At 39.7% G+C, this 60,948-nt stretch overlaps 1 protein-coding gene, 1 long non-coding RNA gene and 1 other non-coding gene across 6 annotated transcripts; 2 read left to right on the plus strand and 1 right to left on the minus strand.

The window, feature by feature from the left end:
* Positions 1 to 47,973: 47,973 nt before the first annotated feature.
* On the minus strand, positions 47,974 to 48,057 carry TRNAL-CAA (transfer RNA leucine (anticodon CAA)). Its single transcript has one exon. It is a non-coding gene; the product is annotated as a tRNA-Leu (tRNA).
* Positions 48,058 to 48,146: 89 nt separating this feature from the next.
* Positions 48,147 to 57,002, plus strand: LOC104235432 (U11/U12 small nuclear ribonucleoprotein 59 kDa protein). Of its 4 annotated transcripts, XM_009789190.2 has the most exons (10): positions 48,147 to 48,264; positions 48,354 to 48,508; positions 50,769 to 51,114; positions 51,237 to 51,320; positions 53,824 to 53,889; positions 54,268 to 54,340; positions 55,024 to 55,406; positions 55,591 to 55,631; positions 56,228 to 56,317; positions 56,479 to 57,002. In XM_009789190.2, the coding sequence occupies exons 1-9, from the start codon at positions 48,259 to 48,261 to the stop codon at positions 56,304 to 56,306; spliced, it is 1,233 nt and encodes a 410-aa protein (XP_009787492.1). In that variant the 5' UTR covers positions 48,147 to 48,258; the 3' UTR covers positions 56,307 to 56,317; positions 56,479 to 57,002. The 4 variants fall into 4 exon arrangements, with proteins under 4 accessions (XP_009787492.1, XP_009787491.1, XP_009787493.1 ...); XM_009789189.2 differs by having other exon boundaries at positions 56,228 to 57,002; XM_009789191.2 differs by lacking the exon at positions 48,147 to 48,264 and adding an exon at positions 49,874 to 49,917 and having other exon boundaries at positions 48,463 to 48,508; positions 56,228 to 57,002.
* A 721-nt stretch (positions 57,003 to 57,723) lies between these two features.
* LOC104235431 (uncharacterized) lies at positions 57,724 to 59,738 on the plus strand. Its single transcript, XR_713181.2, has 3 exons — positions 57,724 to 57,834; positions 57,932 to 57,962; positions 59,578 to 59,738. It is a non-coding gene; the product is annotated as an uncharacterized lncRNA (long non-coding RNA).
* The last annotated feature ends 1,210 nt before the right edge of the window (positions 59,739 to 60,948 follow it).

Genomic DNA, 60,948 nt, shown 5'->3' on the forward strand with positions numbered 1-60,948 from the left:
AGACTCTTTAGGCGCGATTTAATTAATTTTACCTTCTTAAACTCGGATGCGCATTTCATGCGAACCAAATCTAAATCCTAAAACATTGAATAAAAATGTGTTCCGGATTGCGGGTGCATTTCATGTGACGTAATCCAAAGACATGTTTTAAACGATGTTCACAATTTTTTAATAATAATAATAATAATAATAATAATAAAGTGGTAAAGAGTTAAAATTGGCACATCGGTTCATAATTGTATTAAAATCAGATAAATAAGCCAAATATGACAATTGAGCGACCGTGCTAGAACCACGGAACTCGGGAATGCCTAACACCTTCTCCCGGGTTAACAGAATTCCTTATCCGGATTTCTGGTTCGCGGACTGTAATATGGAGTCATTCTTTTCCTCGATTCGGGATTAAACTGGTGACTTGGGACACCCTAAATCTCCCAAGTGGCGACTCTGAAATAAATAAACAAATCCCGTTTCGACTGTCCTTTAATTTAAAAAAACTCCTTGTACCCTCGCGGGGGCGGAAAAAGGAGGTGTGACAACCCCAGAATAACTTAGGCGGTTTAGCCATTTTGCGCATGCTTCTCACCTTCTCCACAATGGTGCGGTTCATCCTTTCGACTATGCAATTATGTTGTGGGGTTTCAGGAACTGTCTTTTCATGTCCGATCTCATGGGTCGAACAATACTCTTCAAATTCCCTTGAAGTTTACTCAACTCCATTGTCACTTCGGAGACACTTTAGCTTTTGTCCTGTCTCTTTTTCCTCCAGATCATGAAACTTTTGGAAAACTTGAAACATCTGATCTTTGATTTTCAAAATATAAACTCATAATTTTCGTGAAGCATCATCAATAAAAGTAACAAAATATTTGTTAACACCCATCGATTCAATTTTTGCAAACATCATAATATACCAATCAAGTATATTTCAATGACTGTAATGAGACTCTATGATGCTTACCAAATAAACAGTAGTCACAAGGTTTTACCGTTGTACCTTTGGCATAAGAAATGGGTGATTTCCTAGCAAGAATCTGCAATCCATGTTCGGTCATATGACCCATTCTTTTGTGCCACAAATCAGCAGAAATATCATCTTGTGTCACGTTCAATTCACCTTGGCATATTTCTGCATTTTTCCTGTACAATGTTTTACGAGCAACTCCTATTGCAATCACCAATGATCCCTTGGTGAGTCTCCACTTTTGATTTACAAAATAGTTCTCGTATCCATATTGGTCTAAAGCAATTCCCGAGATCAAGTTCATCCGCAAATCAGGTACATGTCACCCATCCTTTAGAACCAATGTGCACCCGACATTTGTCTTGATACAAATGTCACTGATCCTCGCAATCTTTGAGTAACTCGTGTTACCCATTCTCACAATTCCAAAATCACCTGCTATATATCTGCAAAAAATTTCTCTTATCGGTGTGGCATGGTAAGATAGTGTTGTATCAACCACCCATTCCGACTCTGGACCTGACTAGTGCATGCATTCATCTTCCTCATTTATAAAGAGGATAACACTATTATTGTGTTGCACCATGAAGTTGTGTTGTCGTTATTCTTCTGGCTATTGCTTTCACCTTTGCCCTTCTTTGGATTTGGGCAATCTCTTTTGAAGTGACCCGGTTGATCACAATTGTAGAAATTTCCGGCTCTTGATTTGGATCGGTTCTTAGACTTCCCACAAGCTCCGGATCTACCATAATTGCTCGAACTCCTTTGATAACTCTTGTCTCTACCTTCTGTGATGAGAGTCTGTCCTTGATTTTCAGACTTCTTTCTCATCTTCTCATTGAGTAGAAGAAACAATGTGACGTCTTTCAACTCAATGATAGTCTTACCGTGCAGGATGGTTGTTGTCAAATTATTGTACCAAGATGGTAACGAGTTCAATAGCAAGATGGCTTTATCTTCTTTCTCGATTTTCACTCCGAGGTTGACGACCTGTGTGATTAGTTCGTTAAATACATTTAAATATGACAAAAAATCTTTACCTTCACTCACGTGTAGGGCGTATAACTGCTTCTTCAAGTACAATTTATTTGTCAGTATTTTGGATATGTATAGACTTTCCAACCTTGTCTAAATGTCACATGTAGTGTCTTCATCAATGATGTTATTTACTACATCATCTGATAAGTTCAACCTGATTGCACTAGCAACCCTTTTGTGAGCATGTAATTTTTGCCCTGCAAAAAATACTCCTACAAAATTTACAAAAATAATTTTTTTATTGTTTTAGAATTTCTAGGAATTTCTTATTAATTCTTGTTTGCATTTAGTTGCATATTTAATATTCTAAAATCATAGAAAATACCATAAAAATTTTAATCCTCATTTCATGGCATTTTAGGTTTAATTGCATTTTTAGGAATTAATTACTAATTAATTGATAGAACTAGTACATGAAAATCACAACAAAATACATTAGGTGATGTTACATACATTATTATGTTGTTTAAATTAGTTAAGTGTTAGAAAATAAATAAGTTAGGATTTAATTATACAAAATAAAGATGATACTTTCTTCGAATTCGTCATACCGTCCATGGGTGATGGACCGTTTGAGTTTGTGGGTGGTGGTGAACTTCACACTGTTGATAGATGCATCGTCGCCTCCTCCGATGATCGTTTGAATGGTCCGGGCTGGGGAAGGTGGTTTGGACGGTCCCTGGTGTTGTTCCTGCCCTCGAACGAAGTTGGCCCTCCCACGTTCGATCATCAGCTCTTTCAAGTGTCCTTGGTGAAGCATGTTCACGACCTCCTGTCTTAGGCCGATACAATCCTCTGTTTCATGACCCCGCTCCTGGTGGAATTTGCAGAGGGCATTTGACTTTCTGGTGCTCGGGTCTCCATTTCACTTTTGGGTCGAGCTTCTCATATGCGTAGACTATTTCTGAGGTGGGAAACACAAAATTTGTGAGCAGATAATAAAGTGGGCATACCTTTCTCATTTCGGTGGATTCCCATTGGCGACCTAGTTGGACTTTCGTCGTTGCGTGGAGGTTGCATGAGGGTGCCTCTGACGTAAGGCCGATGTCTATCTCGATTAGGTCGGGATCTTGCTAGATCTCTCCTGCTGTCGTTTCACTGGTCTTACCTAGACTCTATTTGGACCGAGGTAAAACATTGGGTAGGTCCATTGAGATCGTCCTCGCCGGCTCTTACCTCGGCACAATAGACATTTTGTATCTCGTTCCAAGTGGTTGGAGGATATTTCATGAGTCAGCTTAGCAACTTTTTGGTCGCCCTCGACCCACTTCTGCTCAGCCCATTTTGGAAAGCATCTACCGCCATCCCCTCAGATATATTTGGAAGGGTCATTCTTACACGGTTGAACCGGGCAAGGAAGTCCCTGAGTCTTTCGCTAGGCGACTGCTTAATGGCGAATATGTCGTTCACCCTTCCCTCTGCTTTCTTGGCCCCGGCATGGGTGGTGACGAACTTGTCTGCCATTTCTTCGAATATTTCTATGGAACGCGTAGGTAGTTGTGGGTACTAAGTCAATGCTCCCCTGGTTAGGGTTTCTCCAAACTTTTTAAACAATATTGATGACACTTATTCTTTTGCGAGGTCATTGCCTTTTATTGCAGTGACATAGTGGGTCACATGATCCTCTAGGACTGTCATGCTGTCATATATTTTTAAGTGTGATGACATTTTGAAGGTCTTTGGTATGGCGTGCGGTTCATCCTCGTCTCTATATGGTTGCTCAACGAACCGACTGGAGTCTCTTTTTGGCAGAAGTTTTGAGGCGCCTGGTGTCACACCTCCTTTTTCCGTACCCGCGAGGGGACAAGGGAGTTTTTTCCAATTAAAGGACAATCGAAAGGGGATTTATTTGTTTATTTCAGAGTCGCCACTTGGGAGGTTTAGGGTGTCCCAAGTCACCAATTTTAATCCCGAATCGAGGAAAATAATGACTCTATATTACAGTCTGCGTACCAGAAATCCGGATAAGGAATTCTGTTAACCCGGGAGAAGGTGTTAGGCATTCCCGAGTTCCGTGGTTCTAGCACGGTCGCTCAACTGTTATATTCGGCTTGATTATCTGATTTTATACAAGTGTGAACTTATGTGCAAAATTTAACTTTTAACCGCTTTTATCATTTACTGTTTTTATCAAGAATTGCAACGTTGTGAAAATGTATCTCGAACCGCGTTACAATCAATGTACCCGTGGTCGTCGACACACTTTGACTCCGTTGAGATTTGGATTTGGGTCACATCAATGTGCACCCGAGTTTAAGGAAATTAAATTATTAAAGGCGCGCCTAAAGCGACTAGCGTATTTATTTTGGGTAAGACCGTGGAATTTTACTAAACGGTCCATCCCGAAGTCCAAATAATTTTTAAAGCAAATATTTACTGAGGGCCCCGCAATTTGTATTTTATTTGGCGAGGCTCATCTCATTCTTATTATTTTATTATTTTTTTTAAAATGAATTTGCAACGTCATGGACACGCACCTCGAACCACGCCACAATCAATGTACCCGTGATTAAAAACACATTTCGACTCCGTTGAGAATTGGATTTGGGTCACATAAATGTGCACCCGGGTTTAAGAAGGTAAGATTTATTAAGGCGCGTCCTAAAGAGTCTAACGTATTGTTATTTTAGGAGGGTTGTGAAATTTGCTAAACAACCCGTCCTGGAAACTAAATGCTTTGATAATATACGTTTAACGAGGGCCCCGCATCTTGTGCGTTTCTGTTTGTCGAAGCTCATCTCGTCTTTATTTTAACAGGATATCCTATAGCAACTACGTTTCTTGTCGCATTTGTCTCTACTAGTTGAGGTTAAAAATGACCCTATTCAATTACATGCTTGCAGGTTATTATAACGGAATCCCGAGTGCCTTTGCAGAATAAGAAAACATGACCATGCCCATGGGCAGCTAATCGAGCACCGTGGGCCCAAACCCAACCCACACGGTATTGGCTGGACCTGGGCCAATGCCTTTCTGATGAAAGGCTGCTGGGTTCATTTGATTCGGGCTCGACCTTCATGAGGTTGAGAAGTGCAGCCTTGCGCCGTTTATTTTAAAGCAATGGTTTGTCAATTATAAGGAGACAATTTATCAAAAGGACATGAAATTAACTAACATGGATAGTTCTATGTTTTAAGGACATGCTAACCATAAAAACCTAAGATACAACCTACTGCATTTGAGACCCTTTTATCTATCAACCTACATATACAAACTAGCATTCAATCACCACATATTGCCATCTATTGGGCACACAGGCTACCTTCAGTATCTAAACAAGGATGCAAACTATTACATATTACATGAATATTTAATGTAACCATCTATGTATAAAGACATTCTTCAGGACTTTCATTTATATTCATGCTCAAATTTCCCAATTACATTTGACAGTGCATTGGTTGTGTACCTGGTATAGAAGACAAAGAAGAAAGGAATGATCAGCTGGGCAGTATGCAGTAAACACAGCAACAGCAGATACACAGCAACAACACAGCAACAAAATCAACCAACAAAGATGAAGCTCCCGAGTAGTCGAGCAACAAACAACAATCCCCGGAATACAAGGACTAGCAGATAGTCGAATACCAAGCCAACAATCCCAGGAAAGAGTAGGGAAATAACAGCAGTAACTGAGGGTTCGAACGCAGTAAAACTACCAGTTCAACAACCATAAACAACTCAGCCAATGCAAGCAACAGAACTTGGCCAAGACAGCTTTGACCAATATGCACTCTTATACAACTTTCAGGCAGTGTTTGGTTACAATCTATTTGGAAACTAACTTATGTTTTTCAGCTTTCTTTGAACTCAGTAAACCTTTCTTTAGACTAAAAGTTTCAGCTTTAAGACTAAAATTCCAGCCTTTTCTCTCTTTTTTCTGAAGACTCAAAGTTCAGCTTTAAGTTCTCAAATGGCCTCTTTATAGGCCAAATGCACTAGTGCAGCTGAGCTGCCTGCCCTGCCAATTGGCAGAATGCCCATACCCTTTAAGCCCATGCCTAAGCATCTTTGGTGCCAGCCCCTTTGTTCCCCACGCCTGGTCTTTTGTTTAATCAAGAGTTATGGGCTCATTTTATTTAATCATTTTAAGCCCCATACTCTTATGTCTTGCTCCCCATTAGTATTAGTTTAATCTTAATTAGTACCCTACTTGCCAGCTTCATTTAAACTAACCTTTTCTGCCTTTTTCAAACCCCAGAATACCCCTGCTTGACCTTGATTATTACTGCCCTGCCTATTGCAGCATCAGGACATTTTTGAACTGATGAAAGTTCAAATTCAAGACTGCCTGGACTGAACCTTTTCAGTCAGTTTCACAATGCAAACGGACCATTTCAAACAATGCTGGGGCATTCAGTCAATGGCAAGGTTCAATTAGTCATGCAACATTATTAGCTCATTCGATTCATTAGTTACAGAAAACTGATTGACGACATTTATCGAGTCGACTATACTAATCATAACAGGTAATGATCAGTCGTTCAAATAAACAACACCTACAGGGACCTAAAGGGCTTCGGACAACTTGGTCAGTCACTAGGAACCTATATAAGTTTATTCATGCGACGACTATACTAATCGGACATGCTTATCATAGGATACATTTAAATCATACACAGAAACCAATCGACCAAATAAAAGGTCTTTACAGAGATGAAGAAATCCGAATGAAAAATAACAAAAAATAACAAACAAACACAACGAAACATGCTGACCACTTAATCAAAACTAACACAAAAGAAAGGAAAACTTACCGAAAATGTTTAAATCAAACAGACCCAAATCTGATTCAACTTCGAACTTTTGAGGCCGAACAAACTTTAATCAGGGTGTTCTCACATGAGAACACCTTGATTAAGGTCTATTAGACCTCAAACCCATGTCCAAACCGGCCGGATTCCCCAGGTGCATGTGTTCTAAAGTCTGGATTTCCAGATCTGATTTTTAGGGAGTTGTGGGTAGATTCGGACCAAACCAAGTTTGGTTTGGTCACGAGGAAGGTCAGGGGAGTGTCTGGTATGAAGATGGGATGGTTTGGCATAGATCCGGGTTCGACTCAAATCTTCAAATGAAGATTCGAGACGAACGAAAGTGATTCGAGGCTCGTGGTTAGTGGATTCGTGTTCAGGACAGTGAGGTGGTCCTAGGGTGTTCAGGAGGCGGTCATCGGCGTTCATGCCGCCGGCTTTAATGGCGAGGGATACTGGGGCGGCTGCTAGGGTTCGGGGGGTTTCAGATTTGGGTTTGGGGACGATGAAGGGTGGGGTTGGTATAGGGGGTGCGGGGTACGATAGGAGGCTTATATACGGGGAGGCTGATTGGATCTGAGCCGTTAGATCAGATGATCTCAACGGCTTAGATCTGATCCTGAGAAATGAGACGGGGTCGTTTGGTAGTTAAACGAGGTCGTTTGGTTTAAGTGGGGGGTTGGGTCAGACTGGTTATTGGGTCGGGTTTGAAAACGGGTCGTCGAAAGGGGTCCTGAGCCGTTGGATTGGCTGGGACGGACGGCTCAGATTGATTTGCCTGAAACGACGTCGTTTCAGGAGGTGCCTGGGCAGGCCTGGTTTGGACCGGGTCAGATCGTTGGTTTGGGCCTATTTTTGGTTTATTTCCTTGGCCCAAACCGTTTTCTTCATTCTTTTCTCCCTTTCTTTTTTCCTTTTTTTTTTTTTCTAATCTTAAAACTAAAAACAAAATGAAATTCAAACAAACATAATTATCAAAATATTTAAATAGGTTAAATCACACCCTAGAATATTTTTGTGAATTTTCTTTTACTGAATGAATTATGGTCTAATTACCAGGACATACACATTTTGTATTTTGTTTAATAATGTAAAAATGGACAAAATGGACAGAACCACACATGACTAGCAGCACACGTTACGGAAAATTGAAAATTGTACAGCGAGGTCCTTTGTTACTATTTCTTTTGGAGTGACTGTCCGTGAAGCAAAAATCACGTGCTTACAGCTGCCCCTCTTTGCACGAAGACACGAAGGGTTTTCGCGCAAAGATAAAGCGAGCGATTTTTGCCCGTCCGAATACTCCGTGTGAAGCATTTTTTGAAAGAGATTTGACCGAACCTTTGCTTCAGAGGTTTCCTACATATCCTGGGCTGAACAGGAATCAGGTCAATGTAGTTCGGGAAATTTTGGTAGCTGGGACTACCGTGTGACTGTATTGCTTGTTGTTGTTGTGCGCTGTTGTATGCTGCTGTAGGATGCTACTGCTCAACCGATCTCCCTGTTACATTGCTCTAAAAGGAAAACAAGAAGCTAAGCTAGACTGAGGATCATGAGATCTTATCCATCTTCCACTTGTTCTTGTTGCCTTGCTTTCTTGTCGGCTAACGCTTTCCTCTGACGCCTTTATTTTGTGAACTTGGAGATGATGTTGGTCCTTCACCTTTTCTGAATGTCAGTTCTCATCACTTTGCTTGATTTGCTGGGAACATGGCTCTCTTCCTTAAATCTTTCAATGGTTTCTTCAGCGGTATGGCTTTTCATCAGAATTGTTATGTTGGGCATGCCATAGCGCTCCCAAACTGCTTCTTTTGAGACGCATTCCCTTTTCCTTTTGAATCGCGCGCTTGCTTTGGCAGACTTCTGCTTCTTGGCGCTGGGGATTTTATTGTTTTTCCTGCTTGGGGATCTCTGTTGTAACCTTCCGTCTTCAGGTGGGGTGACTAACTCCACAATCTAGAGCTGAATGTATTCCCGCATTATACTGGTGGACGACCTAGACTTGAATGTATTCCCACATTATACTGGTAGGCGACCTAGAACTTAAAAGTATTCCCGCATTATACTGGTGGGCGACCTAGAACTTAAATGTATTCCCGCATTATACTGGTGGGCGACCTAGAACTTAAATGTATTCCCGCATTATACTGGTGGGCGACCTAGAACTTAAAAGTATTCCCGCATTATACTGGTGGGCGACCTAGAACTTAAAAGTATTCCCGCATTATACTGGTGGGCGACCTAGAACTTAAATGTATTCCCGCATTATACTGGTGGGCGACCTAGAACTTAAATGTATTCCCGCATTATACTGGTGGGCGACCTAGAACTTAAAAGTATTCCCGCATTATACTGGTGGGCGACCTAGAACTTAAATGTATTCCCGCATTATACTGGTGGGCGACCTAGAACTTAAATGTATTCCCGCATTATACTGGTGGGCGACCTAGAACTTAAAAGTATTCCCGCATTATACTGGTGGGCAACCTAGAACTTAAATGTATTCCCGCATTATACTGGTGGGCGACCTAGAACTTAAATGTATTCCCGCATTATACTGGTGGGCGACCTAGAACTTAAAAGTATTCCCGCATTATACTGGTGGGCGACCTAGAACTTAAATGTATTCCCGCATTATACTGGTGGGCGACCTAGAACTTAAAAGTATTCCCGCATTATACTGGTGGGCGACCTAGAACTTAAAAGTATTCCCGCATTATACTGGTGGGCGACCTAGAACTTAAATGTATTCCCGCATTATACTGGTGGGCGACCTAGAACTTAAATGTATTCCCGCATTATACTGGTGGGCGACCTAGAACTTAAATGTATTGAAATTGCTTTCCCGTTCTTCCGAGAAAATTTTCGACAATTGGCAGAAAATTTTCTGCCCCGGTTTTTGGTGACTTCCATGGCGGTGCATCTTGCTGCCATCATCAATCCTTTGTTTTCCTGCAGCAGACAAAAGGATTTAATCAGTTTTAATCGTGGTGGTAGAGGGTGCCTTTCTGGCGAGCCGTTTTTCTCTCTTCCCCCTTTCTTGCTCTTTGTCCCCATAATTTGGTTGGCGGGCAAAGTTGCCTGTTGGGGGTCTCTAGCCTGCTGGGGATTGGTTTTCAATTTATCCCCTTTTCTGCTTTCTCTTTAAACACATGATGTGGGAGTCTGCTTCTAACTCCCGGAACCACTCCCTTTTGGAGCTTACTTCTTCCAAAATTTCCGGGCACAATCACTGCATTGCCTGGGACCGGCCTTTAAGACTGTTTGTATTATCCTGCATTGGGATGAATTCCCCTTCGGTTTCTGGTAGTAAGCTTTGAAAAATCTTTTCAAGACACATTTTAGGAAAAGAAATAAAAGATACGGAAAGGAGAAAATCTTTCTGAACCAATATTTTTGTGGGAGGAGACAATCAAAAGAACTTATCTGGAGGACATGACTGGTCCCCGTGATCATGACGTGCACCATAGATTCCCGACCCAGTCTATTTGTATCAATCGATTTGCCGGATGGTCTGACTTGCTGGGGATGATAAATGACTGTCCATGCTGTTGCAAATGTGGTAGCTTTTGTTGATTCGTCTTGTCGCCTCATAGTGCCCTTCGAGGGGTTTTCACTAATGAGACTCTCTCTTTTCTCTCATCTCCCGGCGCCTTATGGTGCCTGTGAAGGTTTTCACCAATAAGACTCTCTCATTTCATATCCCTCATCTTACATCGCCTCTCGGTGCCTGTGAAGGTTTTCACCGATAAGACTCTCTCATTTTATTTCTTTCGAGGATCCGGGGTGTTGTAGATACGACCCTCTCTTCTGGAGATTCTTTTGACTATCAACCCATTCCCAGTCTTAACGATCCTCTTCTTTGCTGGGGATCAGTGCATTATTCTCGGCCTTATTTGCCGGATTTGGCATCTCTCGAACATTGATCGGGAGGTCTTTTGGATGTTGATGTTGGTTTTGGTGTGGGTTTGAAGAAAGGCTACAAAAATGAAAACAAATTTGAAGGGTGATGTGCTACAACTTTTGGAATCAAACCTTTGTTGGAACTTAAAACATAACCTCTGCCCCAATATTCTTGCTTGGGAATTTATCTTTTATGCTTATGTTGAGCTATGTGCGTTACGCACATTGTGCCTATTATGCACACTATGTACATTATGCATCCTATATTTGCTATGATGCATACTATGACCGAGCCGTGAGGCGCCTACGTATCCTCTTTGAGGAATCAGGTCAAACGTAGTTCCCACGGTTTTGTATTTGTGATTTTATCTTCTTCCTTTTTCTTTTCCTTTTTTTCATTTTTTTCATGTCTTTTTCTTTTCTTTTCTTTTCTCTTTTTCATATCTTTCCCATTAGTGATTCCAAAAGAGGGGTATTGAAAGAATTGCTTAAGGCTCAAAGGGGAAAGCGAGGGTTAAAAGTGTTTGGATAGAAGAAAGAATTGCCTCCGTCATATCATTATTCAACAAATGCCAAATACAAACAAATAAACCCAAAATTGCCATAATTTAAAGAAATTACGCATAATATCTCTTGACTGCATCTGAATTAATAGCCATGTCGACACATCTACCTTCGACATCTGTCAAACACAAAGCACCATTGGCCAAGACTCTGGTCACGATGTAAGGCCCTTGCCAATTTGGGGCGAATTTGCCTTTTGCCTCGACCTGATGTGGGAGGATCTTCTTCAATACCTGCTGCCCTACATCAAACTTCCTGGGGCGCACCTTTTTATTATACGCTCTTGCCATTCTCTTCTGGTACAGCTGACCATGGCACACTGCTGCCAATCTTTTCTCATCTATCAGGCTCAACTGTTCCAAGCGAGCTTTGATCCATTCATCATCATCAATTCCGGCTTCAGCGACAATTCGGAGGGACGGAATTTCGACCTCCGCTGGTATCACGGCCTCAGTTCCATACACCAACAAATAAGGAGTTGTGCCTATGGAAGTCCGGACGGTAGTGCGGTAACCCAACAAAGCAAAGGGTAATTTCTCGTGCCATTGTCTGGACCCTTCCACCATTTTTCGCAGTATCTTCTTGATATTCTTATTGGCTGCTTCGACTGCTCCATTTGCCTTAGGACGATATGGGGTGGAATTGCGGTGTGTAATCTTGAATTGTTGGCATACCTCTCTCATCAAGCTGCTATTAAGATTCGCACCGTTATCCGTGATGATCACTTTCGGGATCCCAAATCTGCAGATGATATGGGAGTGAACAAAGTCCACCACTGCCTTCTTGGTTACTGATTTGAAGGTTTTAGCCTCAACCCATTTGGTGAAGTAATCAATGGTCACTAGAATGAACCTATGACCGTTGGACGCTGCTGGCTCGATGGGCCCAATGACATCCATGCCCCATGCTACAAACGGCCAGGGTGCTGACATCGTATGTAACTCTGTTGGCGGAGAATGAATCAAATCTCCATGTATCTGGCACTGATGGCATTTCCTTACGAAAGTGATACAGTCGTGTTCCATGGTTAGCCAATAACACCCTGTTCGAAGGATCTTTCTTGCCAATACATATCCGCTCATGTGCGGCCCACAAACTCCGGCATGTACTTCCGCCATAACCGTCGTTGCCTGCCCGGCATCTATGCATCTCAACAATCCCAAATCCGGGGTTCTTTTGTACAATACTCCTCCACTGAGGAAGAAACCATTCGACAAACGCCGAAGGGCTCTTTTTTGGTCTCCAGAGGCATGTTCTGGATATATCCCCATCCTGAGGTATTCCTTGATATCATGAAACCAGGGTTCGCCATCTGCTTCTTCTTCTATGGCATTGCAGTAGGCGTGCTGATCACGGACCTGGATGTGTAGAGGATCAACATACATTTTGTCAGGGTGGTGCAGCATTGATGCCAAGGTGGCCAAGGCATCCGCAACCTCATTGTGAACTCTCGGGATGTGTTTGAACTTTACCGATCGAAATTGCTTGCTCAGATCATGCAAGCATTGTCGGTATGGTATGAGCTTTAGATCTCGTGTTTCCCATTCACCCTGAATTTGATGTACCAAGAGGTCCGAGTCTCCCAAGACCAAGACGTCTTGGACATCCATGTCAGCAGCCAGGCGCAGACCCAGAATGCAAGCCTCATACTCGGCCATATTGTTGGTGCAATAGAAGCGTAGTTGAGCCGTAACAGGATAATGCCGTCCTGTTTCAGAAATGAGTACTGCTCCTATTCCAACCCCTTTTGCGTTTGCAGCTCCATCGAAGAAAAGCTTCCAACCCGGTTCCTCGGGTAATTCCAACTCATTCGTATGCATCACCTCTTCGTCAGGAAAATACGTTCTTAAGGGCTCGTATTTTTCATCAACGGGATTCTCTGCCAAATGGTCTGCCAGTGCCTGGGCTTTCATGGCTGTCCTCGTCACATAGACGATATCAAACTCGGTGAGCAGAATTTGCCATTTTGCCAACCTTCCCGTGGGCATAGGTTTCTGAAATATATATTTCAATGGGTCCAAACGGGATATGAGATACGTAGTATATGAAGACAGGTAGTGCTTCAATTTCTGAGCTACCCAAGTTAGGGCGCAAGCATGTTTTCTCGAGTTGAGTGTACTTGACCTCATGCACTGTAAATTTCTTACTGAGATAGTAGATGGCCTGCTCCTTCCTTCCTGTGTCATCATGTTGCCCCAGTACACAACCAAATGAATTTTCCAAGACCGTCAGGTAAAGGATTAGGGGTTTCCCGGGCTTAGGCGGGACCAATACGGGTGGATTAGACAGATACCCTTTGATTTGGTCGAAGGCCTCCTGACACTCTGCTGTCCAACCTACCGCAGCATCCTTTCTCAGCAACCGAAATATGGGCTCACAAGTTGCTGTGAGTTGAGCGATGAACCTGCTGATGTAATTGAGTCTACCCAGCAAACTCATTACCTCTGTTTTGTTCCTTGGCGGTGGCAAATCTCGGATGGATTCAATTTTGGATGGGTCTAACTCAATCCCCCGTCGACTGACGATGAATCCTAGCAACTTTCCTGATGGAACCCCGAATGCGCATTTGGCCGGGTTAAGCTTGATATCATACCTCCGGAGTCTTTGGAAAAATCTCCTTAGGTCTGCTACATGGTCCTCCTGACGCCAAGATTTGATGATCACATCATCGACGTACACCTCTATTTCTTTGTGTATCATGTCATGAAACACAGCAGTCATTGCTCGCATGTACGTTGCCCCGGCGTTCTTTAACCCGAACGGCATTACCCGATAGCAGTAGGTTCCCCATGGCGTAATAAACGCTGTCTTCTCAGCATCCTCCTCATCCATTAGGATCTGATGATAACCTGCATAGCAATCCACAAAGGATCCGATCTCGCGCCCAGCGCAATTGTCGATCAGGATATGAATGTTGGGCAGCGGGAAATTGTCCTTGGGACTTGCTTTGTTGAGGTTGCGGTAATCAACGCATACCCTGATTTTTCCATCCTTCTTTGGGACTGGTACCACATTGGCCAACCACTCGGGATACCGAGTGACCCGAATGACCTTCGATTGTAATTGCTTAATCACTTCTTCTTTGATCTTTACACTCATTTCTGTTTTAAATTTCCTTAGTTTTTGCTTGACCGGAGGGTATGCCGGGTCAGTGGGCAATTTGTGAACCACTAAATTGGTGCTTAATCCAGGCATATCATCATAGGACCAGGCAAAAACATCTTTGAATTCCCTGAGAGTTTTGATCAATTCTGTTCTGACATTCGGCTCAATGTGGATGCTAATTTTGGTCTCTTGGACGTTATCAGCGTCTCCTAGATTCACAGCCTCGGTGTCATTTAAGTTAGGCTTGGGTTTCTCTTCAAATTGGCACAGTTCTCTGTTTATTTCTTCGAAGGCTTCACCTTCGTCACATTCAGATTCATCGTCACAAACGACCTTTTGCATCATTGAGTCGGTTTCAGATTGATTTATTAGACTAGGTCGAAGATCCGCTGTGCATGCCATGTCATTAGAACCAGTAAAAAGAGAACTGTTCAGAAAGAAAAAGAACAAGACAAAAATTAAAATGAGACAAAAGAAAAGAACTTTATTAAATTTGCGGGATAAAAAGGGTTCACACTTTTACAAAACGAAAGTAAAATTTGGATTACACCCTTGAATAATCCGATCAAACAAACAAACAAACAAAACATTAATCAAAGCCTACTACCAAGACTCCCCTCGGACAGGAAGAGGAGTAACCGTCCAATTGTTGGTCTTGGCCTCAGGCCCCACGAATTGTATCTCTGCTCTGCTGGAACCCTCTCCAGCTTCCACCATACTGACATCCGCGAATAGTCTCTCAAAACTCTGACTCAGGTTTTCATTTATACCGATCAAAGGTCCTCGAATCTTTGGGATCACTGACCCCTTGGCACTTGCTTTAACAAAAGACCTTGAGAGGCGTGGCACTGGTTTAGGCAGAAACCAGACCCTCTTCTTCATTCTTCGCGCCTCCTTCCTGTCTGCTGCGGTTGGTTTGAACCCCAACCCGAAGGTTTCCAGATTCTTAGGAAGGGAAACAGGTTGGACTATCCCTTGAAGTTCAACTCCCAGGCCTTTTCCCGGCACAAATCCATTACCCAGCATTTCTGATACCATCATGACTGTTGCGGCAGCTACCCTAGGGTGCGGGATGATTTCTCCTTCAGAAATTTTGTTGGCCGACCCTGTATCGAGAATCTGGTAGACCCAGGGACCCTTGTCATCAGTGGTCTCTATGAAAGGCACAATGGTTCCGCCCATGGTGCATGTTGTATCCTCGCCGTGCAACACGACCTCTTGTCTTTCCCACTCGAACTTCACTGTCTGATGTAGGGTGGAAGGCACCGCTTTAGCTGCATGAATCCAGGGTCGTCCTAACAGCAAGTTGTAAGATACCGTGGCGTCCAATACCTGGAATTCCATGGTAAACAGGACCGGACCAATGGTCAGTTCAAGTACAACATCCCCCACAGTGGCTGTTCCGTTTCCGTCAAACCCCCGGACACAGATGCTATTCTCCCGGATTCTTCCACGGTCAATCTTTAACTGGTCCAGGGTGGATAATGGACAAATATTGGCGCTTGAGCCGTTATCCACCAATACTCGAGTTACCACCGAGTCTTCACATTTGACAGCTAGGTATAGAGCTTTGTTATGCTCCGTACCTTCCACCGGCAGGTCATCATCTGAGAATGTTACCCTGTTCACCTCGAAAATCTTGCTGGCGATGGTTTCCAGGTGGTTTACAGAAATCTCACTGGGTACATGGGCCTCGTTCAATATCTTTAACAGGGCCCGACGATGTTCCTCGGAATGGAGGAGTAATGACAATAGTGAGATCTGGGCAGGTGTTTTTCTCAGCTGCTCAACCACAGAATAGTCTTGTACTTTCATCTTCCTCAGGAAGTCTTCAGCCTCTTCTTCTGACACTGGCTTCTTGGTTGCCACTGGGTTGGTTTTTCTTAACTCCACCGGAGCAAAACATCGACCTGATCGAGTCAGCCCTTGCGCTTCACAACTGACTTCTTCCACCTGTTTTCCTTGGTACGTCACCACTGCCTTTTCATATTTCCAGGGCACAGCCCTGCTGTCAATCATCGGCGGTTGGACCACCGGCTTTATGGTCACCCGTTCTCTATATACCCCTTTCAATATGACTGCCGGTGTGGGCAGGATCCCTGGTATTACCAACTTGCTTGGCTCGGGTTTGCTTGCTATGATGGACGGGCTCTTCCCCAATATCACTACCGGCTTGACGCCTTCTCCCTGCGACCGTACACTCGTTGCTCCACTGGTTAAGACTTCTTTCGGGGCGGCTTGGATCATCATCACTGTTTGTGAGGGTTTTCTTAATTCTCCTCCCTCACACACCAACTCAATCATGTGAGCTTCGTGGTGCGCTGGCAGTGGGTTTTGGTTGATGTTAGGGGCCTCCGGTGTCTGGACCTCGATCTTATTGGTGTCAATAAGATCCTGTATGGCATGCCTTAACTTCCAACACTTCTCGGTATCGTGCCCGAGCATCCCTGAACAGTATTCACAACTGATTGAACGATCCAAATTCTGAGGCGGGGGATTTGGTTCCCGAGTATGGACAGGACTAACCAAACCCAATTGCCGCAGCTTGTGGAACACAGCGGTGTAGGTTTCTCCCAGTTCGGTGAAGGTTCTTTGCTTCCGCAACCTGTCATTCCTAGCATCTGGATTTCCCCGGAAACCTGCCCCTGAAGGGTTTCTATATGCCCTTGGTGGAGGGTAGGTGTTTTGTGGTGGTGCATATATGTTCTGGGGAGCCGGTGCGCGCCATTGTGGGCGAACCGGAGGCTGAGTGTATACCTGGGCTTGGTGTACGGAACAATGTGGTTCTCGAGGTGGATAGAAATTTTGTGGTGGGTTGTATGGGTAGTTTGACCTGTGAGGCCTGGGTTGGTTGTAGTGCGGCCTGCCAGCCCTGGACCAACTGCCTGCCTCGATCGTGGCAACCTCTTCTTTCTTTCTTCTTAGCGCACCTCCCGTGCCGCTTTGAATAGCCTGGGTTGTGGCCTTAAGTGCCGAATAGTTTAAGATCTTGTCCGACCTCAAACCTTCTTCTATCATGACCCCTATTTTGACCACCTCGTTGAAAGATTTTCCAACCGTTGTCACCAAGTGACCAAAGTAGGTTGGATCCAATGTCTGCAAAAAGTAGTCTACCATCTCTCCCTCTCTCATGGGAGGATCGACCCTAGCTGCTTGTTCTCTCCAGCGGAACCCGAACTCGCGAAAACTTTCCCCGGGTTTCTTCCCAGTTCTCAATAACGTGAGACGGTCAGGGACTATCTCTAGATTGTACTGGAAATGACCTGCAAAAGCCTGCGCCAGATCATCCCACGTGTACCACCTGCTGAAATCCTGCCTGGTATACCATTCCAGTGCAGATCCGCTCAGACTTTGGCCGAAATAAGCTATCAAAAGCTCATCCTTGCCTCCTGCCCCTCTCATTTTGCTACAGAATCCCCGCAAATGTGCCATGGGATCACCGTGCCCTTCATATAAATCAAACTTGGGCATCTTGAACCCAGCCGGGAGTTGGACATCTGGGAAAGGGCACAGATCTTTGTATGCCACGCTGACTTGATTGCCCAGCCCGTGTAAGTTCCTGAAGGATTGCTCCAGGCTTTTGAACTTTCTCAACACTTCATCCTGTTCAGGGGCCTTAACTGGCTTTTCAACCTCTGCCGGTACTTCCAAATGGGGATTGTAAGCCTGTGGTTTGGGTGCATGGAATGTAGACTCAGGGGGATAGTATTGGGTATCGTGAGCCTGAAACAATGGCTCACTAGCCGTTCGCTGCAAAGGGGCTGATGTAGGTCCCACAAAAATGGGAATGTTGGGTGTTGGGAGAGGTTGATGGGGTGGTGGAGCTTGGGAATCATGAGGGCTTCTTTCTTGATGATAGAGGGGATTTGGGCGGCTTGTGGAAGGGCCAGAGTGAGGGTACTCCGGCATGTGTCCCAGTGTCTCAGGGCTCTTTTGCGTTTTGGCCAGGGCTAGCTGCATTGCATGCATCTCTAGTCCCATCCTTTCAATCTTTTCCATTGCCTCTTTTAGCAACTGGCTCATCGGCCTTTCTTCCTCATTACTATTCTCAGAAGTAGTCATGCTTGTTGCTACCGGTCCTTTGGATCTGGTTTGGTATGAATGTGTTGCCAGAATTCTTTAACAACTAACTGTCTGGTATCAGACAACAACAAACTTTGTTAGTGTTAGAGCTTAACAGATTTGATCGTAACACATAGAGGATGCAATGCACCTAGGCAGTTAACCATTTCTACATGCTTTGCTTCAAACCACATGCGTCATCCCGGCTTGTTCATTCGTCTCTTTTAAAGTATTTTGCGAAACTCTGCGTTTTATTTTATTTACATTTTCTTTTCTTTATTTATTAAAAGCGGTCGAATCTTATGGGGATTGCCTACGTATCACGTCCCCGCGTGAATCAGACCAGGCGTAGTTCTGCCTCAAAGTAAAGACACATAGAAATTCTTCCGGAGTCACTTAATTTCATTATCAAAATTTGCTATTACACATTGCTTCAAACAAAATAGCAACAGTACAGACTCCACGGTTTTAAACTTGGTTTGAAGAAAAGAAAACAACATATGGGGAAACAACAAAGCTCAACTAAAACAAGACTCGACCAGAGGTTAATTTTCCAACTTAGGGACCCGCGAGGCATCGTTCGGCCTTTTCGCGGTTCTAGGTGCGAGATCCCTTTCGAGCTGCTCCAACTCGTGCATGGTCTGTTTGACATAACCCATCACTGCTGGGAGAACGGTAACGCAGGTCATGTTTTCACACCGCCGACACCTTCTGATGATGGCATGGGCAATGGTCCTGATCTTGTCTCTGGTTTGTTTCCTCTCTATGAGTAGGTGTCTTATCTGATCATTGCACGTCTTGAATACCTGTGAGTCCTGTATATGCTGATCCCTTAGCTGCCGCACTTCTTCCTTCATTTGGGCCAACAAGTCGTAACAGTATCTACTCTCCGATTGGAAATCCCCGGCCTGCTTAACTGCTTTAAACTCAAGTGTAGCCATCTCCCTCTTTATTTTGGCCACAGTCTTCTCGTGGTCACGTTTCAATTGGTTCAAACATCGGCGATGCTTATCTACTCTTGTTCCCCACCGTGCCTTGAACTCTGTCATGACCTTTTCGGATTCTTCTAACCTGTCTCGCCATTCCGTGATCTCTCTTTTCAAACCCTTTATCAACCGCTGGTCTGATCGACTTCTGGGATGCTCATCAAGAGACAATCTCAATTTTTGGACTTGGGCCTTAAGCTCTTCATTCTCTTGGATCAATCTATACTTTTCGCTTCGATCCGCCGCGATTTGTACGCTGTTATCGAATTTCAGACTGTCCATTTGTAGCTTCAAATCGCCAATCTCTGCCCGATAACCCTTCTCTTTTGCTAACCAGTTCCATTGCCCTTGGGATGATTCTACGAAATCTTTGAGATGCGGCCTCTTAGCCGGTCTTTCGTAGGACAGGCTACCTCTAAACCAAGCGTGATATTCTGGGGCGACTTCCCCTTTTGCCGTATCAATCACACAAGTGTTTGCTGTCAGATGTTGGCATTCACTCCAGATTTGGCGAACTTCTTCTTCAGGGAAATGACCGTTCGGACTGATTTCAATCACTTGGGTACTCAAATCTTCATCTTTCGGTACCACTTGGTACCTCCCAAGTTGCCTCAAAACCCGATACGGTGCATAGGGTTGGATACTTTTCAGTCCCATCAACAGAAAGTGAGGCCGGGTTGCCGGCATGTATATGATTTCCTCGATAGGTGACCATCCGAGCGTCCATTGGATTTGGCTGGCAGTGAGAGTTCGGAGAAATGAGGTCCATGATGTGACTCCCTCAGGTAAATTGAGCCCTTTGATTCTCGTGTAGAATTCTCCAATACAAGTTTTCTCTGGCGAACCATAACCCAAAAGTGAGGAGCGATGGCATAAATGATCGGTCATCCACATTTGCAACAGTAGGTTACATCCTTCGAAAAAGTCGCCCCTGGCTCGACAAGCAGTGAGAGCCCGGAAAATGTCAGCCATAATCATAGGCGCCAGAGTACTTTTATCTTGGGTAAGCAAAGTATTGACGACCCCGGTTATCTTTAGATCAATGTTTCCATCTTTCCTAGGGAACACTATAAGACCCAGAAAGGCTGTCATAAAAGCCACTAGCCTGTGTTCGTCCCACTTTTGTCGGTTGCCTCTACTGCATAGTTTGAAATCCGGCTTATTGAACCCGCCCACGTGGCCGTATCTAGCATATATGAGGTGGAGACTGCAGAATCCTTTGGCAAGATCTGGATGGTGGAATGTCCGAGGTATTTTTAGGAAATCCAGAAACCTGTGTACCGTGACAGCTCTAGGTGCAATCAAGTATTTGAACCTAAAAGGGGCTTCATCAATCCCGATGTACCCTGCTATTTCTTCCAACGTCGGGGTGAGCTCGAAGTCCGAAAAATGGAACACGTTGTGTGCGGAATCCCAACAAGTGACCAATGATCTGATGATATCACCCCGAGGCTGAACGTTTAGTAGGTCCGGGAGACCTTTCAGATATTTCCTTACTTTGTCTTGCCCTTCTTTGCCTAAGTCGTTCCACCATAACCGCAATTCAAACGGGATCTTGGTCATTACTGAAAAAGGTTCGTTTTGTACCGTGCTCATCCTGCACATTTATTAGGGTGATTATGCCAAGTGAATAAAAAATAAAACTTTATTTAGACGTACACTTTTTATAAAACTTTATGAAAAACCTTGCACATTTATTACTTTTTTTTTTGAAAATTAAGGGTCTAAAAACTTTCATGACTTTTGGCAAAACAAGTAATTTTGCCACAAATAAAGACATATATTTATATTTATATATATATATGTAGAGATACATATATATCAAAAATAAGACTCTTTTCCATCTTCATTTTTGTGACAGGACAAACTATATATATATATATATATATATATATATATATTTTATTTTTTTTAATAAAAAGTATATAAAAGCAGAACGACGACCCCTTTTTTTTCTCTTCTTTTCTATTTTTCCTTTGCAATTAATAAAACAAAACTAATAAGACACTTTTTTTCATTTTCTCAAAATTTCGGCAGAGTTTTGACGGTATTTTGGCATTGGCCTTTTTTCAAAAATAAACAATTAACTCTTTAACCGCTATTCCTTCCTTTTTTTTTTCAATTTCACATTATTCAAACACTGGTCAGCATGCGGGCTCGAGACAAATAAATGCACGGAAAACAAATGGGATGCATTAGGATGGTCCTTTCATATCAGGTTGCTAGTCCTAGACGGACCCAACCCCTGTGTTGAGTCCCCTAAGTCATATGCAACATGATGCAAATAAGCGTTCCTACTAGGGATCCGGCATGAAGTCACGTTATTCTATGTTCAAAACCTGGGTCAGTGTTCTAGACAGTGTACCCGAGCGGACAACTCGAGCCGAGGAGGGGCAACTTACCGGGAACCAAAAGGCCGTCCGGCTTCGTAACTTATCCGTCCTCTTTCTTATTTCGGGTATTGACACTAACAGAATAGGGAGTCTCGACCAGCGAGCCTTTCCCCGGAGGAAAGAAGAGATGGGTTTCGGCACAGTTTATATACAGTTCAGATAATATCAAAGCGGTAAAAGCAACATTTAGCACATTAGGCTCAAACATGTGAACATCAGATATAACCAAATATAACAATTTATCTAAGCTCGAATTTCTAACCCTGAACCAGTGGTTATGGGTCAAGATCCCCAGCGGAGTCGCCAGAGCTGTCACACCTCCTTTTTCCGTACCCGCGAGGGGACAAGGGAGTTTTTTCCAATTAAAGGACAATCGAAAGGGGATTTATTTGTTTATTTCAGAGTCGCCACTTGGGAGGTTTAGGGTGTCCCAAGTCACCAATTTTAATCCCGAATCGAGGAAAATAATGACTCTATATTACAGTCTGCGTACCAGAAATCCGGATAAGGAATTCTGTTAACCCGGGAGAAGGTGTTAGGCATTCCCGAGTTCCGTGGTTCTAGCACGGTCGCTCAACTGTTATATTCGGCTTGATTATCTGATTTTATACAAGTGTGAACTTATGTGCAAAATTTAACTTTTAACCGCTTTTATCATTTACTGTTTTTATCAAGAATTGCAACGTTGTGAAAATGTATCTCGAACCGCGTTACAATCAATGTACCCGTGGTCGTCGACACACTTTGACTCCGTTGAGATTTGGATTTGGGTCACATCAATGTGCACCCGAGTTTAAGGAAATTAAATTATTAAAGGCGCGCCTAAAGCGACTAGCGTATTTATTTTGGGTAAGACCGTGGAATTTTACTAAACGGTCCATCCCGAAGTCCAAATAATTTTTAAAGCAAATATTTACTGAGGGCCCCGCAATTTGTATTTTATTTGGCGAGGCTCATCTCATTCTTATTATTTTATTATTTTTTTTAAAATGAATTTGCAACGTCATGGACACGCACCTCGAACCACGCCACAATCAATGTACCCGTGATTAAAAACACATTTCGACTCCGTTGAGAATTGGATTTGGGTCACATAAATGTGCACCCGGGTTTAAGAAGGTAAGATTTATTAAGGCGCGTCCTAAAGAGTCTAACGTATTGTTATTTTAGGAGGGTTGTGAAATTTGCTAAACAACCCGTCCTGGAAACTAAATGCTTTGATAATATACGTTTAACGAGGGCCCCGCATCTTGTGCGTTTCTGTTTGTCGAAGCTCATCTCGTCTTTATTTTAACAGGATATCCTATAGCAACTACGTTTCTTGTCGCATTTGTCTCTACTAGTTGAGGTTAAAAATGACCCTATTCAATTACATGCTTGCAGGTTATTATAACGGAATCCCGAGTGCCTTTGCAGAATAAGAAAACATGACCATGCCCATGGGCAGCTAATCGAGCACCGTGGGCCCAAACCCAGCCCACACGGTATTGGCTGGACCTGGGCCAATGCCTTTCTGATGAAAGGCTGCTGGGTTCGTTTGATTCGGGCTCGACCTTCGTGAGGTTGAGAAGTGCAGCCTTGCGCCGTTTATTTTAAAGCAATGGTTTGTCAATTATAAGAAGACAATTTATCAAAAGGACATGAAATTAACTAACATGGATAGTTCTATGTTTTAAGGACATGCTAACCATAAAAACCTAAGATACAACCTACTGCATTTGAGACCCTTTTATCTATCAACCTACATATACAAACTAGCATTCAATCACCACATATTGCCATCTATTGGGCACACAGGCTACCTTCAGTATCTAAACAAGGATGCAAACTATTACATATTACATGAATATTTAATGTAACCATCTATGTATAAAGACATTCTTCAGGACTTTCATTTATATTCATGCTCAAATTTCCCAATTACATTTGACAGTGCATTGGTTGTGTACCTGGTATAGAAGACAAAGAAGAAAGGAATGATCAGCTGGGCAGTATGCAGTAAACACAGCAACAGCAGATACACAACAGCAACACAGCAACAAATCAACTAAACCGAGTGTTTTCCACAGCCACAAATAATCAACAATGTCTCCCCGAATACAAGGACTAGCATATGTAAGCACGTGATTTTTGCCCTATATGAGAATTACTCCCAAAAAATTCAAAAAATAAAATAATTTTTCTTGGTGTGCAATTTTTGTGATATTTTGTGTAACTATTTGTATGTTTGTCTATACATGTTTATTTGTTAAATTAATAAAAAAATACAAAAATAGGCATCTTTTGCATTTTTAGCATTTAATGTCCAAATGAACAATTTTATGCTTAATTATTACTTAATTGTGCGTTAATTGTTATTGGAAGTTAATTTGCGCTTTTATAACTTAATTTAGTTCTTAATAATAATTTAAGTACTTTTATAATTTAGTTTTAGAAAAATAAAAGAAGAAAAGAGAACAAAAATACAAAGAAAAATCGGATTGGGCCACTTCTTCAATTTCAAACCACAGGCCCAAATAATTGCCCAACTTTCCCCATGACCCGGTCCGTTTCAAACCGGGTCGACCCGGTCCGCTCCATTAACCCAACACCCCATCTTCATTTTTGTCCAACACAAAACAAAACCAAAAAAATAAAAAATAAAAGGTGAATTATCATTATTAATAGTTTTATTTTTTGTTTTTTTTATATATAAAAAAAAATCCGAAAATATTTTTTTTTATTTTTTTTATTTTTATTTTTTATTTTTTTAAAAAAACATATATAATAATTTCGGGAATGTTTTTTTTTAAAAAAAAAAAGTAAAAGAATGTAGAAAATTTTTTTAAAAAAAAAGTTTTGTGAAAATTTTAAAAAAATTTAAAAGTAAAAGAAGGTTGGAATTAAAAAATAAATATAAAGGTATCTGAAAATTTAAAAAAATTTAAAGTAATTGAAAGTAGCATTTTTAAAAGAAAAAGAAAAGATAGTGGTTTGTTTTTTAAAGAAAAGTTAAATAAAGTGAGATTCTCTTTTAAAAAAAAATAAAAAGTGGGATTTTAAATAAGATAAAGTAATTAAAGTTGGAATTTTAAAAATAAAAGTAAATAAAGGTGGGATTTCTTTTTCTAAAAAAATAAAAGCAATTTGTAAGTGGGATTTCTTTTAATTAAAAAAATAATAAAATAATAAAAAAATAAATCTGAAAATTTCGAAAATTTTGCTATAAATAGAAGAGAAAATTTAGGAAGAAGGGTGGAAAAAAAGAGAGGAAAAACTAGATAGAGAGAAGAAAAAAAGAGGGGGCGGAGTGAGAAGTATACACCCGATATACATTCTGGATACACTGAATATACAGGGACAGAATTCATTTTGGAGAGTTTTGAAGTTGAAAAGAATAGTTACTGTTTCATTGCCTCGCTTAAGATCTGAAATAGTCAGAACCTTCCTGCCTTTTACTTCTTCTCTATACTTGGAGTCGTTTATAGTCTCCTGGGTTTACTACTATTCCTACTGTTACTGGTCTATTCCTGTGTTGCTGGACTGTCGTTGTTGTGCTACATTGTTACTACTGTTGCTGCTTCTCAGCTTCATCTTCTCTTGTTTTCCAATACCAGGTACATGTCTTTTAAATTTTAAGTTGGAAAGAGATTCAACATGACTCATCAATGAAGTTTGAATTGAAATTCTGTTTTCTATTTGTCCAAGTTCATCAATTTAAATTTCATTTTTGTTTTATGTTAGTTAATTAGTAGTGAATTCAATTTGATAGCTATGAGCTAATTGTCTTACTTTAAAAGTTCGTATAAAGATTTGTAATAATATTAGCTCATTATCTCATTAGTTTAATCATATTAAATTGTCAAAGTAGGGAATATGGCATGAATGTTGGTCATTATTTAATTTTGTTGTTAGTTAAGCAAGAAGTGATGTAGAAGTGCCAAGAAAATTACAGTAGTGATATTTATTGTTAAATAAGGTTAAGATGGTGTTGTTGGTATATTTTTATAAGATAATAGATGTGTGTATAAACGTTGGCGAAAGGTGATATGATGTAGCTTGTTACAATGTTAAAATGTTATGAATGTTTACGATATACAGTTAAGTTGCATGTAAGGTAATTTTATTGAATTAACTTGTATAATAATTCCTTTCTTATAAACTCGATACCTATATACCTTCATAAGACAAATTGATCAAATAATTAGGCTTATTAGATTAAAAGCGATTATATGAGAATGAAACGAGATGTATAAGTACCAATTGCAACACTTGATATCAATGGTAATTAGAAATAGAATTTGCATTAAGTAAATCATGAAAAAAAAATTTGGAAAATATTTCCTTCCTTTATGAATCATTCATTTTCAGTTTTATATGCAATTTATTCTTTGATATATATATATATATATATATATATTCTTTGATATATATATATATATATATGTCATATTTGTTTTTTTTTAAATAATATTAATCATATTTGTATTCTGTCCTTTGAAATTGAATAGTTGAAATGAATATAACTTATATTCGGAAAATATAATCAACGGTCAACATTTAATAAATTGTAAATTCTTTTCAAAGAATTTAAGGGCACCTTAAATGGGAATTTATCATGATTTTCACATAAAAATGTATAGATATAATAAACAATTTGTGGAAAATCCCTAATATCATTACGAATATTTTGCACAATTAGGGATACGTTCGCGTACCCTGATTATATTTTTAAAAGCAAAAATTCGGATTATGCGTACGCGCAATTTCGAACGAATATTTAATAAAAGGATTTTTCCAAAAGGCGTTAAATCAATTTCATAAAAACCCGAGATGTACGGTTCATTATTCAAGAAAAACAAATATTCTTGATCCAACACAATTTCGAAAAATGATTGCTTAATAAATATATTATAAAAAGTTATTGTGTACACGTACGCGTGACACAAGTCCGCAATTTTTTTTAACACGAATATACGTACGCGTAATTCGATTCAAAGAAGGGTCATCAATAAGCGGTAGTAAAAACATGTAACATCAATGTATTTAATAAAATCAAGGTAATTAAGCCAATAATAAAAACAGTTAAGCGACCGTGCTAGAACCACGGAATCCGGAAATGCCTAACACCTTCTTCCGGATTAACAGAATTCCTTACTCAGGATTTCTGGTTCGCAGAATAATAAACAGAGTCATATTCTCCTCGATTCAGGGATTATAATTGGTGACTTGGGACGCCTTAAAATTCCCAGGTGGCGACTCTAAAACAAATAAACAAATCCCGTTTCGACTGTCCTTCAATTGGAGAAAACTCCCCACGCGCCCTGCGGGCGCGGCGAAAAGGAGGTGCGACAGCTCTGGCGACTCTGCTGGGGAACGAACCCAGAACCATTGGTTCAGGGTTTAAAGAATTCGAGCTTAAAATATCTGTTTTTATTGGCTTTACTTACTATATAATTTTCAACTGTTTATATGCTAATATGCTAAATGTTTTTTTTACCGCTTTAATATTATTTGAATTGTGAATATATACAACTGCTACGAAACCCCCTTCTTTCTGAGTCTTCTGAATTTATGGTGTACACGTGCGCGTGACCCACCTTTCTGTTAAAGTCATACCAAATAAGACGGAGTTGGGACAAGTAACTAGGCCGGGCAGACTTTCGTGCTCCCGGTACGTTACCCCACTTCAGCTCAAACTGTCCGTTTGGGTAAGCCAGGTTTAGAACAATCAACCTAAGGTTTTACACTTAGAATAACTCAGCCATGTACCGGATCCCTAGTAGGAACGAATATTTGCATCATATGCATTTGGCCTTGGAGACTCAACACAGGGGTTGGGTCTGTCTAGGACAGGTGAACCCAAAATTAAAAGACCATCATGATGCATCCTACTTGTTATTTGTGCATTTATTCGCCTCAAACATGCTTGTTGACCAGCTTAAATAAAAGCTTGGTAAGAAGAAAGGAATAAAATGGGTTGCTTTAAAAATTTCGAAAAAATATAGTTTTGAAATAAAGATATTTAATAAATAAAAGAAAAAATTTCGAAAATGATTTTTAGTATAAATTTTTCCAAAATAAATTTTGATTTTATTAAAATTAAATTTCAGATACAAAATGAGCACTACACAAAGCCCCTCATCCACAAGTACGGAGGAATTTCTATGTCAGCTTCAAATGTGGTGGTATGATTTAGGCGAAGACGGTCAAAGATGGGTCGTCAAACATTTGGGAAATCTCACGGACATTATGAAAGTTGAGCCTAGGGATGATCTGATTAAGGCATTAGTAACTTTCTGGGATCCTGTTCACAATGTTTTTCGTTTCTCTGACTTCGAGCTTACTCCTACATTAGAGGAGATAGCTGGCTATGTTGGTTTTGACGGAAGTTTAAGAAATCAAAGCTTGATATTCACAAAGGCTCCTTCAGTACATCGATTCTTCGGTCTTTTGAACATCAGCAGTCAAATCAGGAAAAGCAATGTCATCAATGGATGTTGTTCCTTCAACTTTTTGTATTCAAGGTTCGGAAAGTCAGATGGGTTTGAAATTCATGAAAAAGGCCTTACTAATAAACAAAACAAAGACACTTGGCAGATTCACCGTCGATTTGCTTTCATGGTGGCTTTTCTAGGAGTCATGGTTTTCCCAAATAAAGAGCGAACAATTGATATTCGCACCGCAAAAGTTGTGCAAATCCTTACCACCAAAGAAAATCACACCCTTGTCCCCATCATTCTATCAGATATTTATCGGGCTCTGACTTTATGTAAATCAGGAGCAACGGTCTTCGAAGGATGCAAAATTTTGTTGCAAATGTGGGTGATGGAGCATCTCCAACAACAGCCCAAGATCATACAATATGGGTCAAAAAATGATAATTGCATCGAGAGCTATGAGGAAAGAACAAAAAATTATCAAGCTCCAGAAGGGATAGAAGCATGGGTATCTCATCTAAAGGCTTTAACGGCAAATCAAATTGAATGGACTCTGGGATGGCTCCCGATGAGGGAAGTAATACATATGTCAACCTCAAATAGTTATCTACTACTATTGGGATTAAGAAGCATTCAGCCATATGCACCACTAAGAGTCTTAAGGCAACTAGGGAGATATCAAATAGTTCCTGATGATGAAGATTTGAGTATGCAAGTAATCGAATTACACCCAGAAGCCACTATTCCCGAAGCTCTACTTCAGCAGATGTGGAATGGATGTCGATACTTGAAAAGTGATACTCAAGTCCCAGACACTACAAAGGGTGAGATGAATCCTGGATATGCAAGGTGGTTCGAAAAACGGTCTCGCGTGGATGATGTACCAGAACCTGAGCTAAAAAGGCCAACAAAAAGACCCCATGTTCAAAACTTCAATGATAAAATCCAAGAGCGGTTGATCTGGGGAGAAAAAGAAAAAGGGTACAAAGCAACTATCCATGCCCTAAAAGAAAATCTAAGAAGCCTCAGTTTGGAGAAAGATTTGCAAGAACAAGAAGCCGAAGGCGAGAAAAAGAGTCTATCTTGTGAGAATGAAAATCTTCATGCTCGATTCCAAAAAATGAAAAGGATTTCTGAAACGCCAAAGAGGAGCTGGAAGGATCAAAAAACCATCGCCAATCTCTTTGAAAGAATGCAAGATTATGATTTCATTCTTGCGGAAAATGAAAGGGCATTGAGCAAAGCAAAAGAAAAGATCCAACAATTAAACGAAGAAGCCAGATCTAACAAGGAACGCCAAGATAGGCAGTCCGAAAAAGACAAGGCACAATTCAATAAGGAAAAAGACTATTGGATGCGATCAGAAGACCAGCTTCGTGCACAACTAGAAGAGGCAAGAAGATGCAACAAAGAACACCAACAAGCAGACCTCGACAAGGAAAGAGCGCAAGCAAGATTAGAGCAGGCCAGACTCCGAGCTTTGTTAGAATCAGCTCTAGATCGTGAGAACCGTGTCAGAGATATAGCCACCACTCGTCAGCAGCAATTGCAAGACCAAGACCAACGTCTCCAAGGTTTCAGGGCACAAATCCACGACCTGGCAGTCTTCACATCTCAAAGTTATGTAAACTGCCAAGGAATGGATTATGAAAGGTTTACAGAGCATGCGCCCACTTTTGCTCGTCATCTAGCAATGGAGTTGGAAAGGATGTATCGTACGCTGGGAGGCCATCCAGGTCAAGCCCCACATTGAGCAGATAATCCAATATTAGAGAACAAAAGTGGAAAGTGGGGCATGTTGTGAGATGTTATGAATTGTATCTTTTATTTTGATTTAAGCGTGTGTGTTTCAAGCTATTTTCTTAAAGTTTTCAAATGTAATTCCATCTTTGTGTAATAAATAAACGTGATTGACTTTATTCTGAACTACGCAAGGTCTGATTTATGTTCGGCATGATACGTAGGCAATCTCTAAGATTCGACCACCACGATAAAGATATATGTAGTAAATAAAAGCGAATGACAATTTTTCAATTTCAAGAAAGCTGGGACAACACAAGCAACCGAGCGAATGCATAATAGAAAGGAATTATTTGTCTAGGAGCATTGCATCTCAACATGTGATTATATATGTGTTAAACTCTCAAGACTAACAAGTTTGTTCATTTTCAGAATTCAACCAGTTAGTTTTTCTAAAGAGTATACTGGCATATTATCACTATCACACAAGATCAAAAGGACCAATACCCGAAAGTATGTCTATCCCAGATGTTGACACAGGTATGGAGATAGAAGAGATGGATGTCGGGAAAATGAAAGAAGAGATGCTTAAGCTCAAGCAGCAAATGGCTGAAATGTACCAAGCTTGGTCTACAGGACAGTTACCCCCATCTTACCCAAATAACCCTGCTCCATCAATGATCCAAACTCAGGATAATATCACCACTGAATTATCCCCAAGTTTCCCCATTTATCAGCACTACCGAGGCACCACCTCTCAGACACCACAGTCTCCACCTCCAAAACCAGTTCCGTACCTTCCTCCACCTATGACTCCTGTTTTTGTAGCACCTCCCCCTGCTACATTTCACAAATCTCCTAGTGAGCCTACATTTCAGGCCCAAGACAACCAATATTACCCCCGGAGCCCACCTTCAAAGCCTCCGAAATCAATTCACCTGCTCCTCAGTTTGATCTCCCAACCGAAATTAACAAGCCAGCCAAAAATGCTGAACAAGAAGAGATGTTCAGGAAGGTCAAAAGTCTAGAACAGTCGTTCCGAGACATGCGAGGATTAGGTGGGCAAGTCAGTGTAGCCTACAAAGATTTATGCTTATTCCCTAATGTACAATTGCCATTTGGCTTCAAGATGCCCAAATTTGACCTATACAGCGGGCACGGCGACCCAGTAGCCCACCTAAGGGGTTTCTGTAGCAAGATGCGAGGAGCTGGGGGAAAGGATGAATTATTGATGGCTTACTTCAGTCAAAGTCTAAGCGGATCAGCTTTGGAGTGGTATACACGCCAAGACCATGGAAGATGGTATACCTGGGATGACCTGGCACAAGCATTTGCATACCATTTCCAATACAATCTGGAAATCATCCCAGATCGATTATCTTTGACCAAATTTGAGAAGAAACACAATGAAAGTTTCAGAGAGTATGGTTTTCGGTGGAGAGAACAGGCAGCAAGAGTGGATCCTCCTATGAAGGAGAGCGAAATGGTAGACTACTTCCTCCAAGCCTTGGAACCAACTTACTACGCCCACTTGGTTTCAGCGGTTGGAAAATCATTCAACGAGGTAGTGAAAATGGGAGGTATGGTAGAAGAAGGCCTCAAGACAAACAAAATCATGAGCTATTCAGCAATTAAGGCAACTACTCAAGCTATTCAAGGCGGGGTAGGAGGAATCGGAAGAAAGAAGAGGGAGGAAGCAACCGTAGTTGATTCAGGAATTTGGCCAGGACCCAGGGGTTCACCGCTTTACTATAATCAGCAACGACCTCGCCAATCAGCTTACCACCATGATTCATCCCAACATTACTATCACCCTTCAGAGCCTCATTTCGCCATTAACCACGCTCAAGCATACAATCAGCCACCTGTTCACACCAATTGGCGTGCTCCTGTCACACCAAATACCTACCCCCGAGCTTATCCCGGACCAGGTTTCAGGCCTAGACCAGCATTCAGGGGAGAAAGGGAACAGAAAAAGAAAACTTACACTCCATTGGGAGAGTCTTACACTAGTCTGTTCCACAGGCTGAGACAGTTAGACATGTTAAGACCAATACAATCCAAGATACCCAATCCTCCACCAAAGAATCTGGATTACACCATTAGCTGTGAATATTGCTCCGGTACACCAGGCCATGATACGGAGAAATGTTGGCATTTGAAAAATGCAATACAAGAGCTGATTGACACTAATAAAATCGAGGTTCAAACCCCCGAAGCTCCAAATATCAATAGAAATCCAATGCCAGCCCATCAAGAGGCTAATATGATAGAAATCATACAAGCTGATGGGGAGACAAAGAAGCCGTCACAAACTGTCATGATGATCAAGTCTCATGAAACCAAGCCAGATAAGCAGTTAATGGAGGAGAAGCCGGTATCTAAGCATAACAAGAATGGTGGTGAACCGTCTATGATAGTCGATGAGGGATCATTGAACAAAGTTGCCGCAAAACAAGAGAGGACAAAGGTGATAGTACCAGGGGTTGCTAACAAACCCGTCGTAATTGTGGAAGGAGCACGTACAGATCGAGTTATTATTGCACCTGTAATTCAGCTGCCAATCATCAACAACAAAGCCATCCCATGGAACTATGAACGGGTGACCGTAATGTACAAAGGCAAAGAAATCAAGGAAGAAGTGTGTGAGGTACAAGGCTTGACTCGTTCGGGAAGATGTTTTACTCCCGAAGAGCTGAGAAAAACTAAAAACAATCCAATGCCCACGAAGAAAGCTGTGACGGAAGAAGAGGCGGAGGAGTTTTTAAGAAAAATGAAGCTCCATGATTATTCTGTTGTGGATCAATTAAAGAAGACCCCCGCTCAAATTTCATTGTTGTCATTACTGATCCATTCAGAGGAACACCGTCTGGCATTGATGAAAATCCTGAATGAAGCTCATGTTCCTGAAAAGATCTCTGTAAATCATTTGGGCAAAATAGCCAACAGAATCTTTGAGACGAACAGGATTACATTTGCTGATGATGAATTACCTGTGGAAGGTACCGAGCACAACAGAGCTCTTTACCTCACCGTGAAATGTGAAAACTCCGTAGTAACCCGGGTATTGGTCGACAATGGGTCCAGTGCAAACATATGCCCTCTCTCCACTTTAAACAAATTAAAAATTAAAGAGGAGAGGATTCAAAAGAACAGTATCTGCGTACGAGGATTTGACGGTGGAAGTAGAGATTCATTTGGCGACATAGTGTTGGAACTAACTATAGGGCCAGTTGAATTCACAATGGAATTCCAAGTTTTGGACATGACTGTTTCTTACAACTTGTTGTTGGGTCGACCATGGATCCATGCTGCTAAAGCAGTCCCGTCAACATTACATCAGGTTGTCAAGTTTGAATGGGACCATCAAGAAATAGTCGTGCATGGAGAAGAAAATTTAAATGCTCACAACAGCACCATTGTACCGGTCGAGAGAACAGAAATTGACCAAGGACCATGGGTATACCAAGTGTCCGACACGGTGTCGGTAGAGAAAATTCCAGAGGGGAAACACCTTTCGAATCCAAAGATATCCTCTGCATCAGTCATGGTAGCTTATGAAATGCTGAAGAATGGCTTTATACCCGGCAAAGGTCTGGGCTTATCTCTGCAAGGAATTGTACAACCAGTATCTCTCCCCGAGAACTGGGGAACATTCGGTTTAGGGTTCACACCTACCGCCAATGACGTGATAAGGGCCAGGAAGTTGAAACACCAAGCATGGTTTCTTCCAAAACCAGTACCACAGCTGTCGAAGTCTTTTGTCAAGACCGGTGCTAAAAATCGCCCGATAACAACAATTCCTAAATCCCAGGTCAATCCTGAGGAAGAATTAATTGAAAGGTTCGAGAAATTGTTTAGTGATGTGAATATGTTGGAAGGCGGAGAAGGGTGTAGCAACGCAGAAGTTCAATTCGTTGGACCAGAAACAAAGCTCAATAATTGGAAAGCCACTCCTCTCCCAATTCGAAAGGAGTCTTGGTAGTTTATTTTGATTTTCTTTCAGTTTGTTTGGGTTATTTCAAGGTTGTAATCCCAAAGTTTATCTTACAGTTTGGTTGAAGTGTGCAAACCTTGTTATTTTTCATCATCCAATAAAAAGCAGTTTCCTTTTTATTATCGTTCCTGATAGTTTTCTTTTCTTTTTCTTCTTTCCTATACAGTTCCTTTTACGCTGGCTCTAGTGATATGGCATGCATGAGGAATCCTCAGCCCAGTCTTAAAAATCAATCTGGTTCCGAAATAATAATTCAAGAAATATATTGTGATTATGAATCAGAATATGATGAAGATGCGGTTTTTGAAGAGATTAGTAAAGAGTTAATTCACTTTGAGGAAAAAATCAAACCTAACTTGAGTGATACCGAGGACATCAATATAGGGGACACGAGTAATATCCGAGAAACTAAAATAAGTGTCCATCTGGAGCCAAAGATCCGAGAGGAGTTAATTAAAGCACTCATAGAATTCAAAGATGTTTTTGCCTGGTCGTATGACGACATGCCGGGCTTGAGCACTGATTTAGTGGTCCACAAATTGCCCACCGATCCAACAGTGCCTCCTGTCAAGCAGAGGCTGAGAAAATTCAAGCCTGAGATGAGTATGAGAATTAAGGAAGAAATCACCAAACAATTGGAAGCAAAGGTCATTCGAGTCACTCGATATCCTGTTTGGTTGGCTAATATCGTTCCTGTACCAAAGAAAGACGGCAAAATTAGAGTATGCGTCGACTATCGCAATCTCAACAAAGCAAGTCCAAAGGATAATTTCCCATTACCCAATATCCATATTTTGATCGACAATTGTGCCAAGCATGATATAGGGTCTTTCGTGGATTGTTATGCCGGATATCATCAAATTCTAATGGATGAAGAAGATGCAGAAAAGACGGCATTCATCACACCATGGGGAACTTATTGCTACCGGGTAATGCCATTCGGTTTAAAAAACGCCGGAGCAACCTATATGAGAGCAATGACCACAGTGTTTCATGATATGATACACAAGGAGATTGAGGTATACGTGGACGATGTGATCATAAAATCAAAGCATCAGGCCGACCACGTTGAGGATTTGAGGAAGTTCTTCTTAAGACTTCGCAGGTACAACCTCAAGCTTAACCCTGCCAAGTGCGCATTTGGAGTTCCATCCGGAAAGTTGCTGGGATTCATAGTCAGTCGACGAGGCATTGAGCTAGATCCGTCAAAGATCAAAGCCATCCAAGAACTGCCACCCCCAAGAAACAAAACTGAAGTAATGAGTTTGTTGGGAAGGTTAAATTATATCAGCAGGTTTATTGCTCAGCTCACAACAACCTGCGAGCCAATTTTCAAATTGTTAAAAAAGGATGCTGCAGTCAAATGGACCGATGAGTGTCAGGAAGCGTTCGATAAAATAAAAGGGTACTTATCAAACCCACCCGTGTTGGTCCCGCCAGAGCCAGGAAGACCTTTGATTCTTTACTTGACGGTTTTGGAAAATTCATTTGGTTGTGTATTGGGGCAGCATGACCTCACTGGCAGAAAAGAACAGGCCATCTACTACCTTAGCAAGAAGTTCACAGCTTATGAGGTTAAGTATACTCATCTGGAAAAGACATGTTGCGCCCTAACATGGGTAGCTCAAAAATTGAAACACTATTTGTCATCCTACACTACTTACCTCATTTCTCGTTTGGATCCCTTGAAATACATTTTTCAAAAGCCTATGCCAACGGGAAGACTTGCAAAGTGGCAGATATTGCTCACGGAATTCGACATCATCTATGTGACTAGAACTGCAATGAAGGCTCAAGCACTGGCCGATCATTTAGCCGAAAACCCGGTCGATGAGGAATATGAGCCGTTGAAGACTTATTTTCCTGATGAAGAAACAATGCATATCGACGAGGTGGAACAAATTGAAAAACCTGGCTGGAAACTTTTCTTTGATGGAGCCGCCAACATGAAAGGAGTCGGAATAGGAGCTGTAATCATTTCTGAAACAGGGCGTCACTATCCTGTTACGGCTCAATTGCGATTTTATTGCACCAATAATATGGCTGAATATGAAGCTTGCATTTTGGGGTTAAGGCTAGCTGCAGACATGGGTATCCGAGAAATCTTAGTCATGGGAGATTCGGATCTTTTGGTACATCAAATTCAAGGAGAATGGGAAACCCGAGACTTGAAGCTCATACCATACCGACAATGTCTACATGATCTTTGTCAGCGGTTTCAATCAGTGGAATTCCGACATATTCCAAGAATCCATAATGAGGTAGCCGATGCATTGGCTACCCTGGCATCAATGTTGCACCATCCGGACAAAGCTTATGTAGATCCGATACATATTCAAGTCCACGATCAACACGCTTATTGCAATATGGTTGAAGAAGAATTTGATGGTGAACCATGGTTCCACGACATCAAGGAGTATATCAGAATGGGAATATATCCCGCACAAGCCACAAGAGATCAAAAGAGGACCATTAGGCGATTAGCAAATGGATTCTTCTTGAGCGGAGGAGTTTTGTATAAAAGAACACCAGATCTTGGATTGTTAAGATGCATAGATGCCAGACAAGCTACAACTGTCATGTCTGAAGTACATTCAGGAGTTTGCGGACCCCACATGAGTGGATATGTGTTGGCAAAGAAAATCCTCCGAGCTGGTTACTATTGGCTTACCATGGAGAGAGATTGTATCAGTTTTGTACGCAAGTGTCATCAATGCCAAATACACGGAGATTTGATTCATTCTCCACCATCCGAGTTGCACACAATGTCGGCACCATGGCCTTTCGTTGCTTGGGGCATGGATGTGATTGGTCCAATTGAGCCGGCAGCATCCAATGGACACAGATTCATTCTGGTAGCTATTGATTATTTTACCAAATGGGTTGAGGCCAAGACATTCAAATCAGTAACCAAGAAAGCTGTGGTCGATTTTGTCCACTCAAATATCATATGTCGATTCGGAATCCCGAAGGTGATCATCACAGATAACGGTGCTAATCTCAACAGCAACTTAATGAAAGAAGTATGTCAACAGTTTAAGATTACACATCGTAACTCTACCCCATATCGGCCCAAGGCTAATGGAGCAGTAGAAGCAGCCAACAAAAACATAAAGAAGATACTTCGGAAAATGGTAGAAGGTTCAAAACAATGGCATGAAAAATTACCATTTGCATTATTGGGATACCGCACTACTGTTCGCACTTCAGTAGGAGCAACTCCTTATTTGTTGGTATACGGCACTGAAGCAGTAATTCCTGCAGAAATTGAGATTCCTTCCCTTCGGATCATCGCCGAAGCAAAGATTGATGATGATGAATGGGTCAAAACCCGTCTAGAACAGTTAAATTTGATTGACGAAAAAACGATTGACCGCAGTATGCCATGGTCAATTATATCAAAGAAGAATAGAAAGAGCATACAACAAAAAGGTGCGTCCCCGGAAGTTTGAAGTAGGTCAGCATGTGCTGAAACGTATTCTTCCACATCAGGTTGAAGCAAGAGGCAAATTTGCTCCGAATTGGCAAGGACCATTCATTGTGACCAGAGTATTATCGAATGGTGCACTATGTTTAACAGATATTGAAGGCAAATGCATAGATATGGCGATCAATTCTGACGCGGTAAAGAGATATTATGCATAACTTTTTGAATGTTTGTATTTAGCACTATTTCGAAGATTGAAATGACAAAGGCAATTTATTCTGCTATCCAAACACTATACCATTTGCTTCCCCTTTGAGCCATACTTGTTTCTTTCCTACCCTCTCTTGGAATCAATAAAAAAAAAAAAAGATCAAAATCTTCACTATTATGTAGTGAACTACGTTTGACCTGATTCCTCAAAGAAGGATACGTAGGCGCCTCACGGCTCGGTCATAGGGTGCACAACATGCACAATGTGCACGGAAAAGAAATATTAAGAGACCCCAATCAAGAAACTGGGGCAGGAATTGTATTGGAAATAAGAAAAGATTCCAAGAGTTGTAATTTTAAACCCATACCAAAGCTATTTAGCTTTTAATACCTTTTCCATTCCTAACCTTAATACCAAAAAGACCTTTTGATCAATCTTAGAAAAATGCTGAGGCAAGCAAATGAAGTGGTTCATAACACTCTGGTACAAACAAGGAAAGAAAGTAAAATGAGAGAGTCTTATAGGTGAAAACCCACACGGGCACCATAAGGCGACGGAGGTTGAGAGAAAAGTAAAATGAGAGAGTCTTATAGGTGAAAACCCACACAGGCACCATAAGGCGAAAAGGAAGTGAAGAAGTGAAAAACGAGGAAAATTTATCGGTGAAAACTCCTTGAGACAATTGAGAGGAGATGGATTAAAAGACTGGGTTGATTAATCCGAAATGCATACCCTGATCATTGGTGCCAGTAATTCCAATCAGATAAGTCCTTTATTCCTTTTCCAACAGTCATCCAAAAAATTGGATTTTTCTTTTCATTCTATAATTGTCGAAATCAGCGTATTTCGTTACTAATAATCTTACTTTCTCCAAGCTTTGAGATAAGTTTTATTCCAAACAAATAAGAAGGAATGTCAAGGTATACTACCAAGATTCAAGGTTACAAAATACAGCCACGAAAGGTGGGAGATAAAATACGGGTGTAAGAAAGATGAAATCAAAAGTGGATCAGCAAAGTCAGAAGAGGCACATGATTACAGTTGAAAGGTTTTGAAGGAAAACACACAGAGGGGAATCCTATAGTCAAGGATCAATTACAAAGACAAAACAGTCTTTTCAATCATTCCAAGGCAATAAAGAGAGACGAAGAGAAACATCACCATCTGCAAGAATACCACAGCCAACCACCCTGCTTTAAACTAACGAAGTTTTCTTTGATTTAAAACAGGGGCAAAAACAATATTTGTGTCAGGAAATACCTGGTAAAGAAAAAGAAGAAGTCAGGCGTCCACCTGGAAAATGAGGATGAGAAAAAGAAGAAGTCAGGCGTCCACCTGGAGAATGAGGATGAGAATTAAAAGAAGTCAGGCGTCCACCTGGAGAATGAGGATGAGAATTAAAGAAGTCAGGCGTCCACCTGGAGAATGAGGATGAGAATTAAAAGAAGTCAGGCGTCCACCTGGAGAATGAGGATGAAGAATTAAAGAAATCAGGCGTCCACCTGGAGAATGAGGATGAGAATTAAAGAAATCAGGCGTCCACCTGGAGAATGAGGATGAGAAAAAGAAGAAGTCAGGCGTCCACCTGGAGAATGAGGATGAGAAAAGAAGAAGTCAGGCGTCCACCTGGAGAATGAGGATGAGAATTAAAGAAATCAGGCGTCCACCTGGAGAATGAGGATGAGAATTAAAGAAGTCAGACGTCCACCTGGAGAATGAGGATGAGAAAAAGAAGAAGTCAGGCGTCCACCTGGAGAATGAGGATGAGAATTAAAGAAGTCAGGCGTCCACCTGGAGAATGAGGATGAGAAAAGAAGAAATCAGGCGTCCACCTGGAGAATGAGGATGAGAATTAAAGAAGTCAGACGTCCACCTGGAGAATGAGGATGAGAAAAAGAAGAAGTCAGGCGTCCACCTGGAGAATGAGGATGAAGAATTAAAAGAAGTCAGGCGTCCACCTGGAGAATGAGGATGAAGAATTAAAGAAATCAGGCGTCCACCTGGAGAATGAGGATGAGAATTAAAGAAATCAGGCGTCCACCTGGAGAATGAGGATGAGAAAAAAAAGAAGTCAGGCGTCCACCTGGAGAATGAGGATGAGAAAAGAAGAAGTCAGGCGTCCACCTGGAGAATGAGGATGAGAGAAGAAGAAGTCAGGCGTCCACCTGGAGAATGAGGATAAGAATTGAAGAAGTCAGGCGTCCACCTGGAGAATGAGGATGAGAATTAAAGAAGTCAGGCGTCCACCTGGAGAATGAGGATGAGAAAAAGAAGAAATCAGGCGTCCACCTGGAAAATGAGGATGAAGAAAGAAAAGAAGCAGTCGAGGCACCCACCTGAAGAACGAGGAAATGCAATTGAAGTGTTGAAATCAAAAGCCCGCTCATATGAAAAAGGAGCACACTTAGAATCAATAAAACAGAGGAGTCCAACAAGATCCCCAACAAGAAACAACAAGAGTTCCAAAAGGAATACGGAATAAGACCAATGCCCAAGAGTCACCAAGATATCAAGACAACAAGAAACGCGAGAGCATGATCTAGATAAGATTTTATAATTCATGTACCATAGTCTAGTTTAATTTTGTATTTCCTTTACAGTAAGGTGTAATAAGGAGGTCAGCAAGCAGTAAAAACAGCACGAAGCAGCAGTAACATCACAGTCCCACGGTAGTCCCAGCTACCAAAACTTCCCGAACTACATTGACCTGATTCCTGTTTAGCCCAGGATATGTAGGAAACCTTTGAAGCAAAGGTTCGGTCAAATCTTTTTCAAAAAAAAAAAAAAATGCTTCACACTGAGTACTCGGATGGGCAAAAATCGCTCGCTTTATCTTTGCACGAAAACCCTTCGTGTCTTCGGGCAAAGAGGGGCAGTTGTAAGCACGTGATTTTTGCCCTATATGAGAATTACTCCCAAAAAATTCAAAAAATAAAATAATTTTTCTTGGTGTGCAATTTTTGTGATATTTTGTGTAACTATTTGTATGTTTGTCTATACATGTTTATTTGTTAAATTAATAAAAAATACAAAAATAGGCATCTTTTGCATTTTTAGCATTTAATGTCCAAATGAATAATTTTATGCTTAATTATTACTTAATTGTGCGTTAATTGTTATTGGAAGTTAATTTGCGCTTTTATAACTTAATTTAGTTCTTAATAATAATTTAAGTACTTTTATAATTTAGTTTTAGAAAAATAAAAGAAGAAAAGAGAACAAAAATACAAAGAAAAATCGGATTGGGCCACTTCTTCAATTTCAAACCACAGGCCCAAATAATTGCCCAACTTTCCCCATGACCCGGTCCGTTTCAAACCGGGTCGACCCGGTCCGCTCCATTAACCCAACACCCCATCTTCATTTTTGTCCAACACAAAACAAAACCAAAAAAATAAAAAATAAAAGGTGAATTATCATTATTAATAGTTTTATTTTTTGTTTTTTTTATATATAAAAAAATCCGAAAATATTTTTTTTTATTTTTTTATTTTTATTTTTTATTTTTTTTAAAAAAACATATATAATAATTTCGGGAATGTTTTTTTTTTAAAAAAAAAAAAGTAAAAGAATGTAGAAAATTTAAAAAAAAAAAGTTTTAAAAAAAAATAAAAAAAATTTAAAAGTAAAAGAAGGTTGGAATTAAAAAATAAATATAAAGGTATCTGAAAATTTAAAAAAATTTAAAGTAATTGAAAGTAGCATTTTTAAAAGAAAAAGAAAAGATAGTGGTTTGTTTTTTAAAGAAAAGTTAAATAAAGTGAGATTCTCTTTTTAAAAAAAATAAAAAGTGGGATTTTAAATAAGATAAAGTAATTAAAGTTGGAATTTTAAAAATAAAAGTAAATAAAGGTGGGATTTCTTTTTCTAAAAAAATAAAAGCAATTTGTAAGTGGGATTTCTTTTAATTAAAAAAATAATAAAATAATAAAAAAATAAATCTGAAAATTTCGAAAATTTTGCTATAAATAGAAGAGAAAATTTAGGAAGAAGGGTGGAAAAAAAGAGAGGAAAAACTAGATAGAGAGAAGAAAAAAAGAGGGGGCGGAGTGAGAAGTATACACCCGATATACATTCTGGATACACTGAATATACAGGGACAGAATTCATTTTGGAGAGTTTTGAAGTTGAAAAGAATAGTTACTGTTTCATTGCCTCGCTTAAGATCTGAAATAGTCAGAACCTTCCTGCCTTTTACTTCTTCTCTATACTTGGAGTCGTTTATAGTCTCCTGGGTTTACTACTATTCCTACTGTTACTGGTCTATTCCTGTGTTGCTGGACTGTCGTTGTTGTGCTACATTGTTACTACTGTTGCTGCTTCTCAGCTTCATCTTCTCTTGTTTTCCAATACCAGGTACATGTCTTTTAAATTTTAAGTTGGAAAGAGATTCAACATGACTCATCAATGAAGTTTGAATTGAAATTCTGTTTTCTATTTGTCCAAGTTCATCAATTTAAATTTCATTTTTGTTTTATGTTAGTTAATTAGTAGTGAATTCAATTTGATAGCTATGAGCTAATTGTCTTACTTTAAAAGTTCGTATAAAGATTTGTAATAATATTAGCTCATTATCTCATTAGTTTAATCATATTAAATTGTCAAAGTAGGGAATATGGCATGAATGTTGGTCATTATTTAATTTTGTTGTTAGTTAAGCAAGAAGTGATGTAGAAGTGCCAAGAAAATTACAGTAGTGATATTTATTGTTAAATAAGGTTAAGATGGTGTTGTTGGTATATTTTTATAAGATAATAGATGTGTGTATAAACGTTGGCGAAAGGTGATATGATGTAGCTTGTTACAATGTTAAAATGTTATGAATGTTTACGATATACAGTTAAGTTGCATGTAAGGTAATTTTATTGAATTAACTTGTATAATAATTCCTTTCTTATAAACTCGATACCTATATACCTTCATAAGACAAATTGATCAAATAATTAGGCTTATTAGATTAAAAGCGATTATATGAGAATGAAACGAGATGTATAAGTACCAATTGCAACACTTGATATCAATGGTAATTAGAAATAGAATTTGCATTAAGTAAATCATGAAAAAAAAATTTGGAAAATATTTCCTTCCTTTATGAATCATTCATTTTCAGTTTTATATGCAATTTATTCTTTGATATATATATATATATATATATATATATGTCATATTTGTTTTTTTTAAATAATATTAATCATATTTGTATTCTGTCCTTTGAAATTGAATAGTTGAAATGAATATAACTTATATTCGGAAAATATAATCAACGGTCAACATTTAATAAATTGTAAATTCTTTTCAAAGAATTTAAGGGCACCTTAAATGGGAATTTATCATGATTTTCACATAAAAATGTATAGATATAATAAACAATTTGTGGAAAATCCCTAATATCATTACGAATATTTTGCACAATTAGGGATACGTTCGCGTACCCTGATTATATTTTTAAAAGCAAAAATTCGGATTATGCGTACGCGCAATTTCGAACGAATATTTAATAAAAGGATTTTTCCAAAAGGCGTTAAATCAATTTCATAAAAACCCGAGATGTACGGTTCATTATTCAAGAAAAACAAATATTCTTGATCCAACACAATTTCGAAAAATGATTGCTTAATAAATATATTATAAAAAGTTATTGTGTACACGTACGCGTGACACAAGTCCGCAATTTTTTTAACACGAATATACGTACGCGTAATTCGATTCAAAGAAGGGTCATCAATAAGCGGTAGTAAAAACATGTAACATCAATGTATTTAATAAAATCAAGGTAATTAAGCCAATAATAAAAACAGTTAAGCGACCGTGCTAGAACCACGGAATCCGGAAATGCCTAACACCTTCTTCCGGATTAACAGAATTCCTTACTCAGGATTTCTGGTTCGCAGAATAATAAACAGAGTCATATTCTCCTCGATTCAGGGATTATAATTGGTGACTTGGGACGCCTTAAAATTCCCAGGTGGCGACTCTAAAACAAATAAACAAATCCCGTTTCGACTGTCCTTCAATTGGAGAAAACTCCCCACGCGCCCTGCGGGCGCGGCGAAAAGGAGGTGCGACAGCAGATAGTCGAATACCAAGCCAACAATCCCAGGAAAGAGTAGGGAAATAACAGCAGTAACTGAGGGTTCGAACGCAGTAAAACTACCAGTTCAACAACCATAAACAACTCAGCCAATGCAAGCAACAGAACTTGGCCAAGACAGCTTTGACCAATATGCACTCTTATACAACTTTCAGGCAGTGTTTGGTTACAATCTATTTGGAAACTAACTTATGTTTTTCAGCTTTCTTTGAACTCAGTAAACCTTTCTTTAGACTAAAAGTTTCAGCTTTAAGACTAAAATTCCAGCCTTTTCTCTCTTTTTTCTGAAGACTCAAAGTTCAGCTTTAAGTTCTCAAATGGCCTCTTTATAGGCCAAATGCACTAGTGCAGCTGAGCTGCCTGCCCTGCCAATTGGCAGAATGCCCATACCCTTTAAGCCCATGCCTAAGCATCTTTGGTGCCAGCCCCTTTGTTCCCCACGCCTGGTCTTTTGTTTAATCAAGAGTTATGGGCTCATTTTATTTATTCATTTTAAGCCCCATACTCTTATGTCTTGCTCCCCATTAGTATTAGTTTAATCTTAATTAGTACCCTACTTGCCAGCTTCATTTAAACTAACCTTTTCTGCCTTTTTCAAACCCCAGAATACCCCTGCTTGACCTTGATTATTACTGCCCTGCCTATTGCAGCATCAGGGCATTTTTGAACTGATGAAAGTTCAAATTCAAGACTGCCTGGACTGAACCTTTTCAGTCAGTTTCACAATGCAAACGGACCATTTCAAACAATGCTGGGGCATTCAGTCAATGGCAAGGTTCAATTAGTCATGCAACATTATTAGCTCATTCGATTCATTAGTTACAGAAAACTGATCGACGACATTTATCGAGTCGACTATACTAATCATAACAGGTAATGATCAGTCGTTCAAATAAACAACACCTACAGGGACCTAAAGGGCTTCGGACAACTTGGTCAGTCACTAGGAACCTATATAAGTTTATTCATGCGACGACTATACTAATCGGACATGCTTATCATAGGATACATTTAAATCATACACAGAAACCAATCGACCAAATAAAAGGTCTTTACAGAGATGAAGAAATCCGAATGAAAAATAACAAAAAATAACAAACAAACACAACGAAACATGCTGACCACTTAATCAAAACTAACACAAAAGAAAGGAAAACTTACCGAAAATGTTTAAATCAAACAGACCCAAATCTGATTCAACTTCGAACTTTTGAGGCCGAACAAACTTTAATCAGGGTGTTCTCACATGAGAACACCTTGATTAAGGTCTATTAGACCTCAAACCCATGTCCAAACCGGCCGGATTCCCCAGGTGCATGTGTTCTAAAGTCTGGATTTCCAGATCTGATTTTTAGGGAGTTGTGGGTAGATTCGGACCAAACCAAGTTTGGTTTGGTCACGAGGAAGGTCAGGGGAGTGTCTGGTATGAAGATGGGATGGTTTGGCATAGATCCGGGTTCGACTCAAATCTTCAAATGAAGATTCGAGACGAACGAAAGTGATTCGAGGCTCGTGGTTAGTGGATTCGTGTTCAGGACAGTGAGGTGGTCCTAGGGTGTTCAGGAGGCGGTCATCGGCGTTCATGCCGCCGGCTTTAATGGCGAGGGATACTGGGGCGGCTGCTAGGGTTCGGGGGGTTTCAGATTTGGGTTTGGGGACGATGAAGGGTGGGGTTGGTATAAGGGGTGCGGGGTACGATAGGAGGCTTATATACGGGGAGGCTGATTGGATCTGAGCCGTTAGATCAGATGATCTCAACGGCTTAGATCTGATCCTGAGAAATGAGACGGGGTCGTTTGGTAGTTAAACGAGGTCGTTTGGTTTAAGTGGGGGGTTGGGTCAGACTGGTTATTGGGTCGGGTTTGAAAACGGGTCGTCGAAAGGGGTCCTGAGCCGTTGGATTGGCTGGGACGGATGGCTCAGATTGATTTGCCTGAAACGACGTCGTTTCAGGAGGTGCCTGGGCAGGCCTGGTTTGGACCGGGTCAGATCGTTGGTTTGGGCCTATTTTTGGTTTATTTCCTTGGCCCAAACCGTTTTCTTCATTCTTTTCTCCCTTTCTTTTTTCCTTTTTTTTTCTAATCTTAAAACTAAAAACAAAATGAAATTCAAACAAACATAATTATCAAAATATTTAAATAGGTTAAATCGCACCCTAGAATATTTTTGTGAATTTTCTTTTACTGAATGAATTATGGTCTAATTACCAGGACATACACATTTTGTATTTTGTTTAATAATGTAAAAATGGACAAAATGGACAGAACCACACATGACTAGCAGCACACGTTACGGAAAATTGAAAATTGTACAGCGAGGTCCTTTGTTACTATTTCTTTTGGAGTGACTGTCCGTGAAGCAAAAATCACGTGCTTACACCTGGTATTTTGTCTATCCTTTCTTGGTGCTCTTTCATTTGGCTACGGAGCATTTTGTTCTCGTTCTCCATCTCCTCCATTTTTCTCAAAATGGCTGTTAGGGTGTCATTACCTGCATCACTAACATGGTGAGTAATACCTGTTACGGGGAGGGGGAGGAGGGAGGAGGGGAGGGGGCGTGCTGTTCGTCAGCTGCTGATGTGACACTAGCCCTTGTCTTTTTCCTACTCGACTTCCGAGCGGGCTTGTCGAGGAAGCCGGTTAGCATGTTTGTCAATCATGCCTCAAGTAACCTTTTCACTGGTGGTGGTGCTTCTTTTATCGTGGATGTAGAGGCACCCTTACCGTGCGAGGTAGTGACGCTACTGAGAGGCGGAGGTGAGCTGTTTCGCCTGGGAGAGATGTTTGGTGTTATGTCTTCGCCCTCCGCTTCATCCACTTCGTTAATGGTGTCAAAGAGACTGGCGGTGAGGTCGGCTATCACTTTTCTCTTTTCCTCTCCGTTGCCTGCCATGTCAGATTTGTGCAACAAGGAAATACAGGATTTTGCAAAGTTTTGTGCGTTTTTTTAGATCTAGGAAGAAACTAAAACTTTACCTAGAAAATCCCCACAGACGGCGCCAAATTGTTTGATCAAAAAGTGTTAAGCCTTTTTGTTAAATTAATTAAATAAGATGATGATGGGTAAATTCTAGTTAAATATAATAAATCCTAGATCTGAGATTAATTGATATCAATAATGTAAAATTGTATTCAAGGCTATTTAATACCAAGGGGATGTTTAATGGTATTGCTATGAATGTACGCGGGAGTAATGGCAAGCAATAAATATAATAAATGGCAATAAATGTAAATAGAGAGAATGATTCACCCAAATATTCAATGAGGTGGATAATTATCTCTCTGACAATGTTGTAAGACAAACAAACGTGTGAATATAGAAAGTTCTCTCGGATCTGATGTGAGAAAGCTTGAGACCAACAACAAATCGAATTTTTTTGTAAAGGCAACGCTTGTAATTTACTTGAGAGTCAACTTTTCAAGAGAGAGTTTAAGATATAGAATATTACATGCCCCCCTCCCCCCTTCTCTCTCTATTCCTACTTATATGGGACATATCCTTTACCCAATGAAAGTACAAGTGCAGAGAATATTCTGTAGAATATTCCTTTAGAATACCTTATTACTAAACTAGTCGTTTGGGCCGATCTGAGTACTCGACCTCGACTCTAGCTACTCAACTCACCAATATGTTACTTCTTAAGCATGACCTCAGCCTAATTGGCTCTTAGTTATCCTCTCTTATACAAGGTTCTTCTGATTAGATTTTGACCCATACAAGTATCATTTAGTGTAAGGTGTTAAAGTCATATAAATCTTGAGTTTATTACTTAAACGATCACTTAATTATATCGAAATTATCTAGTAAAATTATTTTTTTAGTAATAGAAAAGTCACTTAACTATGTATATAGCATTCAAAAGGCCACTCAAATCAAATTTATCAAACTTTCAATTTCCATTCTATTTTATCCTCTAAATTATCAATATTTTGATATTTTTTCTTTTTAATATATATTATGGACTTACATATAGAACAAATAAATTTATTTATAAAACAAAAAAAAAATCAAACATATATAAATTGAATAATATAGTCATCTTACTTACCCAAAAGAATACCTTTAAACACAAGCCAAAGGGGAAAAAGGAACTATCTAACAAAAAAAGGTAAAACCATAATGTCAATATTTTGATATTTTTTCTTTTTAATATATATTATGGACTTACATATAAAACAAATAAATTTATTTATAAAACAAAAAAAAAAATCAAACATATATAAATTGAATAATATAGTCATCTTACTTACCCAAAAGAATACCTTTAAACACAAGCCAAAGGGGAAAAAGGAACTATCTAACAAAAAAAGGTAAAACCATAATGTCAGAAGTGGGATTTGAACCCACGCCCTCTCTCGAAGACCAGAACTTGAGTCTGGCGCCTTAGACCACTCGGCCATCCTGACTTGCTTGTTACATTAAATAAATAGTATAATTTAAACTACTATATCCTATATCCCCTATACATCCTTGTTTAATAGCGACTATGCTCTCATTCTTGAGCCCTTATTCGCAGACCAATATTCAGAAGGCGCGAATCGATAACCAATTGCTGCCTGGAATTTTCGATTCACACATCTGCTAGGATTTAACATTTTTAATCAAAGATGCAGGTAATTTTAATTTAATTCCACAACTTCTCAATGGATTCAATGTTGTACACATTTTTCAGCTGATTTTATTTGTCTGAATAAACTTGTAGTACCCGATGAATCCACCGGGGCCACCACAATACGGCCGCCCATTACCTCCGCCATTACCGGCTTTTCCACCGGCGTCTAGTACTTTCTGGAATGCCGCCAACGTGGTTGATCACCTCAAAAACTTACACGACACCATGAATCTTGCTACAGCTTTGTAAGTAACATAAACCTTAAAGCTTTGAATTACTGAATGTGAATCATATAGTAGTTTTTACTGTTTAGGTCTTTCTGGGTTTTGAGCAATTGCAAAGAGCTGGAAATGATACTCCCTCCCGTTTAATTCATATGAACGTGGTTTGACTGGAGTTTAAGAAAGAAATAAAGATTTTTGAAACTTGTGGTTTAAACCTGCCATATCTTTTGTGTGACTATAAAATCATAGTGAAGGGTAACATTGAAAGATCAAAGAAAAATTGTTTTCAATTAGAGAAAGGTGCCATTCTTTGTTAAAAAGACTAAAAAGTAAAGGCGAAATACATGAACGGCCCCTTTAAGTTGTCCACAACGATCAAACAACCTCCTCAACTGACCCATTTACCATTTAGACACTTCAAGTGACTATTAAGTGTATCAAGCAAACACATGTTGCTGATGAGGCATATGCGTGTTTGCAAACAAAATTTTGAGCGCGTGAAGTCATTTGTTCAGCCTAATTTTATTTTTCTTTGAAAATAAACCAAGAAACCTTAGAGCACCATAGTAGCTAGCTAAAACAGCTGCAACTAAACCTTTCTTCTGATCTAAACCACCTCAACCCCACCGTGAAACTGCCATAGAGGCAAGAAAAATCAGCCATTAAAGTTCGAACTAAGCACCGAAAACTACCAGAAACTATCACCTTTCACCACAAAACTTTATTGCTCGTAACCTTCAGAGCTCCGCCTAGTTATGTCAACCCAAAATCAGTCCCAGATCCAGCGAAAGAAGCAACAAAAATGTTGTTGCTGCGAAAAACCTCAATTTTTTTGCCATTCCTATCACCCTCATCTCTACCATAAGAACACAATTTCTCCACCCTCTTTCATCTTCATCGGCGGACAATTTTAAAGGTAATTTTACACCAAAAATAATAAATTAGAGGAAAAAAGTGATATAAGCCCAATTTCATAATCAAGAAAATAACGGAGAGAGAAGACTGAAGATTCCAATAGAATCATAGTTTTGCTTGGAGAACGAATTTTCCGGCGATAGAGATCGCATAAGAGGAGCTTTTCTGGCGAGGTCCATTAGTGATCCCTTAGTGGGTTCTCTATTTGGCTAATCTATGTTATTTCATATTTGTATGAGTTTTAATTTGTCGGGTGGATTTGCCAAAGGCAGGGGAGAGGGGACGGGAATGGGAGCACAGAAGAAGATGAAAGGGAGGGGGGTGGGGAGGGGGATAGGCGCTGGTTTTGATAGAAGTATAGGAAAGGTGTTTATTTTTCTTCTTTAGATGTATTTTCTATTTTTGTTAATAATATGTGTCTCTTTTTATTATAAATTACACGTGTCGTAGTTTAATTGGCTCATTTGACAGGTCATTGGCAATTGTAACTCACACATGTAGTCTGCTGCACTCGGGTATTTACTTGATACACTTAATAGTCACTTGAAGTGTCTAAATGGTAAATGGGTCAGTTGAGGAGGCTGTTTGATTTTTGTGGTCAACTTAAAGGGGCCGTTTATATATTTCGCCAAAATTAAATAGTGTCACATAAAATGGAATTAAAGGAGTAATAAAGGGGGGTGGGGGTGGGGGTGGGGGATATGACGAGGGTTCTAAAAATGAGGCTAAGTTTTTGAACCAGAAGCACTATTATTTGCATTGTAAGGGTGTGGTGAGATAGTAAGGGGTCCCCCCTCCACTCATAACCAGAGTCTTGTTGTTCGAGCACTAGGAATGGAGAATCTTACTGTTTGCAGTGCTTGACCCTCTTAATGGGCTTTCCCCTGCAAATAAGCTCAGGCCAGTGGATTTCTAACAACGGAAGCTTAAATGAGAAAGAAAAAAAAATGCAGTTTTGAAGTGTTCATGTTTAGGGCTTCTACATTTCTTAATTTGGATAATAATAGCTGGAAATGCTACTTAGGCCGGGGGGGGGGGTTCGGAAAATGGGGCTAAATTTTGATTGAGGAACTCCTTTATGTACGCATTATTTGAGTATTAATTTGATAGTGCTTACATGTTCGTCTTCTGGGCTTTTGAATTTGGAATGTTTTGAGCAGGCAAAAAGAGCTGGAAATGTTAATTAGGCTGAAAGATAGAAAATTCTGAGAGGGGTTCAGCAACTGGGGCTAGTGAGAACTTTGTTGAGTAACTAAAGCCTGAAACTTCAAATCAGTAGCACTATTACAAGCGTTATTGTTTATGAATCTGGTATATGTGCTCCCATTTATCTTCCTAGTTTTTGAATTTTGAAATACTTGAGCAGGAAGAAGGAGCTGGAAATGTTGAGTAGGTTGAAAGACGAGAAAGAAAAATCCGAAGAGGGTTCAGAGAATGGGGCTGGTGAAGGCTCTATTGATAGTTTTGTGAAGTTTATGGAGCATTCTAGGATCAATATGAAAAGCCAAGAATCCCTGTCGCTGGAAGCGGCTAATACCCTAATATCTAAATTGAGAGCTCAGTTGGAACCTTTTAGGGTTATCACAGATGAGATGGTCCCTTGGGAAGAAAAGTCTGCAGCTGTTAGATTAGTAAATAAAATGCACAAGTACAAAAGGAACAAACTTTGGCGAAAAAGGAAGAGGAAACACGTAGCAGAAAAGTTAGCAAAGGTGCTATACCGTATTCCGCTTTTTCAGCGTCTTTACTATTTTTTGCAATTTTAATCTCTAAGTATAAGGTGTTTGTGTTATTTGTTTTAGCATTCTGATTTCTGATTTGCATTAATCTTTAGGAGCGAGAGCAATTTGACCAAATTGATATGGAAGCTGATGAGTGGAGGGCCAGAGAGATAGCCAAGGATATTGCAAAACGCAAGGTATTGATACTGAAAATGCATAGTACTAAAATTACTTGTTTAGTATTCGCATCCTGTTTTTGAGACAGTAGAAGCCCTCTGTGTTGGCTTGTACTGCTTGAGTTTGAGCACTTGTTAAAACTATTCAATCATTAGCCCACAAATATTTAAAAAAAATAAAGAAATTAGAACCACAAATAGTGCATATAGTGAGATGAAATGTTTGAAGACAACAAATGTATACTAAAATTTATGATGTCTATATTTTACCGTCGTCTATTTATTTTTTATTTTTTCTCAAGCTATTCACTGACAGCCTATTAATTTTATATCTTCTAACTAGTTCTTAATCTTGGGAGAAATTTTATTCTGTGTGAAATATGACACATAATATTTGTATGAGGGACTTATTATATGACAAGTGGACTGTGGTCCCCGCAAATCCAAACAATTTCACCCACCAAACCTTTCGGTCCATCACTCCATCTCCTCTATTCTTTACCATTTTTTATTTTATTTCTACACCTTGCACCCATAGACATTAGCCCACAAAACCATCCCTTCGCCCCACCCCATTCACCGTCCAAATACCACCTGCACCACCTGTATAATACTAATAGCTCTCTGTCGTTCCATACACAGTAAAAATATACAGGGATCTTCATTGTCACCACCTCTCTGTTTCATCAAAACATCCAAAACTAACTTATTGCTAAGGAACCACCATCATTATGCCTCAACAAAAATCACCTTACAGCCACGTCAAGGTGGCACAACTGCAATGGTGGTTGTTTTATATTTTATATTTTTCTTTTTTATAAGTTTGGGGTTGCGTGTTGAGTCATTGGATCATATAATATTGGTATTATTATTTTTGAAGATTAGAAAAAGCCATAAATATGGTAAAAAGTAAATAATAGTAGTAGAAAAGAAGCAATTGAAGAGGATGGGAGAGGACGAAAGAGAAAGAAGACAAAATTTAAAAGATAATCTGAGAGTTCTTTTTCCTTTCTTTCCAAGTTGAGTGGGTGTGAGACTCATCTTCCACATGTTAGCAGGAATTTACTATACTTGGTGAGACATGGAATAAGAGGGGAAGAGGAGTCGTTGTTAATGGGTGGAGGTGGTTTACGTGCAGAGAGTCAAGGGAAAGGGAAGAGGATTTGGGCTGGAAGCGAATCAGTGATGTGTGGACCCACAATTCCACTTGTCAATTATAGGAGTCCTCATACAACTTTTGTTGGTTGTATGAGACTCAAAGTAAAATTTCTCGTGACTAAGTATGCTTTAAAAGGTTTCTGTTTCTTTATCTTGTGGATGTAGCAAAAACATATTTGATACATTTCTTGCTCCTCAAAACTTTGCTCATCGTAACATTTTGAACATTTGAAACATTTTAAAATGCGCTACTCCATGGTGTTTCTGTTCATCAATATGCAGAAGATTATGGGAAGAAACAGTGGGATAGCATCAATGTACCATTTAGGAACAAAAGAAAAAAAGAATATACAGAATGCTTTACGCTACACAAAATGAAGATGTACATAAAGCTGTCCATTTAAAGCAAACAACCGTTAAAGGAACTTTGCTTTTTCAAATGAGTTTCCAAGCCCAAGTATCAAATGAATTTCGTGCTGCTAGTAAAGTCTGATAGCAAAACTTTGCTGTGAATATTCTATTGTTTCTTGCATTCCGTATCAGGGAGTTAGGCTCATTATATGATGTGCTGTATCTTCTAGCTCTTTTAGAAGAGTGGAGATTCTTTCCAACTTTTCAATCATTACAATACCATCTGGATCTTAGTTCCCATCCTTGATTGGATATCCATTGAGCAATAGTCGTATCAGATTTTAAGAACCTATTATTTGACTTCAGCCCTTTTACAGCCTACCCACCATGGTGAGGCTATTGCCTCATAGATCTGTTGGGTAATCCAATTCATTGAACAACTCTTCACTATTTGCTTTTTTTCTTGGTTTACCAGAAATATTAAATTTCATAGTTAACCATTCTGCTTGCTTTTGAGGCATAGTGGTTTCCAGATACCCGAGGGTCAGTGCGCAAGGTTCGAAACTCAATGGATAATGGGCTTGCCCTTCTACCTTCTCCACTGTCTGCGGCAGGATTCGAACCCATGACATGCACCTAAGACATAATGTCGTTCGTTGTGCATGTTTTTCTTCTGATCTTTATACCTAATAATATCACTTATTTGTTAATCTCATAACTTTTTCGTTAAATCCTCCTGTATTTACATTATTTTGGAATCACAAATTTCCATAACCGGAAGCATTGCACTGCATTTTATGCTTAATAAGAAGAACTAGTATATTGCGTTCTAATGGATTATGTGTGTTATTTTATGATGTCATGCTATACTAGTAAATGCTTCTGGATTTTCTGGGCTATGCATTGAGTGTCACTGAGCTACCAAAACTTAGTTCCTACAGTTTCTTTTGTCCATATTCACAGTAAATGTTCAATTGCATTACATATTGCTCAGTTACTGAGGGTCTATGTGCAGGTTGAAAAGATGAAGGAAATAGCAAAGCTAAAGGAAAAACAGGAGAAAAAGAGACTAGAATCTGAGGTGAGAAGGAAATTAACCGCTTATTCATTCAGACTGGACATGATTGTTGAAGTTCCCATAGTTTTTCCACAACTGATCTAGCAATAACTTAAGGATCATAGAAACTTCTGAGAGTTTTGACATGGTGTGGCACCATATTCATGACACAGTTCAATGTTTCCATGTGGCTTAGTTTTGCTCCTGCTTCTTCTTCCTGTAAACAAATTCTGCCAGACATAGCCCCTCCTCCACAAAAAGACAAAGGTTCCTTTTCAATACCACAAGATATGTGAGGCTGGTTTTATGGTTTATTTGAGATGATACCCAAGTAATTTAATATCGTGGTACCCTTTATTTCATGGTATGATGATGTTGAGTCACTTTTATTTTTGCTTTCAGCTTGAGCTGGCATTGATGGTAGAGAAATTGCAAGAATTACGTTCCATCAGGGTTCAGAAGTTGAAGAAGCAAGGTATATATTCCAATGGCGTTGATCTGTCGTAGTGTTTCCTTTTAGTTTATCCTAGCTTGTACGATCCTTTCCTTTCAAATAAATTATTTTTTCCTCAGTTTCTAGTGGAACTGCTATATTTGTGGTTGAAATCTGCACTTTTTAAGTAAAATCATGCAGTGTTTTCCACATGGATTTTTTAAAAGTCTCATAAATAAGTTTTTATTAGTGTTTGCTAACTACGAGATGCTCAGTGGGAAAAATGAATTTGGCGAAGGAAACAGTGGTTTCTCCCTTGGGATTATAATTTCTTTTTTAATGCTGCAACTGGGTGAGTATCATTGGCAGCTTCCTCTTTTGCTTCATGACATCTGCGGAGAATTTAACCCACTTATGCAGCTACTGTGTTTTCTATATGTAACTATTTATGTATGCTGTTCGTTTCAGCATAGATATTCGGAAACTAAAGATTGAGAGTTCTGCTACTGAAAATCATTACATCAATATTTTGGAAATTTGTATTAAGCTGATATAGTTCCTCAACAATTTGCTAAAACCTGTAAACATTTGGCATTGTGGGATGACGGAGTAGAACCCTTACTTATGAAAGACACTACCTTTTACCCTCAGTCTTTTCCCCTTTGGCCCCAAAGACATCAATCTTCTTCACTTAATTTGTAACATCGTTGTTTATACTTGAATAGGTCACTTTCTTCCGGAAGAGGATGATAAGTTTCTAGAAAGAGTAAGAGCTGCAGTTGAGGAAGAAGAGCGACAGGCAAAGGCAGCAGCTGAAACAGATGCTGCTAAGGATGCAATTGCTACTGCTGAGGAATCCAGGAAAACAATTCAAAGTCATAGATCAGAGCCTGGTGACCTGCATGCTAATACTGGTACCAGTAAAATAAATCAAGACCAGACGACTGAGAGTAAAGATAAATCAGGTTCTACGCCTGTCAATGAGATGGAAAAGGGCGGACCTGAAGGGCTAGGCTCAGCCAGCTTACATGATTCTGTCGCAAATCTACCGTTGGAATTTTATCACTATTACTATGGCAGTAATCATGATTTGGGAACGCTTATAGAGGTGATCTTGGCTAATGTCTTGCTAATTATTTACTCCTGCAGTAGATTTGCATATCATTGTGATTGAAGGCCATTCTATTCGTTTCTATATGTTAATTGTTCTTGCTAGAAAAAATGTAAAAGTTAATTATGCTTGACAATTTATAGGCTTGCGCTACATGAAACCTTTTCCTCCTTCTATGCAGGTAAGAAGAACATGGGATGCATACATCAGACCTGGAGGAAGGTAAATATATCTTGCTTAATCTTGCTGGTACAAAAGCACCAGTTGCATTAGTCATTTCCTTATTTACTAGGTTTTCACTGACATGGAAAGAACAAGCAGAAAATGTGAGAAAAAAGGTCAAAAAGGAACATCTCTTGATGCTTACATCAATCACGTTTTCTGATACAATGTGTTAATATTCTCACCTAGATATCATATCCTTATTACCACCATACAAGTTTTTAGATTTCGGTAGTTCACTTAATCATGTGTGATTTAACATTTTTGACTCAGCCACTAAAAGAATACTACTAATAAGGCTGGATGGATTAGATTCATACAACTAGTCTGGTATTTGGCTCTCACTGCTTTTGTATTGTTGAAAAGCTATATTGTTTTGCATTCGAAATGTGCTATTTGACCCTTTAGCGTCTTTTCGCAACGTTCTCCTTTAAATCTCTACTCTTTGGGATCTCTTTCATTTAAACTAACAAAATAGAATTTTTTCCTATTTTTCATGACAAGTTATGTCTGCATATGGCAAATGCCAGACGTATCGGTATCTAACAACTCCCCTTCGCCCTCTCCCCCCACCAAACTTCTGTGTCTTGATGCAGCCGAATACCTGGGCATTGGGTCCAGCCACCACCTCCAGCAGATGAGATATGGGCATCCTACCTGGTGAAGCCTAAATGACATTCTTATAGGTGGTTCCCTAGTGCAGAAGCATCACTTTCTAGATTGCCTGGTTTGATGGTTATCCTACTAAATTATCGGGGGTCTTTCAGCACTGCATCATTGATGCTTCTGAAGGACACAGACAAAATGCATGTACCTAATCTCTCTCCCTGCGTCGTGATTAATACAGCTTCAAGGGCAGACATGATGGACTGACTTTGTCCTGAGACAGGTTGATTCAAGCACAACACTGATCAAAGAAGACATTGCTAGGAGACCGGACATGCTGATATTCTTTTCAAGGGTATCAAATAGCAGGAGCTGATATTGCCATGATAGCTACCAGATTGATGGATTTAACATTTGCCTTGTACGTCTCAGTCATCAATATCAACTTTTCGTCAATATGTATAGCACCAACAACAACAACGCCTCAGTCCCAAACTAGTCGGGGTTGACTATATAAATCTTCACTGACCAATGTTTGTGATCATTCTTATTAATTTGATATTAGGAAGCATGTTTGCAGATGTTCAGCTTCAACCGGCAAGTACTGTGTAGGAAGAATTACAGATTTTGTTAATTTATTTAGGGTCGTCTGGTTCATATACTTGTTATATGGGATAATATTGCAGAGTGTTATTCTCAAAAAAATATTGCAGAGATTATTTATGGTGAATGATATTCAAACAACTGTCATGTTGTTATCAATTATGAAGGCATTGTTATGATTAAAAATAAGATAATTGTTATGCATAAATTACTTATTTTGAAGGCATTTTTGTCTTTAAATGGTTTAATTTCCGTTGTGTTAATACACGTATTCTCATTTCAAATTATATCTTGTATACTGCATAAAATAATAGACTTTTCTATATAACTTTAATGTGGATGTTATTTGAAAATCATAAAATGTTGTAATTCGTTATGTCGGGAACTCTTTCCTTATGCTGTCAACTTTTTGTTATGCACCAAACAGTGGTACGGAATCATTCTTAAAAATCTTGGTCAGAACCTGAATACTTCCTTAAGCAAAACACTACCAAAACTGTGGTATGGAATTCTTTTGAAAGATCTTGGTCAGAAATTCAATACCTGCTTAAGTTAAACAACAGGTGAAAAAGACCAATCTTGCATGAAGTAAATACCATGACTTCGACGTTCGACAAAATCTTCATTGACCATGCAATCAATCGACAAAGCCGATCAAAATACTTCACTATTCTATGTTGAAATTTGTTATAATAATGTTGGACCGGGAGAATATTTGGCATCTGGGCCTCGTCACAAAGGAGCCCAACTTATGTAATTTTATTTTATATAGTTAATAGTGGTAGTAGACGGGTCAGTAGCTTAGGCCCATAATATATATATCATTTTATACATGTTCTGTAATAGACTTTTTCATTCTTTTGGACAGAACATAACAGATTCAATCGAGAAGCTTCCATCTTCTTGTATTCATGGTGATCTCGTGGATTTTCAAGTTTATCATGGTATCAGAGCGAGGATTCACGTAGATCTCGCGCACAGCTTTCGTCTGATGGTACCTTCACACGATTTTGTGGATTTTCTCTCATCTTCGTCTCATCTGTGCTTCGTCAGATTCATTGATTTTTTTGTTGTTTGCTCTCATTTTGCAGGTCGTTCTTCTTCTGGTAGCGAAGAAGTGTGGTAAATCTGAACCTATTATCACTCATTTGTCTATTACAATTGGTTTTCCTTGTCCTAGAGTTTTGCATGTGTAGATTTTCGCATAAAATTGGCGTGATCTATTGTTTTCATTATGACTTTGAGAGATAGTACCAGCTCTTCTTCTACATACTTCCCAGAACCTTCGAGCCCTCTGTTTATACAATCATCTGATATTCCTGGCACTTCTTTAGTGCCCATACCATTCTTTGGTACTGGGTTTGGGGGTTGGAAGAGAAAAATCATAGTCGCTTTATCGACAAAGAATAAAATAGCTTTTATAGATGGCACCTGCCCCAAACCATCTGATAATGCACCAGAATTAAAGTTTTGGAATAGATGTAATAATATGGTGATATCCTGGTTAACTAGTTTTCTCTCTCCTGAGATTTCTGAGAGCGTTCAATACTCCGAGTCTGCTGAGTGTATTTGGAAGCAACTTGAAATTAGATATGGTACGGTTAATGGGACCAAAATTTTGAGATTAAGAAAGAATTAGCTTCCACTTGTTAGAGATCTCTGGATATTGCATCTTATTTTAATAAATTGAAGAGGTTGTGGGATGAATTGGCCTTCATGCGCCAACATTCTGTAAGTCCCTGTAACTGTCCCTTGCAAAAGGAATTGGAGGAGGACAAGTTATTTCAATTTTTAATGGGACTTAATAAAATATATGTTAGTGTTAGGAGCAATCTTCTTATGAGACAACCACTTCCTTCTCTTGACATTTACTTACAACATATTGCTCCAAGATGAGAGTAAGAGACATATTAGTTATACTCCTCAATTCAATTCAGACTCAGCCTCAGCCTCGTTCAATACAACTGTCCACAATTATGCCAAGTTTCCCCCTCCTCCAAAACAACACTATAATCAAAAGATAAATTTTGATCAAAGGGCAAATGTTGATCAGGCCAAAGTCCCCATATTTTGCAAATACTGTAAGAAGCATGAATACTTAATTGATAAGTGTTACAAGCTTCATGATTTTCCTCCCAATTTCAAGTTCACAAAGGGGAGAAGAATTGTAGCAAATGCCACTGCTGAACCTGAGTTCGCTGCTGCTGGGCATAATGCTGATAGTTCTTCTCATTCTAGTTTTTCTGATTCTTTTGAACACACTTCCATGATTCCTGGTTTGTCCATGGAGCAGTACAATCAATTATTGACTCTATTACAACAGTCTCATGTGTCAGATATTTCTTCTCAGCCTAATCTCATTGCTTCTGCCAATTTTGCTGGTACATTAATTTTTGGTGATCTGTTGAATGTTACTAGTTCTAGTTCATGCATGCTTTCTCAAACAGTTAATATAACCTGGATAATTGATTCTGGGACTACTGATCACATGACATCTAATAAAGATTTTCTTACTAATCTTACTCCTTTACTTGTTCCTTATCTTGTGTATTTACCTAATGGATACAAAGTAAAAGTGACCAGCAATAGTTCTTTTGCCTTGCATCCATCCCTCATTCTTCACAATGTTCTATATATTTTTTCTTTTCAGTACAATCTTATTTCTGTGCATAGGATCATTCTATAGTTTAGATGTTTTGTCCCGTTTGCTTATGAATCTTATTTACTTATACCACAGGACCCTTCTCTGAAGAAGCCTCGGGATCTTGGTAAATTGGATATTGATCTTTACAAGCTTGTCTAGAAAAGACCATCTCAATCTCAACTCTTTACAGATTCACCATCCATGAATAATGTTAATTCTTCATTTGTTGTTCCTAGTTCTACATTTACTTGTAATTTTCCTGCTTCTAGTTCCATTCCTGTTTCTCATGTTTCTGCATCAACTTGTAACTATAGTTGTCCTAGCTTACGAAATATGTGCACTGTTATACCTAGTTGTAATACTACTTAAATGAATAAAATGGATGTTTTTTGGCATCAAATACTTGCTTATGTCCCTTTTGTTAGAATGAAATTGATTTCTGGCTTATCTCAACTATCATCCAAACAACCTTTTATTTGCAATGTTTGTCCAATTTCAAGGCAAACTAGGCTGCCTTTTCCAGATAGCTCCATTACTACTACCAAACCTTTCCAACTCATACACATTGATACATGGGGGCCTTATCATACAACTTCATATTCTGGTAATAAATACTTCCTTACCATTGTAGATGGTTATACAAGAGCTACTTGGAGACATCTAATGGGGGATAAAAGCAATGCCTTTGATTTGATAAAAGCATTCCTTGCTATGGTCCAGACTCAATTCAATACTGAAGTTCAAGCCATTAGAAGTGACAATGCTTTAGAATTGGGTTCAAGCCCTTCTGCCTCTTCCTTCTACTCAGAGCATGACATAATTCATCAAACTAGTATCCCATATACTCTTCAACAAAATGGGTAGTTGAAAGAAAGTATAAAACATTTCTTGAGGCCTCTAGAGCGTTGCTATTTCAGTCTAGTTTAGCTCTACAATTTTGGGGTGACTGTTTATTGATTGCCACTTATATCATTAATATTTACCCTCTAAACTTCTCAATGACAGGTCCCCTTATGAAATGTTGTATGGTAAGGTGTCCACCTATTCTCATTTGATATTCTTTGGTTGCTTATGCTATGCCACAATTCCTATACCTTACAGGGAAAGGTTAAAGCCCAGGGCTGCCCCATGCATCTTTCTTGGTTATCCATTTGCTAAGAAGGGTTACAAACTCTACAATTTAACCACTAAGAAATGTCTCATTTCTAGGGATGTCATATTTCATGAGCACTATTTTCCTTTCTCTCAATCCCATCCTACTACCACTTCTATTCCATCTCCTTGTATACCTGGTTCTACCCCTTCTACTGTTTATCCTGAATCATCTAATTCTGCTTCATCTCCATCCTCCTCTTCCTTTTCTGATACTGCTGCCCCTTTATCTCTCACATCATCCTCTCCCCATTCTATTCTTGTTGCTCCATCTTCCTCTCCTACCTCTCATTCTATTGTTACTCTTTCTTT

The sequence above is a fragment of the Nicotiana sylvestris genome, chromosome 1 (assembly GCF_000393655.2).
Source record: "Nicotiana sylvestris chromosome 1, ASM39365v2, whole genome shotgun sequence".
Lineage (NCBI taxonomy): Eukaryota > Viridiplantae > Streptophyta > Magnoliopsida > Solanales > Solanaceae > Nicotiana > Nicotiana sylvestris.

Coding starts and splice junctions, on each gene's coding strand:
- LOC104235432 (XM_009789189.2), top strand. Junction 48,509..50,768: donor ATGAATCTTGCTACAGCTTT/GTAAGTAACATA, acceptor ATACTTGAGCAG/GAAGAAGGAGCTGGAAATGT. Junction 53,890..54,267: donor AAAAGAGACTAGAATCTGAG/GTGAGAAGGAAA, acceptor TTTTGCTTTCAG/CTTGAGCTGGCATTGATGGT.